At 41.4% G+C, this 72,089-nt stretch overlaps 1 protein-coding gene across 1 annotated transcript; it reads right to left on the minus strand.

Moving 5' to 3' along the window:
* Positions 1–5,955: 5,955 nt before the first annotated feature.
* On the minus strand, positions 5,956–53,885 carry LOC137503296 (hemolymph lipopolysaccharide-binding protein-like). Its single transcript, XM_068230845.1, has 6 exons — positions 53,733–53,885; positions 40,088–40,213; positions 25,740–25,875; positions 22,271–22,384; positions 18,352–18,576; positions 5,956–6,101 (listed from the first exon to the last, which is right to left on the minus strand). Exons 1-6 carry the CDS (start codon positions 53,883–53,885, stop codon positions 5,956–5,958), a joined length of 900 nt encoding a protein of 299 aa, XP_068086946.1.
* Positions 53,886–72,089: the final 18,204 nt, after the last annotated feature.

A 72,089-nucleotide genomic window follows, 5' to 3' on the forward strand; every position in this document is an offset into this window, starting at 1 on the left:
TCAGGAAATGTTACATAGTAACAGTACAGGCTGTGACGTAAACTACGGATAGACGGCCAGAAAATGTTACCTAGTGTAATACAGGCTGTGTTATGAAGTATGGATGGATGGCTGGACAACGTTGCCTAACAAACGTGCAGGCTGAGTATTGATGAGCAGAAGATGTTACCTACCAAGCATTAAATCTGTGATATGAAGTATGGGTTGATCGCCCGTAACTGTGCAGGCTCTGATCTGAAGTATGGGTGGATGGCCGGACAAGGTTACCTGGCAACCGTGCAGGCTCTGGTGTAAGGTATCCATGGATGGCCAGAAAATATTAAATACTAAACATGAAAGCTGTGATGTGAAGTATTGGTTGATGGCCACACAATGTTATCAAGAAACTGCATGGGCTGTGATGTGGAATATGGGTGGATGGCCAGAGAATGTTGCCTAGTAACTGTGTAGGCCGTCATGTGAAGTATGGGTGGATGGCCAGACAATGTCACCTAGCAACCATGCAGGATTTGATGTGAAGTATGGATGCATGGCCAGATAATGTTACCAAGAAATTGTACAGCCTGTGATGTGGGATATGTGTTGATGGCCAGAAAATATTACCAAGAAACTGTACAGGCTGTGGTATGGAGTATGGATGGATGGCCTGAGAGTGTTACCTGGCAAGAGTGCAGTCTGTGATATAAGGTATGGATGGATGGTCACAAAATGTTACCTAGCCACCGTACAGGCTGTGATGTGAAGTATGGTTTGATGGCAGGAATATGCTACCAAGGAAATGTACAAGCTCTGATATGAAGTTTGAATGGATGGCCACACATTGTTACCTCGCAATCGCGCAGGCTCTGATATAAGATGTGGATGGACGGCCAGACAATATTACCTAGAAACTGTACGGACTCATAAATGTGCAGTATGGTTGGATGGCCAGAAAGTTTTACAGAGGAACTGTACAAGCTCTGATATGGAGTATGGTGGATGGTCAGTCAGTGTTACCTACTAAGTGTACAGGCTTTGATACGAAGTATGGATTGATGGCCGGAAAATGTTACCCAGTAACCATGAGGCTGTGACGAGTAGAACTGGTGGATGGCTATAAATAGTTATCTGGTTACTTTGAACGCTCTGTTGTAATGTGCAGATGGATGCCACAAAGTGCCATCTATTAATCTTTCAGGCTGTGATGTGAAGTATGAATGGATGGCCAGAGAGTGTTACAAAGAAACTGTACCGCCTGTGATGTAGAGTATGGTGGATGACCAAAACTTCTCACCTAGCAAATGTGCCGGCAGTGACATGAAGTTCGGATGGATGGCCAGAAGATGTCACGTAGTAACCGTGCAGGTTGTGATGTGAAGTATGGGTGGATGCCAGCCAACTTTACATAGTAATTGTACAGGCTGTGATGTAAGATGTGGATGGACGGCCAGACATTGTTACCAAGAAACTGTACAGGCTGTGATGTGGAGATAAGATGGATCGTCAGACAATGTTTACATACAACCGTGCAGTCTGCGATGTAAGATTAGAATGGATGGTCGGACTGTTACCTATCCACAGTGCAGATGTCAATGTCAATACTGTTAAGTATGGGTTTTAAGGACCACTCTACTGCCCACACGTCGCACAATACACGGACACCTTACACACCACACCTCAATACGGTAGCATAACAGCCTTCCTCTCAGGCCTACGGGCAAGTGTTCAACGCCTCACCGCTAGAACATTGATCTCAGTCAGTCATGAGACCGATGATGGACGGCCGTGACTGAGAGACGTACAGAGCGAAACTTTGATTTTCCTACATAGAAACGTGACACCAGTTTTAAACAATTTGTAGGCGGAAAGCTCAAGACATGTGTACTTCATTACAAACTGAGCTGTTATTAGTTCTGAAGAGATGTGTTGCTTGCAGAGGAATCTCGCAGAAAGTACCGTTTGCTATTTAGCGAAAAAGCAACTTTGAAAGTATTTAGGACCTGTCTGCTGTGTATACATTCTCTGTTACTGCGGCGCACAAGGTTGGATTCATAAAAATTAATTGTTTCCCTTTAAATAGAAATATGTAACAATTCATCACAGCGACACAAAGACCCCAGATGTCAGAGATTATCTTGTGAAAAACGAAAATGAATTCTAAAGATCGAGACCGCAGCCCTGAGGAGCTGCTCTGTTATCCGGCTCACCAGACCGCCACCAATAGTCGCACAGTAGATCCATGCAATTTTTCTCTCTTCAGAATATGGCAGTTGTTTCTGGGGTCGCTGTTTGCTCTTGGCTGGAAGTTGATCCTGTTGCTCCACAAAGCAAGATCATCTGCTTGTCTTCAACTAGGAGCTGGATCTAGACCTGCAATATTATAGACGATCCCGCTAGAAAACAGCTGTGTTCCACTGAGAGTAATAAAATCCTCGGTTTCCATGAGACTAATGGTTCAGGGCGCAGCGCTAATATCACCACCTGTGTCATGTGATGTGTCGTCTTTGCTGGGAATGCTGAAAACTGCACACTCGGACAAAATCGGACATTCCAGAAACTGAAAAGGCACGACGTGACTGTAAATACATTAGAAACTGCTTCCGAAAACAATGATGTGCTTCAGATAGAAGTCACTGCCTTCGGACACGTTAAGCAGATGTTAAAGTGAAATATCCGTCAGAACCGAGTTTTGTGGCTGGTTAAACCTCTGTCCGGAATGTGTCTCTGATCACAGTTCCCCGCAAAACCACCGTAAAGCTCTACTTCGGCATCTGCTCAAGATGAACCATTTCCAGAAGAGCTAAGTAACATTCAGGTTCACTAATTCTTCAGTGACAATCCGACAGAAAGTCAGTGCTGAAGTAGAAGACGTTGGTTTTACTTTTGTTACAATAACGACACACAACAATCCTCCATCTGTGCTAAGCGTGGAAACTCTGCTTCATGGGGTGGTGGTGGTAGTGGTGGTGGTGGAGGAGGAGGAGGTTGTCGTGTTGGACGTGGTGGTGGTCGTGGTGGAGGTAGTTATAATTTAACCACCCTCTATTAACACTAAACAGAAGTTAAACTGATAATGTAGAGAAATGAAGGTATCAGCGAAAGAAAGACACGGGCCACGAAGCCTTGAAAATGAAAGATACCGCTGGCTCCGATACCTAATACCTAAGGGGTCAGAAAATAACTAGTGTTGGCCAAGGAAGGTGGGTATGACAGATGAAAGTGAGGAGAGCTCCTAAAGTAAGTTGAAGCAGTGCTAGAACTCAGCTAAGTGTACAATGGTCGTCAACCAGCGATCCCAAATCAAGAACCTCTAGGGCTCCTTTTAGTCGTCTCTTACGAAAGGTAGGATTAACTTGGTTGTTATCAATCGCCTCCACCCACAGGGGGTGTGACACAACCAGGCCGTTAATTCTGCCATTTGACTATTGCTATGCCAATAAAAATTGATGAGTGTCCTTTTAGTGTCAGACGTACATTGCCCCGCAGAAGCTCAAGAGGCTGTAGCAAAGCTGCAAAGTGGAAGTCTGTCAGCTTAATGATAGAGAACCATCCTAAACCCAGCAATGTTCAACGTCAAAAAGACGGTACAAAATTCTTCTAACGAGAACATTGCGAGAGTTCAGTCAGTGGAACTGTGCATCTCAGCACCGGCTTACTCAAGCCTAAACACATCAACCCAAAAAGGAAATATAATTCTCCCGCATGACCACTGTCTACCTGAAGGTCAAGGAAAGGCTTCCTCAGGTTCCTCAAGGCTCCATGGAATCAACTGAGTCAGTAAGTGGCAGGAAAACGGAATGACAAGACCAACAGTTCTAACTTAGTTTTAAGTAGAAAAGTAAAATAATTTCATCTTTTTCATCATTGAAGAGCCCTCACTTTGGGAGTCCTGCAGATTTCAGTGATGCAAGCAAATGATTAGGCAATTTGCTGAATTTAGGTTGTGCTACTTTTGACTTGAAACCTGAAGTACGTAATTCGTCTTGGATCCCCCGTAGTTACACTGGAGAACTTTCCAGTTGCGTTCTTTCTCTAGCTCTTCAATGTAACGCAAACTCAGATAACATCACCATAGCAAATGGATCGTGACCATTTGGCGATAACAAAGACAGTCCGAAGTGTCGAAACACGGCCTGCCTCATGGGAAAACTGGCCGTAATTTTCCAAACGCCAAGTGATTGCGGGTCTGTTGAAAACAACGCTGGATTTCTTACAATGGGAATTGCAACTGCGGCAGAGCAAACAAGTGTTTCATCCTCCGGCATCTCTCGCAATTAGTCAGATGACCAAACATATAGCAATTAAACACCTACGGCCTAAAGGATTCGAGATGGCAGGTATAGTATGTGTCTTCCGTGACGGCACATTCTCCATCATCGCAAGTGTGGGCAGAACTCCCGCGTATCGTCGGAGTACACAATTCACCTACTCATCTCCATCTCCCGTCACTTTCGGCAGGTATGTTCAGTTTTGGCTATAAAGCGCGAGGTTGTGGCACACCATCTCAGGCGCCCTTCATGGAGATGGACTTGAGGAGTGCAGCAAAGCGTCTCCTGGGCCGTACAAAATCATAACCATTTGAGTGACTGATCAACAGCATATGGCGTAAGGGCACTGGGATTCCAATTGCCAAGCCAGGTAAAGATTATGCCCAACAAATGGCCTCTGAAAGCTGCCTGTAGGGATGGATAATGGAAGACTTTTGCGGGCCTTCGATGAGCGAGGTTTCTTGACGTGTGTGACGGTCTGCCGTGGATCACAATTCAGGAGGCTGCTCCTCGACAGTACCACTCAGTCGCCGTGTTTTATTTTTACCTGGGAATGTCTCAGAACGGTACCTGGTGGTATTTTCACCATAAAACAGGGGGGATTGCGGGGACTTCATGTCCCTCATGCGTTTTCCGGTTCGTATATTACGTTCAAAATCATGGAGATCTTTACTGAATGCCGCTCTGTTCGCAGTCGTTCCATCGCTGTACGTAAACTGTCAGCTCTACATTTGAGCTCCAGAATGATGACGGTCCCTGAGTAAAGTGTCGAACGAGTCGAGAGACAGTAGAGAAAACCGCAGTTGCACACTTCTATCAACAATGGCGTGAAACCTCAATGCCCAATACATATGCCAGATGGTCTTGTATTTTTAAAAGAAGGTAACCGATAACATGTCTCATAACTTTGTTGTTTTAAGGGAAAGCTGAACGTTACGTGTCTGATGACCTTACTGAGTTTCAGGGAAGGTAGAACATCATGTGTCTGGTGACCATGTTGTTTTTAAAGGTTGGTAGAGCATTACATTTCTGATGACCTTGTTGTTTTTAAGGGAAGGTAGAAGATTACATGTCTCATAACTTTGTCGTTTTAAGGGAAGGCTAAAAATTACGTGTCTAGTGACCTTGTTGTTTTAAAGGAAGGAAGAACATTATGTGTGTGATGACCTTGTTGTTTTTAAGGGACGTAGATAATTGCATGCCTGATGACATTGTTGTATTTAAGGGATGGAAGAACTTTAGATGTCCCATGACCTTGTTGTTTCTAACATAATATAGAACATCACATGTCTGATGGCCTTTTTGTTTTTAAGCGAAGGTAGAAAATTACATGTCTCATGACATTGTTGTTTCTAACGGAATATAGAACATGTCATGTCTGGTGACCTTGTTGTTTTTAAAGGAAGGCAGAACATTACATATCTGATGACCTTGCTGTTTTTAAAGGAAGGCAGAATAGTACATGTCTGGTGACCTTGTATCTTTTGAGGGAATGTAGAACATTACATGTCCGATGACCTTGATTTTTTTAAGGAAAGGTAGATTATTTGATGTCTGATTACCTTATTGTTTTTAGAGGAACGTAGAACATACACGACTGATGACCTCGCTGTTCTGTAAAGTTTCCCTGTAGTTAGTGTTGAAACAGGGGAAAGAACTTCACGACTTATTAACAAGTATCTTTATTGTACACCAACACTGTACATGTTCACAGCGGGATCTCGCAGATGAAGGGCTGGAGTTGTGCACAATCGATGTTCAACAGCAGACCTTTGACGTAAGCAGCGGCGCACTTCCTACCAGCTCTGTTATCCGGTTCACCAGGCGACCACCAACTGCTGAGAGCAGGCTCACCTGAAACACAGGACACAAGTGTCGTACACTCGATCCATAACACTTTATCTTTCTTCAGGTTATCCCATTTATTTCCGAGGTCACTGGAACACCCCAGGCTCATTTTGGTTTTCGCCTCAGATTTACGGCCAGATGGACTTCCTGACAACACGCGCATTTCTGGATGAAAATATCAACCCAGTATAGAGCGGGATTCGAACCTCAGCCTTCAGGACCCCCAGTGGATTTGGGAGTTAAGAAGAGCATCCACGTTATCCCCTGTTTGTCGTAAGAGGACACTAAAAGGTCAACCACTGGATCTCACTTGAGACCGTGTTTTGACGACCACGGTTCCTCTAGCTGAGCCTGGCATTTTCCCCACTAAATTCTTATCAGGCTCCTCTTTCTTATCTTTCTTGTGCGACCTCTCTGGGTCAACACTTGTTCTAGTCCGACACCGATGTCCTTGGGAGTCTTTCATAATCACGACCGTCGTGGGGCTTCTCTATCTTTCCGGTACCTTCAATTTTTAGAAGTGCCGGACCGCTTCTCATTGGTGTTAATAGAGGATGGTCTCCCAGTGGTATTCCTATTAAAACAATATTCACTGATCTACTTGACTGCATTGTTAAGCCACCAGTAATCTTATTCTAAAAATAATTTCTATTGATGGCAACAACTTACCACGTGAGCGGTTCGTCAAACTGGTATTACATATTGCTATCATGAAGTCAACCAGGTCCGTGTAAATGAGATCGGAATATGTTCACAGATCCACGAATTGGAGCAATGTCAATTTTATGTACGCTTTTCACAGGCAGCTGAAGCACTTTGTGGAAATTTATAAAGAAGTCTTGGATGTTATCTCGTGCTCCAGTTTTCAATCCGATAACTTTGATGTTACGAAGCTGGTACTTCATGTCGATACGCCGTGTGCTGCCAGTCAACTTCTTCCTGCACCTGGACTCTATTACGTGCATTTCCACATTCTGTTCCGCTCTTCTATATTGAATTGTATTCCCTATCATTACGCACCGCGGTATTTCAATTCTGATTTGATGTACTTATTCTTACAATTCTATTAATAAATAGTCTGTCCCTTATAAGACACAGTCATCGCTTTCGGTATATTTTCAACATTTTCAAGTTTCGTAATTCTTATTCGTGTGTTTTGGGGTTGCGACAACATTGTTGTTTTATTTTCCCGATAAGTACGACCCCGTGCGTAGAGACCATAGAATACATCCATGGTATTCCCTGCCAATCGTAAGGGGATAACAAAATGCGCCCAATGAGCTCTTCATTTTGGAGCGTGACTTAGTGACCGTGGGGAAGTTAGCTGAGTCCTGGCATTACTTCCACATAATTTTGTCAGGCTCCTCACTTTCATCTATCCTTGGTTAACTCTCGTTCTTGTCCGACCACGGCGTTATTACATTTTCGATACCTGAGGAGACTTTCATCTCCCCCTTCCCTTTCTTTAGCCGATACCTTCATCTCTCGAAGTGTCAGAACTTTTCATTCTTTTGCTCCATTAGTGGATGGCTGCCCAATTTTAGTTCCTCATAAAATACAAATACCACCATACCACATTCCAGTAATTAAAAATAGTAATAAGTAACAAATGCCGACATGAAATATTGATCAAGCTGCCTCAGAGACGATGAAGTCTTGTCGCTATAACGTACCACAGTGGTTCGAGTGATTGAATAGGCCAGAGAAGAAGTTGAAGTACATGCTGATGCTCCTCAAACCAAGATCAAATCCACTATGCCTGGAGCACTGTCGTCTGAAGAAGTTGTGGCAGTGCCTTGTTATACATCTGTTGACCTAAAATGTCCACTTAGTAAGAATCGCGCCGTGCTGTCAGAAACTCACAACATTATAAACGACTAGTGCTGTACGACAAGTAATTGGAAATAAGAACCACACATGTTAATGTATTTATGAAACAAAAGACAGATAGTCGTTACCCCTGGAAGTACTGAACGTTGAAAGGCATAACAGTCCATAATGATAATGTATGTATGTATGTATGTATGTATGTATGTATGTATGTATGTTAATAGTCTTTAACCCTTGAGGACTGGCGCGAAAAAATGTAACGCGAAGACTGGCGTATGGGTGTATTTGACCCGGAATTTTAAATTTTATTTTTAGCCATTGTTCACTACGTATAAAATGAATTGTGCCTAGACTGTTCTAATAAACTATTCTAAATTGTTTAATGTGATTTTTAAAAATTTATTCAATATAATATGGAAAATAAATACAATTATTGCATGAAGAGTAAAATAGACCTTAATAACGACAGGAAAGTATTTATCTTAAATTTCAGTCACTTAGGATGAACAATTTAAAGAAATATTCACATTAACATATAGCACAAGTCTCAATAAGTGTTTTCAGTCATTCACAAATCGTTACCAGAATTTCTCAAGAATTCATGGCTGTCCAAAATGTGTCCTTTTATTCACGCTGGCTGGTAGCGATACTCGCACACTGGAGACACATGGGAGCGGTGTGTTGACCACAGATCATTATTTCACAATTGCTGCACTCAGTTTTCGTCTTCCTGTCAGCACTGGAAGGGCAATACCCACATCTTGTTCGGCCTTTTTTAGCTGGAGGTCCTGTCATCGGAGTTTCAATGCTTACATATCCAGCTATCTTCGACCTCAGCGAACGAGGAAGGTTCTCCATTACGGCTCGGCTTTTCATGTGTTCGTGGACCATTTCCTGAGACAGTTGCTTGAGGAAAGCTCGTCTAACTACCTTATCAGGTCTCTTTGATTGATAGATAATGAGACTATTTATGTCAGCTACATTCAGCATGGCATAAAATACAGTTAGTGGCCAGCGGTTACTCACACGTCAAACGTTGTATGTTGCACAAAGCTCGTCAACAACATCAACGCCAGACTTTGTGCAGTTGTAAAATGTGTTCATCTCCGGCTTCTGTTTGTCACCGGTTTGACCATCAATGGCTGCGTCATGGTGCATTGTTGATAGGAGCAGCACGGTCTTTCCTTTCCTCGGAACGTGTGATACCAGAGTCACTTGATTATCAAATGCGAATTTACTTGAATACTGTGGTCTGCTTTTGTGTTGTACAAAACTAGGAGGAATTTCTTTTTTATTCTTACGTATCGTTCCGACTAAAGTAAGCCGATGATTGTTCAGCAGGTCTTTTGCTAAAGGGACACTCGTGAACCAATTGTCGCACGTTATATTGCGACCGGTGCCACTAATTGGAACAATTAACCTTTTCACTACAGCCATGGCGGAGTTATCGACTTGATAAGGGCCTTCTGGTTGCTTTCCGGCATAAATTTCAAGATTTGACGTGTAAAAAGTTTTTGCATCAACAAGTGCGAAAATCTTAATTCCGTATTTTGCAGGTTTTGATGGTAAGAATTGCTTAAATTTGCACTTTCCACGGAAAGGTTCAAGTTTCTCATCTATCGTTACATATTCACCAACACAATAATTCGTCTTACAGTTCACAACAAATTCTTCAAATAAATCTCGAATTGGTGCAAGGTTATCAATACGTTTCCTTTCGCTCCTAGTTTCAGTGTCATCAAACCGGAGACATCTCAAGAGGAACTGGAATCTGTACATGGACATTGTTGCGGGGAATCTGTCCACTCCTGTACCGTCAGTATTCCACAGATCCCTGCAGTTCAAGTGGGACGATCGCAGTACTCCGGCAAGAAACAACAATCCGAGCAAAGCCTTTATTTCGATAGGGTTTGTGAGGGAGGCATTCCTTTGTCTTTCAAAATTAGGCTGTATTTTAGTTATATATAAATTTGTATATTTCGTTATAGATCTAATCATGTCCTCAGTGAAGAAGCAGTAAAATATATCAGATGGAGAATTCACATGTTTTGCCTTACCTTTCACTCCAGACAAGTGAGTCACAATATTCACCGCCCTTGTACGTACATTTGGTGGTTGACATGGTGTATCTTTCCATTTAGTAGTTTTATCCTTGCCTAAAATTACGTTACCACTGAATTCATCAGTAATTTCACTCTCACTATCACACGACTCAGCACTTGCCTCACTATCAGTGTTATGCTCACTTTCTGACACACAGTCTTCTTCACTTTCACTTGCCTGTCCTCCGATTCCTTCCTCCTCTTCATCTTCTTGAAATACTTCATCAATTAGCAGTTTTAAACGTTCTTGTTCCTTATTCCAATCCATCGCCACAGCTATCAAGATAAGCACTGACTTGACCGAGCAGGAGGCGGCGGGAACGAGGAATGCTTGCTCAACAAAGAACAGTCACGTGAGGACTGGCGCCTTGGGTAAATCTGACCCGCCGGAGAGTAACACACTAATAACTCGGGTGATGACAAAGCTATAACATGTCAACTTTCTCAGGATTTACTTCAAGGTCAGGAAGGAAGGTACTGAAGGCGACAGGAAACGAGGGATGACCAAATCAGAATTATAGGCTAATATTTAAGCCTCGGGTCAGAAACACCCATGCGCCAGTCCTCGCGGGTTAATATATACTATGGAGATAACATGGTTTGCATAGTGCGAATGATCCATTCACTGAGAGATAGTATTTAACACTTAACAGTTCGAGATCTTGTAATGTGTAACTGATGCCAATGATTCCCGTTTCCTCAGTAACTTTGTGTAAGGCAACAGAAGAGCCGTTGTAGCTGTGCACATCATCACACGAGGCAATCACTTCGCAGAAGTGATCGTCTGTCTATAACTGTGGAAACATTCTCATTATTTCAATATCGTCCTGAATGACAAACAAAATAAGGATTTAATACATGAAAGATCTGGTCAAGGTTCCTCACAGCCACCGATCTCTAGCACTCGGCGTGCTGGTAGCACCTGCATATCGTAACGTGCCATCCTGTGTTCCACTGAGTAACATCAGAGATAAACAAGACTCCTTCATGCGATGGTTTTCTAGGAGGTTCCTTCCCATCTGTAATTTTTCTACTTTCATTGAGCACGCCCACTGACGAAACTATGCCCATCCCGATCTGTCACCCGTAGTACACATTTTATAACAGACACAAACATATCTAAAGTCAATACAAACCAGTGAACCACCCAAAAGTCAGCCAAAGTGAAGCGATGAGAATCATAATTGCGATGAACGAAATACACAAAGGCACAATGCAAATATCACCCCAGTGGAGTGATAGTGTCCTACTGTACTTGTTGGTGGCTGCAGGGAATACAGTGATCCGAAACGTGCAAGTCGCTGACTCAAAGAGAAGCGGAAATTGTAGTAGCTGCAATAAGGAAGCTGAAAAGAGAGCAGAGTGAGATTCACAACAAATTCGAGCACTTACTTTTATTATAACTGAGAAGAAACGGGAAGGAGATGGCTTCAAATATCACAAAAAATAAGAAAATTCAAGCGCACCAGAAAGTAGAAACTGCTTCGTGAGTCGATGATGTGAAGGTGAAGAGAGCAAATACATATGTATCGATTAGTTAACCTGAGGTCAAGTGAAGTCACCGCGGTTCACGTCTAGACGTCATCTGTTCAGAAGAAAACATTTCCGGGATCAAATCGCAGAGACTATTAGAACAGCGAAGTTGGCTTTGGTCGTCTTACTATCGACGATGTCACTACTTGGTCTGAGGCTGAGGAGTTTCCGTAGTCGTTATCAAGGATATGGATGATATTGCCACACAACTTTCATATGTCTCTGAAGTGTTAGCATCTCAATTTGTAAATTACTGTTCACGTTCGAGTAGAGAGAGACACCATTGAGTTCTTGGCGATTACGACGAAGTTAGGAACACTACATATCTATTATACTTTCACGACGAGACATGTGGGCACTTTTAATTAATTAATTAATTAATAAGAGCATACAAATGCACATAGGGAAGTGTGGGTGTTTATTCTCTGGTATAATATAGTAGTGTTCTCTTGCGATTCTTGCAACAGGAGGAGTTTTATTTGTCACACAAACTACACGAAGAGTCCTTGTTGGGTTCATTGTATTTCGTATCCTTGCATATTCTGTGGTGGTATCCACGTATCGCCAGGCTTGTCAGTGCAGAACGCACGTCGTGGTTTCCTTTTGTCCATCCTCTATCAATCATGGCATCTGTAGAGTAGAAATTCTCTTCTACATTCGTCCGCTTGTCTCGTCGGAGGGTCAATAAATATTTTCTTGGCTGGTTGATGACATTTCAAGTCCTCATTGAAGGAGGTTCATACGCAAGCCTTGAGGGCGCTTTTTTGCAATTCCGAGGGCTCATTTTAGGAAGCGGACTTTTACTTTTTCTATTGTCTTTAGAAATTCCCAGATCAGTTCCAAGTCGTACGTGATAATTGGTACTATTCTAGCGCTGAACAGAGTCATAGCTCTTATCGCTCTTTCCCTGATGTGGATCCTGTATGACGCTCCTGATGTCTCTAGAGTTAGTCCTAAGTATTTGTTCCCAGTAATATCTTGTCTTCGGTCGGTAACCTGCCCCTCTTCGAAAAACCTTATGTATACTTTTTCCTGGTTTATGACGAATTTGTTGTTTTCAGCTCAAATGTTCAGTTTGTTTAAGGCTTCTTTAAGGTCATTTTCGGTCTACGAACCTAGGACCATGTCATGAGGATACATATAGGGCGACACCGATTTCAGATTTTCAATGGATTTTCTGCGTCAGATGTAGCAATGCTAAACAGGAGGGGCTAACAGGGTCACCTGGAATTACTCAATTTGTTTGAAGGATTTCTTTTGATATACTTATCCCGTCGTTTATCGCTACATTGCTTTGTGATAGGAGTTTCCTATGAGTTTGACAATTGCCTTGTCTTCTATCATGGGGTCCATACTGTTCCTGTCCAACATGTCGAATGCCTTTGTAAAGTCTGTGAAAACTGTACAGTATTGGCCTTTGGGGTGTCTTAGCCGCCCAGATGTCTTCTTGTAGACATTTTATAGCCTGTGAAGGTGATCGTTTCCTTCTTAATCTGAATTGATACTCTTATATTTGATGGTCAGTGAAGTTCGTTTGTCCTTCTGATATTATACTCCAGAGCAATCCCTCGTTATGAGATTGGTTTGTCGGCTTGTCCCTTCCTTTATATCATGTCTTTATTCTAAATTTCCTCCAGTCCTCGCAGATTTTTCCGCTTTGTAGACATTTGCTGAACAAAAAGATCTATATATTTGCAAGGTGTTGTGCACTTCTTGAGACCGAGGAATCCTAATTCCGATCGTCTGAATATATGATTGCATTATTTAAATAAATAACTTAATAAACTCAACTACAAAACACACCAAGGAGTTTCTCAGCGGAGGTTTACGAACACTTGGTCTTTGTCCACTGTGAGACGCATTCGGTACTTCTCAAAATCTGGTTTCCGTTTTGTCCTCACAAGAAAGTTTTCAGCCCACACAATAGAGAACAGCTCTCCCACATCAGGGAAGCCATCCGGCTGTAAAATTGTGTGGCCCCACCAGAGAGTAGAGATGACCTCCTATGTGTCTCAGGAGGATGGGATGACCAAACAAGTGCGGTTTTATCCCCACCGGAATTGTTCATCTTCTCTGAGTGCAAACGGTAAGGACAAGGCCACACATTCTACCAATCAGAAATGAGAAAATCTGCGACAAAACACGGAACTGCGTTTCTGCATTTGAGACTGAGATAAATCAGCATCTTGGAGGAATATAAAGTTCTGGCTATGATGTAAATGAGACCTGGTAATCTGGCAATCTAGAAGTTGTAGCTTGCTGCTTGTGAGAACTGTTTAAGTCCGCGAGGGATCCTCAAACATTTTCACGTGTCGAAGTAATGACATTCCTGCTCTGGCTCAGCTCAGTAATATCAATGACGCTGATAACGGTGATACGCGTATCCTTCTAGGTAATTCACGGCGATATATATCCTGAAACAGAGACAGCATTTACGTACGGTCGTCATCATTCAAAACCGTTCGTTATAATTATATAAAAATATTGTTTTCGAGATCATCTGAGCGAGTACCGAAAAGTACATTCTAGCCGTGAAAATGGAAATATGGATATTCTAAGCAAGTTTCTGGGACTTGACTCACGAATTACTTCAAGTGATTCAGAGAAAATAAGGAAATGTTTAGTAAGAAATCGGTAAAACACAACGTCAACTATAAATAGAGATCGGAGTAACTGACAGCTGCTGGTGATTGGTAGTGTGTGTGAAAAAGAGAACAATAAAATATGACGACAGGCGGTACATTTAAACAGGAAGCTACACATTCTTATTCACTCGGGCTGTTTGTCTACGAGCTTTACCTGTAATACTTATCGTCGCACATGAGTGTGTTGGTGATCAAGAAACACCCTGTACCTGCTAGTTGGTAGTAACATTTCTCACAACGAGAACTCCATGACGAGCAAATTTTATTAAATAGGATGTGCATCACTAAAGGCAATACACTTCTCCTACGCGATGCAGGAGCATTCGCACCCGTTTCCCAGGTGATCGACCGTCTGATGGTGAGAGATATTTCGAAGGCGTTTTTGACGGCTGCTTCGTTGTTGAACCTCTTTCGTGTCCAACCATGACCCCAGGGTACTGTTGTCGTGTGAGTGACTGCAGTCACGTCCTAGTACTTGAACTATGGGCAACGACTGAGGGGACGAGTTAGTGGTACTCAGAGTCGGGAGTAGTATTGGGCACCTCGGACATATTCTGAGTCATGGTCCTCCTTGAGTCGGGAGTAGTATTGGGCACCTTGGATATATCCTGAGACATGGTCCTCCTTGAGTCGAGAGTAGTATTGGGCACCTCGGACATACTCTGAGTCATGGCCCTCCTTGAGTCGAGAGTAGTATTGGGCACCTCGGACATATTCTGACTCATGGTCCTCCTTGAGTCGGGAGTAGTATTGGGCACCTCGGACATATTCTGAGTCATGGTCCTCCTTGAATCGGGAGTAGTATTGGGCACCTCGGACATATTCTGAGTCATGGCCCTCCTTGAGTCGGGAGTAGTATTGGGCACATCGGACATATTCTGAGTCATGGCCCTCCTTGAGTCGGGAGTAGTATTGGGCACCTCGGACATATTCTGAGTCATGGTCCTCCTTGAGTCGGGAGTAGTATTGGGCACCTCGGACATATTCTGAGTCATGGCCCTCCTTGAGTCCGGAGTAGTATTGGGCACCTCGGACATATTCTGAGTCATGGCCCTCCTTGAGTCGAGAGTAGTATTGGGCACCTCGGACATATTCTGAGTCATGGCCCTCCTTGAGTCGGGAGTAGTATTGAGCACCTCGGACATATTCTGAGTCATGGTCTTCCTTGAGTCGAGAGTAGTATTGGGCACCTCGGACATATTCTGAGTCATGGCCCTCCTTGAGTCGGGAGTAGTATTGGGCACCTCGGACATATTCTGAGTCATGTTCCTCCTTGAGTCGGGAGTAGTATTGAGCATCTCGGACATATTCTGAGTCATGGCCCTCCTTGAGTCGAGAGTAGTATTGGGCACCTTGGATATACTGTATTCTTCGTCATGGCCCTCCTTGAGTCGGGAGTAGTATTGGGCACCTTGGATATATCCTGAGACATGGTCCTCCTTGAGTCGAGAGTAGTATTGGGCACCTCGGACATATTCTGAGTCATGGCCCTCCTTGAGTCGGGAGTAGTAATGGGCACCTCGGACATACTGTATTCTGCGTCATGGCCCTCCTTGAGTCGGGAGTAGTATTGGGCACCTCGGCCATGTTCTGAGTCATGGCCCTCCTTGTGCTCAAGAGGCGAGGACTATACAATCAACCGTAGGTCGCTAACCTGTCAGAGGAGAGACTCTCACTTGGACTATGTGTAAGTAGATGAGCAGCCTGCTTCACATAATTTACAGACCTGAGAATATTTTAAGCAAACCTCCGGGAGTAAAGGATTTCCAATTAGTTTTGACAGTGCAGGATTCTTTGGAAGCAAAGAGGTGAAGGAAATTATATTCGATATTAATCTATCGACCCACAGTAATGGGGAAATCATAACAAATAAAGTAGAAATGGGCGAGTTAGGAAGAGTTAGGAAATAATGATATTTCGGCAAGCGGTGATAATGAGGAAGGGATAGGAGGAAATCAAATGCTTTTAACAAGTGTTGAAAAGGGATGGGCAGCGTGTGGGTTACGGAGGGAAAAAGGAAAAAAGTAATGTTTTGGATTAATCTGGTAAACTCATAGTACTTCCGAACAGATAATGGTACAGGTGGAAGGAATATAAGAGGAAATATTCATCTTGACGTCGCGAACAACCAAGCTGACAGAGTAATAAGATGAGCCTGGAAAGTTAGTCAAGGTCCTTCTGATTTGACGAAAGCAGTAATTGTACCTATTTGTAAGCAAGAGAACTGCTAGAACCATCAAGGTACTTCAACGACACTGATGATGGTGATTCCTTCGTGCACCGGGCAAGGTATTCACTAGTATTTTTGGAGGGAGAAACCAATAAATGTCTTATACTGTGTTGGATGAGACCAGTGTGGTTTCAGACCTCAGAGGGGTTTTCATGGTCAGGTCTTCAGTATTCGTCACATAAGTAAAAAGTGCTATGATATGAATAGCAAGTTTTGTTTATGTTTCGTAGATCTAGAGAAGGCATATGAGAGAGTACTTCAGGGAAGGATGTCAGCCACACTGGGAGAATATGGGATTAAGCTAGATTATTGGGAGCAATAAAAATCACTTATGTTCACATTGAAAGTGGATGGTAGAACGAGTTCTTGATTCAAGGTACTTACAGGGGTGGGATATGGCTGAAATCTTCAATGTTGTTGTTCATAGTTTACAAGGATCATCTACTGGAAGGTATAAAGCGCCAGGGATGCTGAAATGTCGTAAGCATTTTGGTGTTAATGGCAGACAGAGCTGAAAGCCTGCAGTCTAATTTCTTGGAAAATAAAATAGGTGCAGTGAGTCCGGCATTAATATTGGCATTACCATGAATAAAGGGGCTCCCTGGCCGAGGCGGTAAAGGCGTACTTGGTTCGCCCGGAAGGACGTGGGTTCGAATCCACGTCAGAAAGTCGTAACATTTAGGAAATTAGATTTCTACTTCCGGAGATGCATATGGCCCTGAGGTTCACTCATCCTACACCAAAAATTAGTACCAGGTTAATTCTTGGGGGCAAAGGCGGCCGGGCGTAGAGCTAACAACTCTACCCCATCAAGTGCCGAGGTTACGAATAGTGGAAGCCTTTACCTTCCACCACTCCCAGGGCCTTCGTGGCCTGTACGGAGATGTCTTTGCTTTTTTTTATTGCCAAGAAGAAAGTCATGTCAGTGGGGAAGAAAGTTCCGAGAACTGAATGTCAGGTCGGAGATACAAAACTGGAACTTCTCCCAGGAAGCAAGGTGCAGCAAAATTAATGCAGTGAGCTCTTGTATGGAACGGTCTGTTTTCAGGATATCTCGTCCATACGTTAGTTGTAATATACATTGCAATAACGAGAATGAAGTCTAGAAACACCGGGTGGGAACAATGACAGGAAGGTACCCAGAATGAGAATATAAATGCTACGTGATGCATAAGCTCCATTGATGAAGCGGTACACCGGTGTTGGGGTCGCGTGAGGTGAATGGAGGCTGATGGGTTACCTGCGAGAATAACGGAGTCAGCCATCGAGGGTAAGAGCAGTAGAGGAGATCAGGACTCAGTTTCTAATTATTTAAAGGCAAGAGGTGTGGAACCAAACGAGGGTACAGCAGTCTATAATGATGATGTCCCTACCACGACCCCAGTGTGTCCTACTCTCTAGTTGACGTCCGTGATAAACACGCACGCCTTGATGCAGCACATAGCCTACTCCTGTCAAAGAACACCGAGAGGTCTGCTCAAGGATTAACGTCTCCCTCCTACAGATGAATGTCCTCATACCCTCACTTTACGACTCTTTCCCTTCATTTAGACATAAGTAATATTAATCACTTTATGTTCCAGTAACTACATTCGTATGGTTTGGGAGACGCCAACGTGCCGGAATTTTATCCATCAGGGTTTATTTTATGTGCCAGTAAATCTACCGTCACGAGACTGACATACCACCGAACTGAGCGAGGATCGAACCTGCCAAGTTGGGCTCAGAACGCCAGCGACCTACCGCTTGGGCTACTGAGGGCAGGACTTCTTCATTCCTCCCCTGATTATAGGCAATACAGTGTGGTCGTCAGCCAGTGACATCGCTAAATGTCGGCTTCTGTTGTTTAATATGACAAATGTCTTCCGTCCGACATTCGGTAATTCATGAGGAGAAGAGAGCTAGAGAGAACTCACCTTTCACAGACACCCAACGATCTTCACCTTCGGGCTTGTAAACTCCCATCCAGGGGCTCCAGATCAGACTCTCGAACATTGTAGGGACCACCTCTCTTCTCTCCCGTTCACTTTCCAATACCATGAGATCGCCTCCGTCTCTCTTGCACTGCTCCCTGGCGTCACTCCAGCTCTTTTCTTCACGATGCGTCTTATAACAGTTGAAAGCTTCAAACAGTCGGTAACCTGTGGGCAGATAGAACATCACACGTTTATATTTTAGACCATCCTACGAATGAAAATGACGATGCTTCATTATTTGTCGTACTCTTCGATGCATGATATGATCAGGAGACACTGTAGCGTACAGAAGAGGAGTTGATGAGCTGAAGTGAAGGACGTGAGGTACGATAGCGGAAAAGGAGAGGGTGAAACGCGGTGCCGACATGCAGCCTACTTCGCTCATAAAGCAGCAAGCGATTTGCTCATGGCTCAACTTCGCCCTCACTCTAAATGAGCAATGTGGTGAGGTTTGTAATGAATCCAGGCTTTTGTACGCAATCCACCAGCACCTCTCCCACCCGGCTGGCCAACATTGTGATGGTGAAAATTGTTTCGACCAACGGGACGCCTTAAGCATCTTGCCCAGCAGGCGGACCAGTGCTTCTATCTACGTGATAAACTGATTTGTGCAGCTCATTTCCGGAGCTGGATCGTTCGGAGTATTTTCGAAATGATTTAGCTGACTTGGAAACAGCCGTCTCTCTTCGTATTCTGGAGGTGTGAAAAATTAATAATCAAGGAAATCACCGTCGTATTTCCTGTACTTGGTCATGGATACTTAAATATGTGTGGCGCGTCTGAAAGTGCCCAGTTTTCTGCTGAGTAACTTGGACTGGAAATTGGACATATTAGATTCTTTATGTTGCCGGATATTGCTAACGATTTCCATAACGTTTTATTCTACTGGCTACCATGTGACTTGAAACCAATGATTCCTACACCCGCCTGCTCTAATTGTATGATGATATGAATTAGAATGTTTGCAATTATATCACCAGGGGTGACGTTCATTCCAGCACGCATTGCTTTGGGCTGGATCCAGCTGAACACACAGGGAACAAACATGAAGCCAGACCATGATATGCCAACTGATCTTCATTTTTCTGAGATAAATGCTTCCTAGTAAGAAAACCTTCACTTGTAACGATTCACAGCTAAACATACTTCCTTCTGTAAGCTTTAGCTCGTGTAATATCAACGTCCATGCTCCTTCTTCCACTCAAACATTGCACTATGGCAGCAGTAGCACGATCATTTAAGGCCCTTCACTCAAATGAGCTTTGGTAGGCTAAGTGGCGGTAAGTCGTGATGATTAAGCGGTGCCGAAAACCACTGGGAGATTTTGTTTTGAGAATCCAAGGCAATGCATTCCATTCTTAACTTTCAGTTGATATTTCTTTAACATTGTATAGAATATAATTATTTCCTATTCTTGTTGACTTATGTTCAGATTCGGGATTTTTATAGTGACATCTGTCCGCGTGGATTGCTCCTTCTCTGGAGAGTTACGTTTCCTAACTGTCCTCGGGAGAAATTTCATCGATCTCCGTAAATTACTTTACTTTTACCAAGAAGTAATGCTAAAAATTGATATTACACATAAAAACAGATTATGAGTCGGATATATGTCCTTTCCTCGGACAGCCTCCTCCCACTGCTCTAAATGGCTACCTGAAGATGATCGGTTATGTGTACGAAACATGCGGCAGTGTCTTCAAGCGCAGTAAGACATAACTCAAGACGCACTATGTATTAATGACTACCTCTTGAATTTCGTTGCATTTCCCCTGTTTTTTTGCCACCTCAATTTGCTCACTATTAATAACTCTGGAGCCGCCTAAATCTACATTAATCATTCACTAGAGGGGGCTTTTCTCCAACTGAAAAGTTTCTACTATGTACTGTATTTCCAATAGTTGCGAGGAATACAATCACTAGAATATGGTCCACATTGTATTTCTTAAGAGTGAACGACATATTACTAACTTCATCATTTGTACAACTTTGGTTAAATTACACGAGACATTATTTTGCAATATTTTAAAAGTTAAATCTCAGCGGTTGGCAACACTGCAATTATCAGTATTTCTACCTCATTACGCCTTGATTAGTCACAAAATGCAGCTGTTTTGTGTTGGCCTGCGAGGTCCATGTTATACATTAGTGTAGAACAAACGAGCACTCACACAAAACAGGAGCACATATGACAGTCAGTAAATCTGAGAACATCAGCACTGATCAACGGCATCCACACTTTGGAAGAACCGCCGTTCTCAGGACGAATTATGAGAATACTGTGAAAGAAAACAAAGGCCAAGTCATATCGTCTTAGAACGTCCTGAACGCGCACATATTGTGCCACTCATCGGAAAGGCATCTGCAGTTGTACCAAGTAAAGTAATGAGAGTTACCGAGCGCAAGAGATAAATGGAGAACTTCTGCTTGACCACTGTCTACCTCAAGGTCTATAAAGAGCTTCCACATGTTCTCCACGTGCCCAAGGAACCGCGAGGGAAGAATGGAATAACTGACAGAGAGATGACCTGTAATTCAAACTTCAGCAAGTTTTCTATATAAAAAAATTCTTTACAAGATTCACGTGTCTCTTGATTTAATATTTCAGAAAAATGTCTTGATAATTATTCCTTTCATACGTAATATTGATCATCTTTATGTTTATGTCCTTCAGATTGGAAGATGGAGGGACATACGTCACTGGTGTGTAACCATTCAGGGTTCTGTGGTAGGGTGCATGTTTTTACATAGAGTAACTCTTCTTAGCGAGATCTAAGCAGTTATCTCCGTTAACGTTATGTTCACTAAAAATGTGATGTAAGGGAAGTTGTAGGAATTAGAAGTTTTGATCGATTCGTTTACATACAAATTCATCTTACAACGGATAATAGCAGAGGTGATACTTAGTTGCAGTCCTGTGAGGTGCTGCGTCCATATCACATCGCGGAGACGTTACAGAAGGAACAAAGCAGTCATTTTACTTTTTTGATAGCGCAGCAAAAAGGGAGACATCATTAACAACGGGTTTCATGATTTTTCAGTCAGAGTGTTGAACTGTACCGCAGTTCACATTCTGTCCGGGTTAACTCCGTAGTGTAGCGGTTCAAGTGTGCCCATGCTTTCTTCCCACTGCTTTGAGAAATGTAATGTTGGCAGGACTGCCGATATCTAGTTAAATATGCTCACCTCCATTGTGAGTGCTGCTGGAAAGAAAAGCAAGGACACGAGTTCCCATTACTTACCACATTCAGCACCGTTATGTGAACTGAGTCTTGGAGTATTCCATTGCAATCTGCTGTTCGAGTGCTAGTAAATAAATACGTGGAGTTAGCAGCTCCCTTACATCATCTAGAAGCTGAGGAGGGAGACGAGCATACATCCAGAGTTCAGCACATCATGGGGCTGTTTGCTAGGTTGTGGACGTATTGCATTTAACTTGGAAACTAGAAGTAAGGAAGTGTGGATCCCTGGTGGTTCCTATGGGGTAGTTTCTTGTTTGCTTTCCTCCCACACAACATGACACAAACTCAGATAACGTCACCCTAGGAAAGTGCCATAAACGTGTAAAAGGTACTATATGTACACACCCAGATTTTTGTGTCGTGCATAATTAAGGAGCCACGGAATCACCTTGGGGGATTTCGAACCCATGACCTGTATAATACAATCCTACAGTTGTTTCCACGTGATAGTAACACCGGTTCGCGTGTGGGGCTACGATACGTCGCTCAGCTATGGAACACTCACCGGGTCTCGCCTTCACTCTCGTTTCTCTTCCTACAGCAAGTTTATCATATTCTCTTTACTACAAGGAGAGCGTAGGTCCCTCTTACACCATTCACGGATAATCTGCTTAACTCACCTGAATGAGGGCATGACTTTGGTTTAGTAGTAGTTGTTGTAGTTGTAGTGGGTGTAGTAGTAGTAGTAGGTTTGGATGTAGTATCTATAGCTGGTGTAGTATTCGTAGAAGTACCTGGAACAAAAAACTCACGAAATAATTAATTTCTGGTAAACAAAAATCCCGAAAATCTATCAGAGTCTCTGTAAGTAAAATCCGGACATAATTATTTCACGGTCACAGCAATGTCTGCTTCAAAATACAGTTATGTATAAAAACACGTCTGTACCAAGTTTTGGTAAAAGTATGTGCTTCTCCCGTCTTTTAAAGGTTTGTTGTTATTGTGTGGAACATTACTCTTTATGATAATGCTGCTCCAGATCGGTGTATTTGGTTTGTTTTATCATTCTTGAAGGTGAAAGAAGGTTACATTTTAACTTAGATCCTTCTACACAGAATGACAAGCTTAAAACCTATAAGGTTTATTTGATTACTAATGAAGGTAATTTCAGTTTATATCACTACATATTGCTGTATTTTCAAAGCTTGGTTATACAGCAACGGGAATATTACATCTTAGGTCTCCTTCACTCAGGGCATTCATTCCAGCTGTCAGTTTTACCGAGAGTAACCTTGGTTTTACAGAAAGCTCTAAATCGTCTCATTTATAACTGATGCCACGTAAATAAGTTATGAGTATAAAATAAAAAAAATTTATATTCGGTCTGACCTGAAAGAAAATGGGAACATAAATTTCCGAGTCCTGAGCTGAGGAAATGTCTGTAACCAATAGGACATGGTTCGCTGGTGGTGGCGTGTATTGGAAGTCTTCACTGGAAACTCCCGTAGGAGAGTCACATGTGAACCATTCTGTTTGGAACACAGCTAACAACATGTGGTCTGCTCTCCCTGTTCTGCAGTAGTGAGACGATCACCGTATGATCGGACACTTGGTGAGGGAACCCTGACAAATAGGTACCATCCCAGCATTCACCGAGCAGTGAGATGTAAGGCTCTCCCACAACTTAGTGTGGCTTACGGATACCCAAAATGCTAAAAACAGGAAACATTCTTAGATTTTCAACCTTCAAAGGAATTTAAAATTTTTGATACAGCCCGAGTACCATATTAAAACCTTCCTCGTTGTTTGAAAGTCAGGGACAGCTTAAAGTGAAAGGAAATAATAAATCTTACTCAAGACGTTTAATTCCGGTAGAGTGGTCTTACATGAGATGAGAATAAGGTCTCTGCTCATTTCAAACTTCTGGGTATAGAAGTTCAGGGACGAAGGGATAACAATATGCCAGTTTGTTTCTTGCAGCTCGCCATCAGAGCAACACTCCTCGCTCATTTTTAACCACAAAGGAAAAAAAACGAACGCAGCTGCCGCCAAAAGGAAGGCAAGAGCCACAACGGACAGGAAACTGAAGGACCCGCTAGACCAAGAGACCAATGGAGGTCCACCTCTCTCTGTGAATTGCAATTAATGTACATACTATCATTTTCGCTACAATCACATTATTCTCTCTGTCGTTATCCACATCTGATCAAATACTTTCTCGTGTGCATCAAGCCATCCATGTCAGTAGGCCTACACCCCGAATATATCGCTTTCTGAACACGTTCTTCAAGTTTAACTTTTTAATAGATAACACATTCTTCTTTCATCCGTATAAATACTCCCCCTCGTATCCATTGCATCCTATCTGAACAATAAACCCTCCAATTCCGGAAGAAATTTCCGCATCATTATGTCACTTCATAGACACGATCCAACTCCTTATATAACATCTGATAAACAAATATATACTGCGTTACTTCATTATATCCTTCTCCTTACAACTGCCATGTCCCTGTTCACTCACGTCAGCTGCCTAGTCCTCAATATATCTCTTATAAGCAAACCCCTAACTTACACACACACATGAGCTACAAACCTCACTCCCAGTCTCACACATACCTACTCCTTAGTTTCATCTAAAGTACCCGTTCATTCAATATCCCTCCTAAAATGTATCCAAATAATCATAATCCTATCTCCCTTCAACTTCATAACAAGATCCCACTCTGTGTTGGTAGTTATTCCTGCTTGTCGTACGTTGTTCGTACCAGCATTGAAACTACCACACAATCCTTACACTCCTCTTTCGTCAACTTCTGACTTAACGTAACTCCTCTACCTTGGTTCCCTTTCCTCCACGCACTTCTCCTGAGCCTAACTAAAGAGTCCTGAATGACCAGAGCCTCGACCCCATCCACGTCATTAGATCCCCTCCCTTACTACTCTCCCTATTCTTCTTTGCTGTTCGCAGATCCTACTTCATCCTCCATTTTCTCCTTCTATTGATCCTGTTTCACGCCCTCTACTCTACGTTTCCCTTTTCTCTGATCTCCCTACTTCCTGTAACACTTTCACTTCCCCCTCTTCCCCTCTGTGTTTTACCAGCGGTGCCTCACGGATGCCCTAGTGAAAATTCCCCTTGTCTTGATCCCTTTTCCCTCAGTTTCCTTCCCCTGAAAAAGTTAGCGTACCTGTCGTTCGGAACTTCCCCTCCCATCGCATCCTGTACATTGTTCCTGTTCTCCGTCGAAACCCTAAGCTTATCCCATATCGCCGTCCAGTCACCTGCTCTTCGTTTGTGCTATGATCGTCCAATCTCGTCTTAAGCTCCGTAGTGTAACGGTTAGCGCAATTACTTGCAATTCAAATGTGTCCACCCTTTTATACCCACTGCTTTGAGAAACTTAATGTTGGCAGGACGACAAGTATGTAGTTAAATACGCTCACCTCCATTGAGAGTGCGGCTGGAAGAAACTGCACGCCCTCAAGGCAAGGACACGAGTTTCCATTACTTGCCTTAAGCATTCTTCTGTAACCCCACATTTCAAAGGCCTCTACTCACTTTCTCTGCTTAGCATGTTGCTATCCCATGCAGTCTCTCGTTTCAGACAAATACTTCCACAAACGACGGCCTGGATAGTATATTCATGGTGAGTAGAAGGTTTCGTCCTGCTAGCTTCTCCTGTCATTGGTTATTCTACTTCCTAGTTCCCCAAATTCCTCCACCTCCTTAATCAGTACAATTCCTAGTCAAATATCACCTGTTTCACCTGACTTTATCTACTACATTCCACTGCTCTTATTTAGTATTTCTTTGATTTCCTCCAGAACAATGACTACTATTGCCTGCGCTATATACACATTAAGATGTAAGAGAGGCAGACTACACACCTGCCCGCTCGCTGGCGGATTGTTGCTTCCATTATTCTGACCAGTACAGTTTCTATTATTCTTCGCTCCCTGTAATTAATTCCAATCCTCTCCGGAATATCAGAACGCGTTGTCCAGTCTCCTATATCGAACAGGTAGGAGACTAACACAAGCGCGCCCCCTAGCTGATAGCCGCCCACAAACACTGGGGTCCTACTTCTTTGAGTTAAGGGATACCGAGTGTGTATGAGAGTTTCATTACAACGATCAGAAACTTACCGTGTACTGGTCGATGTACAGTAGTCACCGAAACAAGCTGCTCAATTTCACTGCTATCACATGATCTTCTTTCTTGGTGGACATTCACGGCTAATTCCCATTGGTTCTCCGTCGATGTCAATCGCCGCGTGTCAACCTGTAACGAAGATCGCAAACCTTAGACATAGACCTTACACTTAGTTGACAATCCACTGTAATTCCAAGGTGGATATGGAGCACGCATTTGGAACAATCCTGCCTCATCACACTCGTGATTATTTTTTATTTTTTCGCACGTCACATGAAATGCCATTATGCCCATCTACCACAACACACAACGATGATTGGTGTTTTATTCGACGTTTCGCCGTAGCATAGAGTGGTAATTGGAGACATGTTGTTTGTTCCTTATTCTGAGACATTACTCTGAAAATCGCAGAGTCATTTTATTCAGTGTATTGTTCGTGTGTTTATAAAGCACGAGTTGTCGGGTTTTCTGGGCATCATCCTCCTGCTGTAAAATTTTACAACATGTCCAACAACGACGCTTCTGAAGTCTTATGACCAATGTTGCGAGGTAACTCGTAACTGTGTCGAGAATTAACTTTTAAGCATTAAATAGCATTTGGTGTTCGGTTGCTCTGCGTAGCTGTGAAATATTTAAGCTCACCAAGAAGACTGGAGACGTACTCTAAGTCCTCGATAATATCTCCTTAACACAGGAAATACCAATTTTAGAAGTTAGGAGTGGAGGAAATCAACAGCAAATTACAGATACAGGGAGTACTTGTTATCATTCCAGGCAGTTTAGCAGTAGATATAGCCTGGCTGGACTACTTCTTACAGTTCTAGGCAGTGTAGCACTATATATCACCTGGCTTATGGCTCGAAGCAGCGTAGATGTAGATATGACCTGGCTGGACTACTTCTTACAGTTCTAGGCAGTGTAGCACTATATATCACCTGGCTTATGGCTCGAAGCAGTGTAGATGTAGATATGACCTGGCTGGACTACTTCTTACAGTTCTAGGCAGTGTAGCACTATATATCACCTGGCTTATGGCTCGAAGCAGCGTAGATGTAGATATGACCTGACTGGACTACTTCTTACGGCTCCGTGTAGCAGTAGATATGATCAGGTTGGACTACTTCTTACGGTTCCAGCCAGTGTAGAAATAGATATGACCTGGCTGGAATACTTAACATGGCTCCAGGCTTTTTAGCTGTAGATATGACCTGGCTGGAATACTTCTTAAGGCTCCAGGCTGTGTAGTAATAGATAAGACTTGGCTGGACAACGTTTTATAGATCCAGGCAGTTTTATTGGAAATAAATATTTATATAAAGAATGAAGAGCAGATAAAACCTCTTGGCAGATATGTAAGATATGTTCAGACCAAATCATGCGTTCGTCCATGATAACGCTGAGGTTCTTCACTTGTGGTACAAAAGGAATTGCAACATTCTGAAGGATTACTCTCGGCAATGGAAGTTTATTAATACTTGCCATTTGATGTTGATAGCCTAGAAAGATTACTTGTGACTTTGTAGGATTCACTTGAAGGCCGTTGGCAGCAGACCATTCACTAACAGTCTGTAAGTCAATGTTTATTAAGTCTATACTTTCCTGAAGGTCTTGCGCTGTACAGTCTGTGTAGAGTTGAAGGTCGTCAGCGTACATGCAGTATTTGCAATGTCTTAAAATCGATGATACGCCATTCACAAAGAGTGCGATAAGAAAAGGTCCGAGTACAGAGCTTTGAGGGACTCCTCTATTCACGTGACGCCACGAGGGAACGATTATATTATTATCTTTCACACATTGTTGACGTTCGTGAAGGTAGGAATGCATATATGTATGTATGTATGTATGTATGTATGTATGTATGTATGTATGTATGTATGTATGTATGTATGTATGTATGTATGTATGTATGTATGTATGTATGTATTGTACCGGTTACGACCTGTACATAAGTATTTTTTGAGCATAAGTTTCGTTTATTTACCACGCGTAATGTTCCGAGCGCGGATGGTTTGTTTACAAGCAGCGAGGACCAGCTAGCGAAGTGTATGACGACTGTGAGCTGTGACGTAGCCACAGGGGCTAGCTAGGCCGCCCGCTCGTCTCAACACGTGTTGCCAGCCTTGACTGGTATTTTCTGGATTCCACGTCACTTGTTCTAGAGAATTCGATGGAGAAAATTTGGAAATCCCATAATAATTGTGCTAGCGAGTCGAGCGATATGTCATCTTGTTTGGGATCACCTAAACGTCCCAATGCACGAGTTTCAAGCAAATCCATCGAGGGATTCGGGAGATATTCAATCAAACAGTATTATGACGTAGACATCCCGGATTGAATAAAAAGGGGACCTACTGTAGCTTATACACACAGTCTCAGCTGAGTAGTCAGCGAGGACACTCCTGCTGCTACTATCATCGTGGAACTCTGTCATTGTACAAGTGTGGGAAGACGATTCTTCCAAGTTTGATAAAGTGGACTCATAAAACTTCGAGTGTTTTCTAAGTGTTCAGGAAATGGACTTGTATTATTTCCATGGGTTCGAGACCCGAATTTTTCTAAGTGTTCACTGAATATTATTTACGTGTCTTCGAAGTTGGAATTTTTCCAAGTATTAACTGAATGGACTTATATTATTTACATGGGTTCGAGACCCGAATTCTTCTAAGTGTTCACTGAATGGGCTTGTATTATTCACGCATCTTCGAAGCTGAAATTTTTCTAAGTGTTCACTGAATGGACTTGTATTATTTTCATGAGTTCGAGACCAGAACTTTTCTACGTGTTCATTGAATGGACTTGTATTATTCACGCGTATTCGAGATGGGAACTTTTCTAAGTGTTCGTAAAATGGACTTGTGTTTTTTACGTGGAATATTTGCAACTGTTAAGGAACTCATTCTTCTAATAGACAGTGATTGATTAACATTGCTAGTGATGAATTTTAACTTCCCAACGACTTTGAACAAAGTCAGGATTTCACTTGCATTTACTCAAAGACTTGTACATTTGCCAGTGTTGGTTTAAGAGACTTATAAATTTCGTCAGCGAATGTATTTATGTGAATGGACTTGTGTTTTCGTCAGTGGTCACTCAAAGACTTTATGAGTTTCACCAGTGATTAACTTTAAATATATTCAGACTTCCAAGTGAATGGACTTATGTTTTTTCGTTCGAGTTTAGGCAAAGACTTGCACCTTCGCCAGTAATGAACTTTGATTTTAACTATAATTTCACAAGAAGGGACTTGTATTTTTCGTTGCCAAACGTTATTCAGAGACGAAGATTTTCCTAGTGATGAACTCTAAAATTATTAATACCACTCATGTCATTTTAGGAGTGTTGGAAGTCTTGATGTACAATTATCAAGATCCCTGCTTATAAGTTGATCATCCAAGGTGTTCATGGACTCAGTGCTACTAGTGACTTTGGGAACATCAATCCTCTCAGTCTCATTGGACTGAGGTAGTACGTGACTATCTACAACATCGCCTGGATCATCGGGGTTCAACCCGGGCCTCAGAGTTCGAGACATCTCTACTCGCCGTCAATCCAGACAGTCCAACGGCCTCTGTCAGAAGTATCTGGAGTCCCTGGAATCCCTGGAGTCTTCTGGAACGTGCTTCAACCAGCTTGGCTTGGTGAGCTGGAGAACCCAAGCCATACTATTGGAATACGAGGAAGACAGTCCATTTCTACTTAGAGGTGATGTGCAAACTCATGACTTATTTGAATAAAATCTTATACAATCAGGGTCAAAGTTTTTCTGTAGATAGGACCCTACCTCCTGTACCGAGCCCTAGCTACAATTAATCCAGTTTTTCACCCTGAGATCTCTATTTCGTGCCCCTTTAAAAATTTAATCTGAGAGTCGGGCTCTTTTACTGGTACAGTATGTATGTATGTATGTATGTACACGCATCACGAGAAGTCCGTGGATGAGTCACTACAATCTAGGCTATAAATAATTTTATTCACGCTGAGTGAAAGTAATGATAGTTTAGGGGTTGGCCCAAAACTTAATTCTCAAATATTTATATTATTATTGGTCCTATCGATAAATGCTACATAACTAAAGTTTCATAGAATTAAATTTCCGATCATTTCTGTCATACATTTTTACCGTACCAGCTGTGATAACAGAAATATTAATGAATTTGTATTTTTTTACTGAATCCATATCAACGCCGAGCCACGAGAAATTGGGATAGCAGAATTTAATGAAAATCGGTATTTAGAGTTGGGAATAAAAAAACTAGAGGCTAAGCTGGATGAAAATGTATTCTACGGGGAGGTGCCTAAAATTTAATTTTTAAATACCTGTGTTATTGGTGCTGTCGAAAAGTACTACGTAACAAATATTATAGAGAGTACAATTTCCGATCTTTTATGTTTCATTCAGTTTTACCGTACCGACCGTGATAACAGTGGTATTTCAGAGTCGGAAGAAAACTAAATGTGAAAGCCTAAAATGTGGAAAGCGCATAACATTGATCAGCAATATAATTTCATTGACCATTGTTTTTTGTGATGTTCTTTGTCCCTTATGCTGCCACTCATATCCGATAGATGGGATTACTACTGTGAACCGAGTATAACAGACTGACTGAATATCGGCTGGAAATAGCTGGGTAGTTTGAAATCTTTCTCGTTTAGCATGCTATTCCTTTGGTTCATCCATTTTCTGATACTGCTGATACGTAACACACTGGTTCAACATAGTATTCCACCTGTTCGATTTCTACTATGACGCGCTGTTTTGATTGAGCAGTTGCACACTTAGGCCTAAGGCAGAGGCTTGTTTATTATTAGTAGTAGTAGTAGTAGCAGTAGTAGTAGTATGACCTGGGCTAGAATGATAATTAGGCCTATTCCAAATTATAACACCACAATTCACTAAATAACTCAAACTTCAACGCTGAAAAGAGCCGTTTCTTAAGAAAAGCTTCTCCCTCTTCACTTTTATTAGATTCTACATTCATTTTATTCCAACTTAGCAGTGAAAAGGGTTCGTCCTCTGGCTTGGAGGAGAAATTTTCCTCCAAGTCAGTTAGATTTTTCTGCGGCCAGTGTAGTCTAACTCCTTCTCTAATACTGGCTTTTCTTCTGCCTGCTTGATGATTATTTTTGTGCTTTGGTTCAGATACAGTTGATTAAACACCCTTATATCCTTTCAGTCCAGTCCTATTTTGCTCATAGTTCTAGACAGTAGTTCCCAGTTCACATTGTCAAAGGCATTTTCTAAGTCAATGAAGGTAAGACAAGTTGTTCTATTCATTTCAATCCTTCTCTCCACTAACATGCGTAAGGCCAGAATTGATTCTCTTGCTCCTCTGCCTTCTCTAAATCCAAATTGGTCTTCTCCAACATACTTACCTCCTGTTTATTCTTCTCTTGACCATATGAATGTGTATCTTGGAGCCATGTGTTAATACTGAAAGTGTCCTATAATAGATGCGGTCACCTGCCCTTCCTATTTTCTGTATATTAATGGCTCTGCATTGTGTGAAATCTTCTGCCACGATTCATCTTTCGTAGCATTCAGTTATTACTCTGAATAATTGGTCTTTATGTTGATACCTAAATGTTTCCGTAATTCTCCAGGGATATCATCAACACCGATTGTTTTCCTACATTCAAACCCCGAATGGCATGTTAAAATTCATGTCTCATGATTGGAGGACATTGCATTTCTCTTCCACACTCATTGATGTCTTCAATTTGATTATTTTCATTCTTGAAGTCCTAATCACCGTACAGTTCTTCCATGTATTGTTTCCAGCGAGCACATATCTTATCGTTGTCTACCAGTAATATTCCTTCTTTATTTTTTACTACTGGAGATTTAGTTCCAATTTTGTAGTGAAGGGCACTGATTTTCTTATATATTTGATCCTCTTTTCCCTTTTCCATACTTTCTTCTATCTCTTCAGCAAAGCTTTTGGTCCATTTCTCTTTTCCTCTTCCGTATTTTGTTCTAATCTGACTTTAAGCCCTTAACTGAAATCGTCTTTTGTCAGGCGACTTCCACGTGTACCTCTTCTAAGAGGAACTTCAAATAACGTGTTTGTAATAACCATATCATTTTTACTGCAGGAATCTACCGAAGTTTCACCTCTTGCATTTCTTTCCCCCATACCAAAATTTCCTACTGTCTTGTTGCCTGTACGAAATCCCACTATTGCATTAAAATTGCCCATTATAGCGACATTATCTTTTTCTTTAGTTTGTTTTAATAGTACTTCTGTAACCTCATACATAGTCTCCACTTCTTCCAAATTATGAGCCGATGGTGGGAAATATGTCTGAATTATTACCAAGTCCTCAGGTGCACTATTAATTTTCGCCATCTTTAATCGGTACCTGCCATGGTAGGTACTAAAAATATTATTTGACCATTTTCTTCTTATTATAAGTGCCACTCCATGCTTTCCTCTTTTCTCTGCGCAACTTAAATTACTGTAATCTCATCACTGTAGAAGTCTCCATTTCCTTTCCATCTTGCTTCACGTATATCTAATATATCTACCTCATACTTCCTCATCTGGCCTCTCAATTCAACCAGTTTTCAAGCTTTCAATAGCGTTCGTACTTTTCATGTTCCCATCTTCATGGCGGTTTTAGTGCGATTTCGCTTGCTAATGACCTGAGAAGCGCTCTTACCTCTCCTGCTAGATCTTTTTTTTGCTAGGGGCTTTACGTCGCACCGCCTGCTAGATCTAGGGTTCCGAAATCCATGATCAGTAGTCAACGTTTCCTCATTAATGTCAGCTCCCATTGTTTGCATTCTACTTGGGATATCCTTAGGATCCTTAATGGAGTGGTTTCCCGTTGCCTTCTCCATTCCATGCCGTTGACCAATATGTATAGGTCATCCGCCTTTAGGGGCAATTTCTCCCTCCAAGGACAAGAGAGTGCCGTAACCTCAATTCGTTCATCCACCCGCGGAGGAGGCTGTTGACATTCAGGCGGGTCACTTATATCGACGGCCACTCGGTCCCCTTTTAGTCGCCTTTTACGACAGACAGAGGTTACCGTGGGTGAATTCTAACCCGCAGCCCACACCTTGAGTCAGTAGTGCAAGTAAGATCCTGAACTTCCACATCAGAGATGCCAGCACATAATCCGTGAATCCTCGAATGACGTATCTCACAGAAAAAGTAATACATTGGATCCAGCGTCACCTGATTTCCTACATAGACGGCAGACAATTGTTCGTTATCTTCTGTCTGACACACACAATAACAAAGAACAAGTAACTTAAACGTTGAAAATCAAACTGGAAATATACGATGCTTGAATACTAACAAAACATGGCTACCGTTCCTTAGTTGGTGTACAGGACACATAGGTGGTGTTAACTAACACAGTATACCTTTCAAGGCAAAATTTTACAATCAACGACAAACAAGAAACTATAACAAGGTGGCTGTCGTCTTCTTCACAGCTAAACTTAAGAATTTATGGGAAACATTGTCATAAAACCTGAGCAACGGAGGACAACACAATCACATATATAAAACACACTAACAAACTTCGCAAACAGTAGGCGAACCCAAAAGAAGCACAATCAATACGGAGATTGCTTAACTGAAATCAATGGCCAAATCCACAGCCTCCTTAGAGTAGAGTCTGTGAGTGTTAATTCTGCTAACTACTAAGTCCTAGCGCATCCGGTGACCATGTCGCGAACAAGCAGACTGCTTGTCTTCGGGCAAGCCGATTAGGAAGAAGGCAGATATAATTTAAATCGCTTGCCCAAGTCCCAGCGACAACACTACACATGTATGTAATTACTTCTGCTATGGGATACCTCACTGCTATTTATTGTCTCTTCCTAAAGCCGTTAGTGGTTAGCACATGTAAATGAGGTTTTGGTTTGATCACTGCCTTCGTAATAAACAGGCCGTACTGTAGAAAGCGCGCCAAACCCATCAGCTGATCAATTTAATGAGCTAAGTGAATGCTACAAGTTGCGATTGAAATTCATTCCATGGATAATTGTGACTGTTGAAAGGCATAACTTAACATTAATTTAAGTATATTGAATGTTCCTTCTTCAAACTTATCACATCAGAATTGACGTAGATAATGAGACAGTAGGGGAGCAAAGACAGTTCACCTCCCAGAAATGTGTCAGCACCCGAGGTCTAGTAGTGTACCAATGCAGGTTCCAATGCAAGGTCAGCATCTTTATAGGCTCTTAGAAGTTGCAAATATTTTACGAGTTGGTTGGGGTCCTTACATGGGCTAACGTAGGATTGTTGTTAACTTTGAGCCTATATGCACACATTTGATGGGTAGGGACTTGTTTTAATGTAATACGTGCTTCAGCAGCAGCGTTTCCAGGTACAAACTTAACATCTTTCGATAACAATGAAGCGTTGAAATTTTCTTCTACTTTATTTTGCATATCTTTCTGGGTAGCCTTCTGTCATTTCTTTATGGATACAGTACTTTTGCATCCATCTCTTGGCACAGGCCAGAGTAAAATGTAGCTTCCTACGAAGTCCCAGTCAACATCCATGGCTGTGACAATATGGAAGCTGCTAGGGTGCATCTGAGTGTTATGAAAGGTGCTGCTCACTGGGCCAGTCGTGCTGCAATAGTAGTACTTTCTGACCCAGTGAGGAAAGCAATAGCAAACCACCTCACTCCTCATCTTGCCTAGTACGCCTCATTTTGGTGCTGCCATTGGCTTTTGGGGTTTCTTTATAAATGCATAACCTTTGGTAGTGCTATTTGAGGATCCAACCAGCCTCTGGGCTGGTGACCTAACAGACAGACATCTTTTTGGGATGTTTGCACGGCGACAGAACGTGTAATACACTTAGAAAATGAAATAAAACCATACGGTCTGATGGTAATGAAACACTGAGTTCTTCTTCTCCTTTTCCATTATTATCAGCATCATTATCCTTATTATCATAATCATGAACTTGCCTCTCTTTATCTCGAAATGTGTGCTTAGTAACAGAACTTGTAGCGCTTGTAGTGCTCATAGATCGGACATGCTAAGATAACAGCTGACATCTTAACGACGAAGGCGTACGAAATATAAAATCTACCTGCTTTCTGACAAGTTCTAACCACATCCGCGCGGATTATGAACTACGGGTGCAGGCGCAGCATACCACGTGACCGTGACGTCGCGACCACGTGCTCCTGTGTGTAAACAAACTCACGTGTTGGCCGCGTGCTTTTGTAACAACTGCCAGGGTAAGAGCTGTCACCTTAACGGACCCAAACCTCACTCTTAAGGACAATATAGCATCGCAAACCTCACTGCTGCCCTCCTTATAGCGCTAAACCTAATTGCTGCCACCTTATGCACGTCGTGGAGCGGAATATAAAATCCACGTGCTTTTTGACACCTGTCAAGATAACAGCTGCCATATTTAACCACATGGGCACCGAACTTTAAACAACAGAACATCGCTAATCCCACTGCTGCCATCTTGACGGGGCTAAACCTCACTGTTACTACCTTGCTTATACGCTTTTCTGTTAGGTTACTGGTAATCGTTAAGCTGTTCGCATCATCGAAGTATAGAGTAACAAGTGTCTAGTAGATTTAACTTGTATCTTTCAATGAAGAATCTGTTAGCAAAAAATTAAAGTCCTTCGTTGAAAAACCTATTTCTAGCTATATTTGCAAAGTGTGTGGAAAAATATTTCCCGAGATTAACACAAGAAACGTCAGGAGATATCACGTAGGACAATTTTCCAATGTAAATATTGTAGAAGAGAGTTCAAGAACGCATAGAACGTTCAACGTCACGAAGCCGCGTGTAATGTAGATTCAGCGAGAAGAAAATATGAAGAGTTCAACCGTAGTCAAGAAAACTTTGATTAATTTTTAAAAAGTACACCTCTGCGTGAGATTTTTAATTCTCCGTTGCTGTCTTGGCATGCATCAAGTTCTGTTACTAAGCACACATTTCGAGATAAAGAGAGGCAATGTCATAGTTATGAAAATAAGGGTAATAATAGTGATAATAAAAGAAAAGGAGAAGAAGAAAGAGAAGATCTCAATATTTCATTGCCATTAGAGCTTTATGATTTTACTTCATTTTCTAAGTCTACTTCAGGTTCTGTCGCAGTGCAGGAGATGCAACATAGAGTGGAAGAAAATTTCAACGTTTCATGCTATGGAAACAAGTTAATTTTGTACCTGGAAGCGCTACTGATGAAGCACGTATTACATTAAAGCAAGTCCCTACACATCAAATGTCTGCATATAGGCTCAAAATTAACAACAATCCTATCTTACCCCACGTTGACGTAAGATACTGTAAGGACCCCAACGTAGTTGTAAAACGTTTGCAACTTCTAAGAGCCAGTCAAGATGCTGGTTACTCAGGGTATAAAAATATTTTTGAAATACAACAAGAATTACGTTGTGCAGGTATTATTGACTAATAGCTCTTCAAAGTGAAGAACTTTCCTGCAAGCTCCCTCCCGACAGCACAACAGCCTAAACACCTTCCTACCTTCCCATCCCTCACCTTCACTCTCATCTACGTCATCCTTCTGTAGCATATAGTAGAACGATTACCTATATTGGTACAGACTCTTTTCCATCATTCTCCCCTCCTCAGGGTGTTAACTCCGCTCTAGCTGTAAAGCCGGACTCAAGCCCTAATAAAGAGAGGAGAGGCTCCCTAAATACTATAAAAATGTAAGCAATTTTGCCCTTTAGAACTTTTGCCGGTTTGTCCTTTATCCCATTAGCCCTTTAGGCCATTAGCCCTTTAGCCCCTTAGCCCTCGAGACCTTTATGCCTACGAGGAGAAGGTGTTCTTTTACATTTTTGCACTTCTAATAAGATATCATTAGCGCTTTAGCCCATTAGCTCTTCAGACCATTAGCCATTTAGGCCTTTATCTCTAGGAAAGGGGAGGAGGAGGAGGAGGAAGAGTCATTTTACCCTTCTGTCCTTCTATTAAGATGTGGCCCCTGAGTTCCATTCCCTATCATGTGTGTAGCACGATTTATTCGGCTTTATCGCTCCTGCATTAGCTACAAGCTTTTATAAACAATGCCAACAGATTCAATTAGTATATTCCCAAACATAATTTCAAGTTACATTGTTTATTCGATAATTTGATCGACTGCTAGGTGTTTAAATGTAACCAATATATTTCCTATGGCACTAGGCGTTCTTATAGCAGCCCATGTGTGCCATCTTGTGCAATGGTCCATAGCCGTAATCTTTCTCCATAATAGCCCCTGTATAGCCCCCATCTTGTGCATTCACCCATGGAAATCATCTGTCGACCTAAGAGCCGGTGTATACCCACCATCGTTTGCAATCGCCGCTAGGCCGTCTCATAAGACCTTCTGTACATCCGCAATCTTGAGCAGTAGGCCTCTCAGCTAGCTTTCTCTAAAAGAGCTTCTGTATAGCCGCCATCTTGCGCAAGAGCGCTTAAGCCATCTATGTGTAGGCACCATCTTGCGCAAGCGCCCCTAAGCCGTCTGGTAAGAGGCTATGTATAGCTGCCATCTTTCGCACGTAACCCTAGGCCGTCTCATAAGAACATGTGCCACCTTGCGCAAGCGCCCCTAGGCCGTCTCATTAGATGATGTGTATGGGCGCCATCTTGTTCAGTTGGCGTCGGGAAGGGCTCTTGACGTGAAACTAAGGGTAGTCACTTCCAGTTGGTGGATGTAAGTTTAGGCTCTCTCTCTTAGGCGTCGGGAAGGGCAGCTAGGCGTTAAAGTATGGTTAGGCCCCTCAACATAGCGACTGTAAGGTTAGATTCGCTCTCTTATGCAAAATGCGCAAATCGACATTGCTTATCTACTATACTGGGGTTCAATGACCTTGCATTGGAACCTGCATTGCTACGCTACTAGACCTCGGGTGCTGACTCATTTCCGAGTGTTGAACTGTCCTTGCTCCTCTACTTGAGACCGCATAGTTTAGGTTAGGTATGGTATCTTCTCGTGCTGAGTAATATCAACTCAAGGGACGTAACACTTCCCGTGGAATTTCTTATTTAATTGTTATCTTACATCACTTTTAGGCGGAAGTATAATGTGTTGCAAATTTTAAAAAAGTGTATGGAGTTTCGCAGTTGCCACACAATTATACAAGTAAGTACACACTAATATGAGGGTCGCAAGGCCAGCGCTCAACCGCTTGAGTCACTCAGCCCGGCAACATTTTATGCATACTTTTTAACATCTTTAAATCATTGCTGGTAGATAATGTTTAGATGTTTGAAGCAATGTAACTTAATAGTTAACACTTAAGTAATAATTAAGAAGTTATTCCTCGGCAAAATTAATATTTGGGAAAACATGGCTATTCCTAATCAAAAACTGATACAAATGTTTGTGTAGAAGAAAGGGACTGAAGGGTAGTGCCACAAGTGTCAAGGAAAAAACGAAACAAGAAAGCTACTGTACGTTTGACCATTATTATTGGTAGTAGTAGGACAACGTGGATTCAAAAACAATGGGTGCTGCGTCAGCAATGTCCCACGAGGTCATTTACCCCTGGCAAGGTCATTGGACCCATGATGTCACGGTCATGTGACCATGACGTCACGGCCATGTGCTCGTGCATCTTGACAGACACTAACTTCACTTTTATTTTCTTACGCGGATTTTTTGAATAAGTGCTCATGGCTAAACTCACTACTGACATCTTAACTGGTCCTAACCTCGTGCACTTGTTATAGCGGGGACTTTGAATAAGTCGGCGATTCCAACCTCACTGCTGTCATCGTAACAGGTCATAACCACGTGCACTGGTTTGGCGCGGAGTTTGAATAAGTGTGCATGGCTAACCTCACTGCTGTCAGTTTGACAAGTCCTAACCACGTGCTCGTGTTGGGCGCGGAATATTGAACGACCCTAACCTCACAGCTGCTATCACGACGGGACTTAGCCACGTGCTGGCGCAGAATTTTAGGAAGAGAGAACGACTGGGGGCGTAACTACACAGAAACTAGTTTTACAGCCAAGTAACTCTTCTCGACACCACCTTAGAATTGCCTAAACTCAGAGGATCCTAGTTTTAAAGCTAACTGCCCTTCTTAACATACGCATTTCCCGACACCTTTTTAGAGAGACCTAAATTCAAAGGACCCAAGTTTTAAGGCTAGCTGCCCTTCTTGACATGCCCTTTCCTGACATCACCTTACAGAGATCTAACATCACAGGTTGGAGAGATGCCCCTTCCCAAATCCATATTTGAGATCCCCTTCCCGATGTGAACCCTGGAGGGGTCTATCCTTACTTATCTTGTGATATGCGCCGCCTTCCAGTCGCCATCTTGTGCAAGTCTTAACGTCTCCATCCGACGCGTGACCTCCCCCGTTACAGAGGACCGGCAATGCATTGTGCTGTGCCCTCTACCAAGAGCAACATATACAGTCTGTTGCTACCTTATATTACTCATACATTCCAGATATAAATGTATGTTTGTAGCGATTTGAATAGTCAGCATACATTCGCCCGTGTTCTGAACAGGGAAACTTGGCTTGGTTTTAAATATATGTTAGGAGCGCGATAACTTGTTGGTAAAAAGATAGAAATTGACACGCATTCAGACGGTGATTGCACGGAATAAAACTGAATGGGAATCTACCTCTCTTTCCTTATTTCTCGAATATAACATCAACTTTATGACGCAAACACAACAGTCACCTTAACAGAAAAAATATAGTCTTGAATTCGTTCCCTGTTCTCTCTGTTCAGTTCTAGAATAAAATATCTCGAGTACATGCAACACATAGATTCGAACCCTGACATCTCTGATTAATGGTAGAATAAAAAATAATCAGATAATCAAACTACCTCACTCCTCATTTTGTGTCCTCCCTGAACCATTTGTGCGTTTATTGTCTCCATATTTGTATTAATGTATAATAATTCTTTGTTGGGTAAACTGAAGAGAAAAACTCTCAAGCTTCGAACGTTTAAATCACACTTCAAACCTACTTAGATAAAATTACATAGACCTGACTTACGAATTGTGATGCGATTACAGTTGGTAATGATCTTGCCTGTTATATTAAATCAACATTTGTGAATATTTCATAATTAAGAAGTAGAGACATAATATTACGTCCTTGCATTGCCTCTTTGCGTGACGTCATAAGAGCAACAGAACAATCTTTACATCACGAAGGCAGCGGTTTGATACCAAGTACCTATCAGATTAATTCCACAAACTGTATTACTGTACTTTAAAAGTTGTGTTAAATTCAAATGGCGCATGCAAACATTTTGAATATAAAGAAATAAAACACGTGTATTTATAACATAAACATAAAATATTATCCGTCCAACACAGAAGAACAACTCTGCAATTGAGAACACACGGTACCGTTATCATCCAATGTCCACTGGCGTTCTTGCGGCCATGCACAGACACGTCCAACTTAGAGCCCACGGACGATGCACAGTGATCTGCGCTCGCCTGTGAAACTGCTAGCATCAGGAGCAAGAGAACCTGGAAAAGGTACAGAGTTCAACAGTTAACTATGACTGAAGTGACATTCTAAAGGAGGTTGTGACAGAAAAGTTGGTATTTCAATGCAGAACACTGATTTCGGTTCCATCTATCCAACGTCAGTCAAACAAACACATTACCTTAGTTGTCAGCCCAGTTTGACAACTTTGATGGTCAGTTAACAAAACAGCGCGCAGTATTTACCTATGTAATGTAATCGTCTGTTTCCCCGTGCAGTTTTATATATTCTGGAAAGATTTATGAACTTGATCCAAACTACTTTTTAATTATAATCATGAGAGCTTAATGAACTTTGTTAAAGGAATATACGTATGTTAAATTATCTGACAATTCCACGTCCCTTGTTACATTTTCTCCCTGTCGTGGCCTACATTTATATACTGGAGTAAGACTACAGCCCCATCTAGTCCAAGTAACTGTTGTGCGGGGAACTCGTCCTGTGATAGTTTCTCACTGAACACTGATTGCAGTTACTTGCACGGGGCAGAGAGCGTGAGGTGCACAGGTAATATTTACCAATACAATATATTCGGAATTGTTTTTTCTTTCCTTTCTAACTCTTTGAACGTGAACCAAGAAATGGAATTTCAACGCTCGAGAAATGTACAATTAAGATCTCGAATGCTCTGATATTTAACAACATATCTGGGGAGAGGACTCGCGTCTGTCACAGTCTGATGACCCGTGCTAGTCTTTACAAATGGAAAACTCATAATTCACGTAGAGAAGCCGCAGCTTCCAGAGCACATTACATTGGTCGGGGCTCGAACTCTGATATCCAATTCGTAAATGGTTTTGCAAAAGGTAAACCGAATCGGAAGGAACCGTGGTTTCTAGTTTTACACCAGACTGGGCTCGAACCCTCGATTGTAGTTCACAATGATTTTAGAATACGCCTGTTTTCGGGGCAGTATAATACATTATTTACGATTGCCTGTCATCACAGACCCTTAACGCAGAACGGGTATTTTACCCACGAGTTTAGTATTACCTGGTTACCCTCTCTATATTAAGGAAACCAAACACCAGAGAAAGCCCTACATACATTTCACAGAAATGCGGACACCCTAACTGTCGCGTGCTTACTAAAAACATCGAAATCTCTCCCGAGATTCACATAGTTAAAGTTCTGCCGTACCTTGTTAATTAGCTCATGTTCAGGGTACTGAGTCGCTTCCTCTCTCTTAATCCGCCATCAGATGATACACACGAAAGTCAATCAGTACAAGAAACCTTGGCTCAAAAATTCACTCTTTAAATAGAGAAACAGCTGCTCTTTCTGGAAGGATTTATTTTTATACATTTCGATTCGACAATCTATTTGATGTTATATAAATTGATAGGCTGATTAAATTGTTGAACTACTGAATGATTGAAAGAAAACTGACTGGCGATAGCTCACCCAAGCTCCAAATACCAATTTTCCTTCAGGTTGATAATGTCCTTTCAACAACAGGGAGCAATAGAAAATCGATGATAGGGACATTTGTCCCAGAAAGACAAACTACTAGAATATCTGACATTTCAAGGTATTTCACACAGGTGACAGCATATACAACTTTACGAGGCCACGATACAGTGAACATAAAATACCTACGACTTTTCTCTAGTATTCTACCATACATATTCTCTAAATGTGACAAAGTTGGACATAACTACCTATTTATCTCTGAGCACCTCCCCAGTTACTTGGCTGTTTGCATGAAGGAACTATACCAAATTAATTCAGAGTCTATAGTATCCCCGGCATGAAATGTGATAAGCGGAAGCTGAGGAAAGTATTCTTTATGGTTATATTGGACACATCTTCAAAATGTCAAACTGTTCTGATAGAAGAACATTTTTGTTTAGGAAAATTCATTTCCGTGAGGATCAACTAGCAGGACCCAAGCAAGATAGAGCAGATATTTTATATTCAGGAGGCCAAATGGACTGCATCGCTATTTACCATTGCAGGGCGTATCAACAGGGCGGTACAGGTAAGAGAGGACTATTGGACTAGAATAGGTGGCTACATTTCAAGAAAGCAAGACCATTGCAATGGAACAGGTGAAGCATTGTCTCGTCATATTATGATTAAGAGCGAATTCTGCAAGGCAGTGTTACTGGACGGCGGTGTTTCCTTGTATATTAATTACTGTGTCGACGCTGTGAAAGTAGTACATGTGGATAACTGCAAGTACCCAGGTGAGCTTTACAGATCTCGTCATATGGTTATGGGTGTATTTAGGGGTCGCAGTAGGGATGTAAACCAGAGCCGTATAAGTTATTGGTAAGACCTTTTCAGCGTGTGAGAGACTCACAAGGAATTTTTTTTTTTTTTTTTGCTATTTGCTTTACGTCGCACCGACACAGATATGTCTTATGGCGACGATGGGAGATGAAGGGCCTGGGAATGGGAAGGAAGCGGCCGTGGCATTAATTAACGTACAGCCCCAGCATTTTCCTGGAGTGAAAATGGGAAACCACGGAAAACCATCTTCAGGGCTGCCGACAGTGGGGTTCGAACCCACTATTTCCCGATTACTGGATACAGGCCGCACTTAAGCGACAACATCTATCGAGCTCGGTCTCACCAAGATTACTTGACTCAAGAACGACATGAAAAGATCCACAGGAGAGCAGCGTGATTTGCTCTGGGTGGCTTCTGTCAAGGAATAGTGTAATGAAAATATTGGAAACTTCGGTCTGGGAAGACTGGGGAGTAAGGAGACAAACAGCTGAGCTGTAATGCGTCACCTCACGGACACTCATACTACACACACAATACTCTATACATGGACATTATCAGGGATATACTTTCAAGTTTTATGCCCGCATGACCTAAGCACCATCACAGTCCTGGTTCTGTGGCCTCTTAGTACACTTTACACGCATATTCTTTGAGGAAAGAATGCTGTACAAATAGACTGCCGAAGTGCAGTATATCTTGGTGTGAGGAAAGCCATCGTCAGAAGATTAGGAGCGTTTGAAATGCGGGTCTACTGTATTAACCAGGATGAATAGAAATGTGCAGCTCTCCTACTCCGGTCATATCATTAGGCTCCCGCCTCCAAATGTTTATACAAGGGAAGATCGAGAAAAGAGGGGATCTGCGAGACTCCGCACGTGTTGGCTAAGGGGAATCATCGACTGTAGTTCAGCCAACAGCAAAACTAAGCTCGAAAGTCCAATGACGGGTACGGCACTAGGACTCTATCCAGTGTGATTTAAATATTTCGGCAGGCAGAGCGGCCAAAGAGACGGGAGGATAAAAGTGGAACTACTTGCATAGAATAATGTACTATTAATAACGGATTGTTCCTCTATAGCTCGCATGGAGAGACCGCACTTAACTGTACAGCTTGGTGCCTACTGTCCGCACTTAACTGTATAGCTTGGTGCCTACTGACCGCACTTAACTGAATAGCTTGGTGCCTGCTGCAAATGAGCTCCTGAAAGCCCCTCTACAGCTCGTGTGGAGAGACCGCACTTAACTGTATAGCTTGGTGCCTGCTGCAAATGAGCTCCTGAAAGTCTCTTTATGGCTCGTGTGGAGAGACCGCACTTAACTGTATAGCTTGGTGCCTGCTGCAAATGAGCTCCTGAAAGCCTCTCTATAGCTCGTGTGGAGAGACCGCACTTAACTCTATAGCTTGGTGCCTACTGACCGCACTTAACTGTATAGCTTGGTGCCTGCTGCAAATGAGCTGAAAGTCTCTCTTTTCTCTCCCTCGACTTGTCTCTACCACTGACAGCACACCTTTGTGTTACATCACGTTCCCTTGTTTGAACATTCATCAATCACAAATATTCCACTCAAATTCTGTGAAAATTCCACTACTATATTGAGATATTTCTTCCTTAAGTGGTGAAATGGTTTGGTACAATAGGTACCGGATTCGATTAGCTGCCGTGTCAGGATTTTAACGTTAATTGGTTAATCGGGGGCCGTGTGTTTGTGATGTCTTCTTAAGTAGGAGCCGCATCCACAGAGACATGCAGGTCGCCTATAAGACCTACCCCAGGCCTGCTCGGAGGACATTCGCCATTATTATTATTATTATTATTATTATTATTATTATTATTATTATTATTATTATTATTATTATTATTATAATAATTATTATTATTATTATTATTTGTCCAACCCCTGTACCGTTTTCTCTACGGGGTCGTGTATGATGTGAGATGAATCTGACGAGGCGGTTTTGTTATGACCGAATGCCCTTTCTTATAAGAAAAGTTAATGAGATGAAATATGATAGTTAGAGAGGAGAGGGTGAGAACCAGTGCCGGCACATAGCCTACGCTTCCTCCTGTCGAACAGCAGCAAGGAGACTGCTCATGGCTTAACGTCACCATGCGACGGTCGAATCACCAGCAGCAGCGTCATATGCCCTCACTCCGTATGAGCACTGCGGAGACGTTTAGAATTTAATCAAGGCTTATCTAGTGATAAAAGTAGGATACCAGCAATTCCCCTACCCTGCCGGCCAACATTCTGATGGTGAACGTTCTTTCGACCAACGGGACTCGAACCGGGTAACCACGTTGTCAGGGCCATTTAGACTTCAACGCCTTAACGATCATGGCTACGATGCGTCCTCTTATTATTATTATTATTATTATTATTATTATTATTATTATTATTATTATTATTATTATTATTATTATTATTATTATTATTGTTACCGTGTTTTTGTGGTAGTTATGCGTGAAAGAAGGTGCGGGTGTGAACGGGCCTCAAGCTACGAAAGTAAAATTAAGTTAAAATTTAACAAGGTTATATTTTCTTTTCAAAAACAAAGAAATAACAAGCATGGCAGGTACAAAGTAGCAAGTCAAAAGGGTAGTTACAATATTTACAGGATTTGGGCTTCGCGCCCTGACTTCACAATGCTTGGGCAATCAGCTCAGTTTTACCCAAAACACAAGTTTCAACAGAGGGGCAGAAAACCCCATTCATGCCTAGGAGCCCTAGCTCCAAATTACACTGAAAAGCCTCCACGAGGCATACAACACTCAATTTTCAAAAAAGAGCGACTCGCTCTCCACTTTAAGCCTCTCAAAGGCCACACCAAATTCCACCTTCAAGTTGTCCTCACTGTACATAGATACAGGGGTAAAATACCCAACTTACTGAGGTCTATTAAATGAAAAGAAGGTTGATTACATGACCTCTAAAATAACAATTTGAGAGGAGGCGAACTTGCACTCCTGATACACTTGTTTTTTTTTAAACCTAATCTGGCTCTAGGCCACTAATGCAAGGGCTAATCCCATACTACAGAGGTGACTTTAGAAAAGAACAATTTGTTTTACGTTAACGAAGAATAGGTTGAGAAAATAAGTTCACCTCAAAACAATATGAGTGGGAGCTTGAGAGGGTTAGCACTCTCTATCCCAATATGCAGCTTTAAAAGAGAATAGATGAAAAGAGTAGTTACATTTTAGGAAAAGGTTACATAGTGGAAACGCTTCGAACCCGCCCCGAGAGTTAAACTGCCGACCTAGCAAGAAAAGAAGTTATTAAGAGGCCATTACCTGGTGTTGAACAGCTGGAGAAGAAAGAGGCGCTTCCCGCCCCCTGCTATGTACTTTACACACTGAAAGATGGAACAGAAGTGGCCCGGAGACCCTAAAATCAGCAGTTTATATCCTCTCGCGGAAGGTTCGAGGCGTTAGGGGAATGAAAACACCCTCCCACAAACTTTTTATTGGGTAGGATACAGCAACATATTCAAGTTGGGGGAAGATACCTATGATTGGTCAGAAATTAATAACAGAAATTCGGGATTGGTTAAATGCAAAACAAGGGGAAAGAGAGGGGTATACAGCCAACTTAAACAATAACAGAAAGAAATTTAAAAGGAAACAAACTTTTGAAATAAAAATTTTCTCCAAAAAAACAGTTCTTTCACTCCGCACTAGGGTGCACTATTGTTGATCTTCAGTAGTGTCCTCTAGAAGAGAAAGTTCACACTTCTTTCTACAAGCGAAACAAAAATACGTCGAAAATGACACAGTTCAAAAACTCTACAATTTCCAGGTAGTGACATCTTCTGAGAAACTTGAAGATTATTACCGTCAATAAAGTTCAGACTTCCTCCAGCAGAGGAGTTTCAACTGGCGCACATTTTAAATAAGCGGCGTGGAGGTGTACCGCCCGGTACAGACCTCCCCCCCCCCAAATGTTCCTCCAGGGGTGACACATGAAATTTGTTTGAAAACAAGGTCCAAGTTTTGATATAGATATGGAGATTAATTGCTGAAGAATTTATAAGATTTTCTTAATGTGGTTTGATTCAGTTTCAAATTTTTTGTTGTAACTGGAGAAGTAAAGTTTTTAATGTTTGTAGAAGGTTGAATTGAGAAGGAAAACTTTAGTTTTAAAGTCGAGGAAAAATTTTCTAAGTCCACCAGATTTTGTTGTTGAATTCCCAAGTGTAGTCATTGCTTATAGTAACTGTCCAAGTAGTTGATGTTGATGAAGTTGGATGGCCAGACCGGCCGTTGCAGCTTGCGTCCAAAGGAGGCCGCTCGGACCCCTCAAGTACCCTGAGATACCGCTCGCCCGCACTATGAGGGGAGCAGTGGTGTTGAAGCACGCCGCGCCCGCGGTGAACATATACAGGCTGCGGGCAAGTAGCAGGTCGTGCGCCGCACATCAGCCTTGGCCGGGAGGAGAGCTCCGGCTCGCCGTGCACATGTCGTCCTCGCTGGGGTCGAGGGGGCCCTTCCTCTAGCCCAGTCGCGGCACGGCGCCGCGCGGCTGCGGGGGCACTGAAACATTGAAGCTAGGCGGCAGAATTGTTGGACTATCATCATTTTTTGAGGGCACAGGCTTGTTGGAGAGGTTGAGGGGCCAGCGGCGTGCAGAAATCCGTGGCATTTAATATAAGCAAGCCACAGTGTGTATAGCAGGAGACGGGAGCGTGGTAATGGCCGTGGTAAGGACAGAATGGCAGTTTAACGGTGCGGGGAGGGTTTACAAAAAATACTTACATATGAAACAAAATATTATAAAAGGGCAGAAAGCCTTAAAAGTGAAACTCAAAAAAAATATAACCTTGATATTCCTTTCAAAATAATATGAAGCAAGTTAACACAGAAATTACACCGGTTTCACCTGGGACAGGTGAACCCTAAATATCCTCTCGGTGGCTGGATTACTTAATAGCAACGTAACCGGCGTAAGAAAATCGAGAATGATACAAGGCCCATGAAATCTGGGGGCAAGCTTGCCCGCGGGAACAAAGTTCTTGACCATAACTTGGTCACCTACCTTCAAAGGGGTGGGTCTCCGTCCACGATCATACCTTTCCCTAACCTTTTCATGAGACACTTTAAGATTGGCTATAGCCTTCTTCCAAAGATCTTTAATGTTGTCCGGATCTATTGTCTCGGGTAGAATGTCACTCAGAGACCAGAGGTTAGAGAGCGGCGTGTTGGAAACAAACTTGAACATCAACGAGGCTGGAGTAAATTTATGTGATTCATGAACCGCCGAATTCAAAGCAAAAGCTAACCAATGCAGGGACGTGTCCCACCTGGAATGATCTTCATGATGATAGGCAATAAGTGCGGACCTGAGATTACGGTTAACCCGTTCAGCCAGAGATGGTTGAGGGTAATAAGCAGAAGTAGTTACATGAGAGATGGACAAGTCAAAACAGAATTTACGAAATAAATTAGATGTAAAAGCCTTAGCATTATCAGATACAATATATTGGCACGGACCAAAAGAAGCAAAAATAGAATTTAAGCAAGTAATGGTAGACTGAGCGGTAACCAGCTTAGTCGGAAATAACCAGGAAAATCTAGTAAAGCCATCTACGCATACAAAGATGAACTTGTTAGCATTTCCCTTTGACTGGGGGAAGGGTCCTACATAATCAATATACAGGCGTTCCATGGGGCGCGACGCTTGATACGAAGACAAAAGGCCTACCTTGGTGGACATGGTGGGTTTACTGAGCAAACAAGATTTACAAGCTTATACAAGTTCACGGATTTCACCGTCCATACCTTTCCAGATGAACATTTCACGAATCTTTTCACGAGTTTTAAATATTCCCAGATGCCGCCCCAATGGGGTCTCATGATAGTATTTGAAGATCATAGGCACAAGGACAGCTGGAACGACAACCTTCATCATCTTGTCATGCCTCGAAGGGCAACATAAAACACCATTCCTCAGAACATAAGGGACGACATGTTCCCCAGAAGAAAGGGTTTCCATTATCGGAGCCAGCGTCGGATCTTCACGTTGGTATTTCTCAATATCCCTAAAAAGCATGGGAGCATCTGTTAAGATGGCATTAACACCAGATAGTATGGACTCGGGAGGTGATGAACTGTCGACCGGTTCATGGGTCTCGACGTCGTTGGAAAACATAAGGCTGAGTCCATCAGCAACAACATTTTCAGTACCTCTGATATGCCTGACATCGAATTGGAAGGCAGAAATACGGATGGCCCAACGGGCTATACGACCAGTACGACGCGGCCTACCTAAGACCCAGCTTAAAGCTTGATTATCTGTCTCCAGGTCGAATTTGACGTGTTCCAGATAGAGACGGAACTTTTCTAAGGCGAATAAGACTGCCAAACCTTCGAGCTCATAGATGGAATACTTGGCTTCTTGAGCCGATAGAGTCCTAGATGCATAGGCGATGGGTCGCCTCCCTAGTTCAGTCTCTTGAAGAAGGACTGCCGCAACTGCTGACGACGACGCGTCGGTTTGGAAGATGAATTTCTTCGAGAAATCAGGCATAGCAAGTACAGGGGCATTACAGAGAGCTAATTTAAGATCTTCAAAAGCGGCTTGTTGAGAAGGTCCCCACTCGAATTTGATGCCTTTCCTACGAAGAAGGTTTAAGGGTGCCGCTCTATTAGCGAAGTTAGGAATAAACTTCCTGAAGAAATTCACCATACTAATGAACCTGGCGATACCTTTAATGTCCTTGGGAGGTTTAAAATCACGGATGGCCTGTGTTCTAGAATGATCGACTGCTACACCATCAGGTGACACAATATGCCCTAGGAATGACATAGAGGGCTTAGCAAAGGCGACCTTGGACAACTTGACAGTTAACCCAGCCTTACGAAGGCGATCGAGAACTTCTCGCAGATGATCTAGATGTTCTTCAAAAGTCTCTGAAAATACGACGACATCATCCAAGTAGTGATATAAGTACTCAAATTTGATGTCGAAGAAGACCTTATCTAGTAGCCTAGTGAGTACAGCTGCTCCCGTGGGGAGCCCGAAAGGCACGCGTTTGTATTCGTATAAGTTCCAGTCCGTGGCAAACGCTGTAAGGTGTTTAGACTCTTCGGCAAGGGGAATTTGATTATAGGCCTGATTCAAGTCCAAGATAGTAAAGAACTTGGCCTTACGAAACCATGAAAAGCAAGAATGAAGGTCAGGAAGGGGCACAGATTGCAACACCTCCTTCCGATTGAGATCCCTATAATCAATGACAGGCCTGAAGCCTCCTTGGGGTTTCGGGACTAGAAAAATAGGCGAAGAATACGCTGACTTAGAGGGCCTAATAATACCATCCTTCAACATCTGATCGATAATTTCTTTCAGAGCCTTCATTTTAGGTGGAGATAGCCTATAAGGTGGAAAACGGACAGGAATCGAAACCGTGACCTCAATTTTGTATTCAATAAGGTCAGTAACACCAAGAGTATCAGAGAACACCTCTGGAAATGACTGACATAATTTACGAATACTATCAGCCTGCTCCTCAGGTAGATGTCTAAGGTCTAACAACATCTCATCCTGGGTAGGCGAAATAGATGAACATGACACAGAATTACATTTTAACAAGGGAATTTTACAATTGGACGCAAATTTGAATGTGCACGACTTACTCTGAAGATCGAGCACAAGACCAGTGTGACAAATGAAGTCCGCTCCCAGTATGATGGGGCAAGACAAGTGCTTAGCCACAAACAGTTTGGTTTTCCATGTAAATTTAAAAATACGAATTTTGACCAGTAAGGAACCTAGAATTTCTAATGGGGATGAATTAGCCGAAACATATTGAACAGGAGAGGAGACATAGTCAGGTAGTTTACAAACAAATTTCAATTTAGAATACCATTCAGTCGAAATAATCGAACAAACACTGCCTGAATCTAAGAGAGCTGTTATAGGCTCGTTATTTAACTCAATCTTAAGAAAAGGAATAGGTGCGGGGGAATCCGCCGCAATCCTAAGACACTCTTTGGGGCATTCAAAAGATGAATTTGAAAATTGCTCGTTCCCTGAATTTACAACCTGTTTACTAGGGGCTGAGTCTCGGGAAGATGGATTAGTCGACTCAGCCGAAGCCACTAGTCACTTTTTATTATTGGCATAGGTGGAATTTGCACCAGAAGTTGAGCAGGAGGGGGTGCTATTCGAATTTGGGCAATTCTCGGCGATATGTGAGAAAGCCCCACATTTAAAACAGCCTTGTGATGAACCAGCCCCATTCCTTGTCCCACTCGACTTGATCAGTGGACACTTATTGCGCAGGTGGTCAGGCGACCCACAAGCATAACATTTACGAGGGGTGACTGATCGGCGAGGTGGAGGCCGAGTATTACTAAAGGAAGGCGGGGGTTCTTTCGCTACACGCAAAGAATCGGCGTATCTAACTCCTTCTGCTGAGACGGCCAATGCTTCAAGTTCCGAGAAAGTTTGCGGGCACGCCGCGAAACACAAATATGACCTATAGGATGGTGAAATACCTTCCACAATAGCTTGTACAATTTGATCCTCAGGGAAGTGAAGAGCAAACACCCTAGTATAGAATTTAATATCTTGTATTTAATATGCCAAGTTCTCATCCAAGCGCTGTACACGATAATAGTACTTCTGAATCAGAGATGACCTCGCGCGAGCAGGAATAAAATTTGCAAGCAAGTGTGCGTGAAAATCTTCAATAGATGACTGTTCAGCTATGGCTCTTACTATTTTGTCAGAGAGAATACCAATTGCATAAGGATAGATGATTTGCAAAATTTGACATGGAGAAAGAGAAAACACAAGGGCATGATCCTGAAATTCAACTAGAAATCTTAAAAATGAAATTACGTCACTGGTGGTGTTAACGGAAAATTTAGAGATACCTCTGAGCAACATTGCCAATGGATGAGGCAAGCTACTGAACCCGGGTGACACAGTAGGCAAAGGTTTCAATGGCAAAGAAGTTAATTCAGAACGGATGTTACTCAACGATGCACGGCGTTCAGATTCGTTGTCCAATGGGGCCGGGATAGTTTGAGCAGCAACGGTTATCCTATTGATTTCTCCCTTGGGAGGCGCTTCCTCACTACCTGCATTCACTGTGGTGGGTAGATCGCTTTTGGGAGGAACCTCCCCCGTTAACAATTGAGTGACCTTGCTAGACAATTCAGAAATATTTTCCAGCAGCGTACTAGCTTCCTTCTTCTGAACGTCATTCAGCTTTAGAGACAACAGATCGTTAACTCTATTTGAGAAATGATATAGCCTGGCTTGCACACGCTTAATTTGATTAGGAGAAGGATCATTTTCATCAAAAAAACTAACTACAGAAGCTAGCCCAGTAATATTCTCGACGATCGTGGAAAGAGAGTCGTCAATTTCTTTCTCTCCCAAGGTGGGGATGGAAATGGGCAAATCAAGGGACTCTCTAAGCTTATTTGTGTCTACTGCAACCGTGCCTCCAGATTGCACATTTCTAATAGTTAACTCATATATCAACTCCTCTTTGCGCAAATAGTTAAGATGGAGAACATCGCGAGGTCCGGGCATGATGACAGAACAATTTTGAAAAACTCACAAACAAATTCCAGCAACTGAGAAAATTGTTAGAGTTCGGAACAAAACAATGTTTAGCCGTCAAAAAGGGCTAAATTGAGACCCATTCAACCACGCTCTGCTACCACTTGTTACCGTGTTTTTGTGGTAGTTATGCGTGAAAGAAGGTGCGGGTGTGAACGGGCCTCAAGCTACGAAAGTAAAATTAAGTTAAAATTTAACAAGGTTATATTTTCTTTTCAAAAACAAAGAAATAACAAGCATGGCAGGTACAAAGTAGCAAGTCAAAAGGGTAGTTACAATATTTACAGGATTTGGGCTTCGCGCCCTGACTTCACAATGCTTGGGCAATCAGCTCAGTTTTACCCAAAACACAAGTTTCAACAGAGGGGCAGAAAACCCCATTCATGCCTAGGAGCCCTAGCTCCAAATTACACTGAAAAGCCTCCACGAGGCATACAACACTCAATTTTCAAAAAAGAGCGACTCGCTCTCCACTTTAAGCCTCTCAAAGGCCACACCAAATTCCACCTTCAAGTTGTCCTCACTGTACATAGATACAGGGGTAAAATACCCAACTTACTGAGGTCTATTAAATGAAAAGAAGGTTGATTACATGACCTCTAAAATAACAATTTGAGAGGAGGCGAACTTGCACTCCTGATACACTTGTTTTTTTTAAAACCTAATCTGGCTCTAGGCCACTAATGCAAGGGCTAATCCCATACTACAGAGGTGACTTTAGAAAAGAACAATTTGTTTTACGTTAACGAAGAATAGGTTGAGAAAATAAGTTCACCTCAAAACAATATGAGTGGGAGCTTGAGAGGGTTAGCACTCTCTATCCCAATATGCAGCTTTAAAAGAGAATAGATGAAAAGAGTAGTTACATTTTAGGAAAAGGTTACATAGTGGAAACGCTTCGAACCCGCCCCGAGAGTTAAACTGCCGACCTAGCAAGAAAAGAAGTTATTAAGAGGCCATTACCTGGTGTTGAACAGCTGGAGAAGAAAGAGGCGCTTCCCGCCCCCTGCTATGTACTTTACACACTGAAAGATGGAACAGAAGTGGCCCGGAGACCCTAAAATCAGCAGTTTATATCCTCTCGCGGAAGGTTCTAGGCGTTAGGGGAATGAAAACACCCTCCCACAAACTTTTTATTGGGTAGGATACAGCAACATATTCAAGTTGGGGGAAGATACCTATGATTGGTCAGAAATTAATAACAGAAATTCGGGATTGGTTAAATGCAAAACAAGGGGAAAGAGAGGGGTATACAGCCAACTTAAACAATAACAGAAAGAAATTTAAAAGGAAACAAACTTTTGAAATAAAAATTTTCTCCAAAAAAACAGTTCTTTCACTCCGCACTAGGGTGCACTATTGTTGATCTTCAGTAGTGTCCTCTAGAAGAGAAAGTTCACACTTCTTTCTACAAGCGAAACAAAAATACGTCGAAAATGACACAGTTCAAAAACTCTACAATTTCCAGGTAGTGACATCTTCTGAGAAACTTGAAGATTAATACCATCAATAAAGTTCAGACTTCCTCCAGCAGAGGAGTTTCAACTGGCGCACATTTTAAATAAGTGGCGTGGAGGTGTACCGCCCGGTACAATTATTATTATTATTATTATAGAATGTCCACTCCAAGCCTGACATCAACTCACCCTTGACCCCTTGTTATCAGCTATAGAGAAATAAACAAACACTCACCAAGAGAAGCGACATCCTTACGAGTTCTGATAGTGGTATCTTTAGCTCTGGCTTGCTATTTATTTCATTGACTTGAGTGTTAGGAAAGTCCCGCATGCTGAATACAGCCAGCTCGTTGGCCGACTGGATGACCTCTCCAACCTTCGACGTCATATTCCGATAACCGAGCGGATATTTATCACGCAAAAAAACTATCTGTGCGAGCCTGTAACAAAAAACTATGAATAAAGACCAAATTTTAACAAATCTCTTGCATTTTGTGACCACAAATCTTACATTTATTCAATAATAAGGTAACAATTAGCTTAATTTTATGTTTGGTTCGATAACTGTCTGGGCCTCCAGTGAGCTGAAAAGGAGATAGAAAATTATACAATATCGACATTCTTTCCCAAATTTACAATTTTGTGGCCTTGTTAATGAGTTCTAGAGTGCGACTCACAACAATATTGGTACCCTAAACCAGCAGCGTCTTTGTTCAGGTACGAGGGCGACCAAGTCGATGTTCCACGAGAAGTTGGAGACTTGATTTCCTGTTTATGGAACATCAACTGGAAGAGGTACAAGAGGAGTTTGGTAGCTAATATTACAAGTAAAACGGAAGGGCCTGTGATTACAATGCTCAGTCGCATCAAACGGGAAGACCTAGGGTTGTAATCTTGATATCAGTTGCTACGACAGACGTGAATACTTTCTTAAGCTTCCTGTACGTGTGTAAATCTTGACAGCATTTTCATATATTTCAGTTAGATCGTTGTACTCGTCTTGCGGTTTAAATTAATTTTGTTCGCACAAAAATTCACCCATGCACGCGACGATGTCATTTCCGAGATTCTCGGCGAGGTTTTTGAGGTGCGACTGCCGCGTTTAAACGACAACAACCACAGCAACAGAGGAGGGTTCGATTTATTATTATTATTATTATTATTATTATTATTATTATTATTATTATTTTTACGGAGTTATCCGTGGTAGTTAGAGGTGAAAGAAGGTGCTGGGGTGAATAGGTCAAATCTACGAAATTAAAGTTAATTTAAAATTTAACAAGGTTATATTTTCTTTTCAAGATCAAGAAATAACAAATATAACAGGTACTTAGTAGCCTAGCAACAAATCGAGAATGTACAATTACAGTAGCTACAGGATTTGGGCTCCGAGAGCCAGACACACAATTCTTGAGCTATAAGCCCAACTTTACCCGTATACCAGATTCAACCAAGGGGTAGAAGACCCCAATCATGCTCAAGAGCACTTGCTCCCAATTACATAGTAAAAGCCTCCTCAAGTCACACAGAAACAAAATATTTTTGGGAAGAGCAACCCGTTCTCAAAGTTCCAGCCTATCAAAGGCCACACCAAACTCAACCTTCAAGCTGACCTCCAAACACATGAAAACAGGGGTAAAAATACCCAACCTACTGAGGCCTATTAAGTAAAGAAACAGGTCAATTACATGGCCTCCAAAATACCAACTTGAGAGGAGGCGAAACTGCACTCCTAATACACTTTATTAAAACCTACTGGGCACTAGGCCGCATATGCAAGGGCTAATCCCATACTAAAGAGGTGACACGATAGGTAAACTATTACATTACGAAACGAAGAAAAATGGTTGAGAAAACGTAGTCACCTCAAAAACAATAAGAAAGGGAGCTCGAGAGGGTTAGGCACTCTCTATCCCAATTTGTAGTTACAGAGACAGAATTTAAATCAATAGTCTTTTACATTTTAGAGGAAAGTTACATGGTAGAAGGTTTCGAACCCGCCCCGAGGGTTAAACTGCTGAGCTGGCAAGAAAATAAGTTATAAGACGGCCATTACCTGTTGGTTGAACTGCTGCCCGAAGAAAGAGGCGCTTCCCGCCCCCTGCTACATAATTTACACAATGATAGGTGTTACTGAAGTGGCACGGAGACCCGAAAATCAGCAGTTTATATACCCTCGCGGAACATTCGAGACCTTTCATGAATGAGAACACCCGCCCACAAGCCTTTTATTGGACGACCAAAAGATTACATGTCAGAATTGAAGAAGAAAACCAGGATTGGTGGGAAATGAATTACAGAAATTTATGATTGGCCAGTTTCAAAACTGGCAGAATGAAAGGGTTAACTTTGCCAACTAAAACACAAGCTGAAAGAAATTTAATAAGGAACAAACTTATAAATACTAAATTTCTTCAAAAAAGGGTTCCCTCACTTCGCACTAGGGTGCCTAATTGTAGTCCTTCAGTAGTGCCATCTAGAAGAGAATGTTCACACTTCTTACTACAGGCAAAACAAAAATACATCGAAAGCGACACAGTTCATAACACTTCGAAATTTACAAGTAGTGACATCTTCTGAAAAACTTGAGAATTAACACTGTAGTTAAAGTTCAGGCTTCCTCCAGTAGAGGAGTTTCAACTGGCGCAAAGTTTGAATTAGCGGCGCGGAGGTGTACCTCCTGGTACAATTATTATTATTATTATTATTATTATTATTATTATTATTATTATTATTATTATTATTATTATTATTATTATTATTATTAATACGGGGATACCCGTGGAGCAGAAAGAGGTTAAAGAAGGTGCTGGGGTGAATGGGTCTAACTACAATGTCAAGAATTGAATTTAGAACTTAAACTGAATGTTATATTTTCAGAACTCAAAATTAAACAATTTTTACAGGTAAAACTAGCAAACATAAAACAAGATTGTGAAAAATCTAAGATTCAGAACCTTGACACCTTGGGCTTTAAGGGGGGTTATGACTGAAATTTGTGGAATTTGGGTCGAAAAATCACTATTTGAGTTTTGTGTTTAAAAAATAGCTCCATCTTCCCTCTATCAGAAAATGTTATAAATTTCCTTCCAGCGCCATTTTAAACCTCCCAGTGGCTATTTAAAGGGAGAGCGCGTGGGATTTAATGTCCGGTCCACGCCCTCTTTCTACTGAGACGCCACACTCTTCGTTTTTGTTGAGTTGTTTGTTCGGAGTTTTGAATATTGCGCGAAACATTTCCCTCCGAGGACGACAGACACTCAGCTACGCAGACTCCTTTCATTTGTTTACTTCATAGTCAAAATAATTACTAAAATAAGAAATAATTTACTAGTCCAGCAAAAGGAACTAAAAATGTGTTGCAAAACAAGAGTAGATTTATTTTAGCCACACAAGTGCATTTTCAAGGTTGCATATTTTCTCTTCTATCTTTGTTTACATTTTTTACTTAGTATTTATACTAGTCGCGTTGTGGAAGCATGTTCCTGTTTTAATTTGTATACATTTTGCACGAGAAATCTTATTCCTGAGTGATACAATTATTTATCCAGTGGAAAGCAGTACCCTAAGTTCATTTTACTGTGTATATATAGTGTGAATATTTTTAATTCAGTGTATTTAACGGGTTGTTTCCAGTATATTTGTAATTATATACATTGTTAGGTTAGGCAAACATCCTGTGTTATGATGAATAAAGGGCCCAGAACTTCTTATAGGTCAGGAAATAAACGCCCTTCCAGTAGAAGTCTGGCTGCAAAATTGAGATATTCTGCAAGGAAATGTCAGGAGGTAAAGCCAGGTACAGCTCCATTTAGGCCTAGTGAGCAGGTTCCTGATTCTAGTACCTTACCCCTTCCAGTTATTACTGTTTCAGAAAGAAAAATCGACTCATTTTCTGATTCTTAACCTACCTCTAAATGTTCTAATTTTGCACCTGTAAATTACACCTTAGTACATCGTGATGTGTGAAGTGAACTTCTCAAAGAACTGCTATGTGGAGAGTGTCGAACCATATCAATTTTCATTCAGTTTAGAGAGAGCCATGGTTTTTCCTCTAAAATTATTGTTAAATGCAGAACTTGTGATTATGTTTCTGCAAACGTATATAGTTCTCCAAGAGTGAAAAATAATAATTCACAGAGGCCTGCTTTCCATGTGAACAATGCTATGGTTGAGACATTTAGCACTCTAGGTAAGGGTCAACGAGGGTTGGAAAAATTCTCTATTGGTATGGGCATGAACACTTTAGGACCTAGGCCTTTTTCAGCCCATCTGAAACTTTTGATTGATGAGGGCAAATTAATGAGGAAAGAAGTTATTGATATGGCTGCACAAGTTGTATGCAGTGCTCAAGGAGCTAATGACAATGAAATATTAGATATTTGCTAATCATATGATGCCAGCTGGCATAAATGTGGTCACACATCCAACTATGTAGTAGGGTTTGATATTGACATGTAGACTGATATTGTGCTAGATTACCATGTGCTGTAAAAGTACTGTCAGAAGTATGTGGTAGCTGAAAGGAACTTGGGGAAACATAGTTCAGAATTTGATATATGGTATGAAGGTCATAACAATTCTAGTGAGTTTGAAAAAAATTATTGTGGGTCCTCCAATGCTATGGAAAAAGATATTGGAGAGATTCTGTGGAGGAGATCACTTGGCAAGCGGTTCCGCTACACTACCATGTTGTCAGATGGGGATGCTAAGACTCATGCTCATTTAAATCAGATTCGAGTATATGGACCAGGTATCACTATAGTAAAGGAAGAGTGCATTAATCATGTATCGAAACGCCTTGGCACTGCTCTTCGCAATACTGTTAGAGATTGGAAGGCAAAGGGTGAAACACTAGGTGGGCGGAAAGAGGGCAGCTTGACGGAAACCACCATGACCAAGGATGGGCATTATTTCAGACATGCCATAGTCAACAACATCCCAGATGTGACTAAAATTAAGAGGGCAATTTATTCTACCCTTAGACATCGCATGTCAACAAATCTCAAACCTCAGCATATAACTTGCCCCAAAGGTGTCGATTCTTGGTGCTTCTTTAATAGACAGCAGGCAGAGGGGAAACCAGTTGACAGTCACAGTCGAATGACTTGCAAACTTAGGCCATCCTTTGTAACCAAGATTCCACCAGTATATCAGCGACTGGCTTCGGATGAAATGTTGCGACGTTGTTGTGCTGGCAGGACCCAGAATGCCAACGAGTCACTTCACAGTATGGTTTGGTCTAAGTGTCCGAAGGAAGTATTCATTTCCAAGTCAAAACTTGAACTAGGTGTACTCAGGGCAGTTTCAGAGTTCAACATGGGACACTACAATACATCTGAGACCCTTCATGCCATCAGGAATTCAATTCATTCTTCAACCACCCAGTCATTGTGTAAATCACAAAACAACCGTCGTGTGGCTCGGGGCAGGAAGAGGAGCTTTACATTTCTTGAGCTACGAGCTCAAATTAACAAAGAGCACAAATTTACTCAAGGGCAGAAATCCCCCAAATCCATGGAGCACTTGCTCCCAAAATACAATGTCTAGCCTTCCAGAGGCACTCGTTATAATCACAAAATTGAACAAGAGCTAACAGGTCTCAGTTTCTTCTAGCCTATTCAAGGCAATATCCGAAAATTATAATCACTCGCCATCAAGATAAACTTACAAATTTGAAACAGGGTTATCTTGTACCCAACCTATTGGGCCTTTGCGGAAAAGAACAGGTTAAGTTACTGGCCCGAAACACAAATTGAATGGAGGGGTGTACTTGCACTCCTAGATATGAACTCTTAAAACCTAAAGGGCACTAGGCCGATGAAACATGAGCTACTCCCAAACTACTGAGGTGACTCGTATAAGGATAAATTAATGTCTTACGTAAAGGAAGAAAAACAGTTACAAAACGTAGTCACCTCAAACCAAAATGAGGGTACATCAGTCTCTATCCCCGATTTACAGTCGAAGATTTTATGAAGTTTTTACATTAGCCGGCAGAAAGTTACATTTTAGAAAAGGTTACATAGTTAATGATTCGGAACTTTCCCTCGGGTTACACTGCGGAGCTAGATGTTATGTGGCCATTAGCTGGTAGATGTACTGCTGCCTGACGAAAGAGGCCTCCTGCTTTGACACACGCTCCTAGTAAGATGACAATCAATTGGCCAAGAGACGTGCAAAGCCGCAGTTTATAAACCTTCAGGGAAGGTTCGAGATCTTTCACGAATGAACCCTGCCACACCCTCTCAATTTATTGGTCAATTTAAAAGTTACACTCAGGATATAAGTAGAAGAAGATTGTGATTGGTAGAAAATTAATTACAGAAATTAGTGATTGGTTGGACTAAAAACTGGCGGAAAGAAAAGGTAAATATTGCCAACCCAAAACTAAATTACCATCAATCATTAAAAAAACTTATGAATACATAACTTCTTTAAATCAAAAGTGCTTTCACTTCACACCAGTGTGCATGATCGTAGTTTTATGGGTAGTGTCATCTATGGGAGAATGTCCAAACTTCTTGATGAATGGCAAACCAAACAAGTAGAAATTCACACAGGTAAGGAAACTGCACAATAACAAAATTCTTATTTTACTGGTGACATCTTCTGAGTAAAGTTCTAAGTTGGTGTAGTTTCAGTTTCACTGTTTTCCAATAGAGGAGTTCATTTAGGCGCTAGTTTTGAATACTCTCCGTTGAGGTGTACCTCCCGGTACAGACCTCTACACCCCCCCCCCCCAAGAGTCCTTCCTTTGGGTGACTCAGAATAATTTTGAAAACATTATTTCCAGTTGAAGAAAATTTCTAAGTCTTTTTGTTTTTGAAGTAGATAGTTGGAAACTTGTTTAACTTCAGTTTTAGAGTGTCCTTGTTGTTGTAGAATATTAACAACATGTTGACAGTTTTGAGGCTAAACCTGCCGCCGCTGCCGATACCCAGTTGAGGTCGCCCGGACCCCTCAAGCACCCTCAGATACACCTCTCCCGCTCCTATGAGAGGGGTAGTCGTGGTGATGTTAGAAGTATATGTGCAGTCCCCAGATGAGTTGGCGGTAGTGTCACCGCACTTCAGCCTTTGCCGGGAGATGGACTCCGGCGCGCCGTTCACAAGGAGCCTTCACGGGAGTGGAGAGGGCCCGTACCCCACTTCAGTTGCAGTACGGCGACACTGAAACAGTAAAATCTCGGCGACAGAACTATGTAGTAGTAGTAGTATTTATTCACTCATTATGTTGTTTACATATTTACAGAACTCTGTTTCTTATATACATAACTCTTCTAATAACATTGTTACTTGAGAAAAATTAATCTTGTAACTAAACCACATATATTACAGAAATAGTAGGATTATTATTAACATATTAATACTTAAAATAAATTGTACTTGTAACTATCTGTTGCGCACTTTAAATAAATTATTATTATTATTATTATTATTATTATTATTATTATTATTATTATTATTATTATTATTATTATTATTATTATTATTATTATTATTATAACAAAATCACACCAACTTCAACAGAGTCGAGTAGATATCAGTAAAATACCACGTAAGGTGAAACCTTGTGTTTGGTAATTTAGAATATTAATTACATAGAGAGAAATATATTTTTAAATGATGCCTGAAGTACGAGTATGTGTATGAGTAAATGATGGATATGATCAACAGCTCATGGTGGAGCATCGAATAGAAATTGGATATGGTGACGTGATATTCTCATTTAGTTATTTCTTCCATAACAGTTTTATTATCCCTGACAAAGGATTTAAGACACTTCAGACTTATTTTCTGATTTAATGAAGTAGTTTGTAAAGAACCGGACAGGACATTAAAGAATTTTGGAATGAAGTACAAGAAATTGCGCTTTGTTATGCTAAGTTTGGGTTTGTATAAGTTACACTGGTGGTACATCTTACTGCGTGTTGAATATTCATGTTTAATGTTCTCAATTATATTTTTGTTTTTGTTCATAATATTTATATATTTGAAGGGCATAGAGCTGTTTTACATTAAATATATTTGCTTCAGCATATAATTGACTACTTGGGCATAATCTTCCTTTCTGGTACATTATTCGTAATATAAGATTTTGAACAACCTGTATTTTATTGATTATATTTTTGTAGGCTCCTCCCCATGCTAACATTCCGTAGCTAAGAATAGACTGAACTAATGCGTAATAAATCTCTCTAAACAATTTCATACTCGATATGTATTTTAAATTGTGAAATATATAAACAGTTATTCTGATTTTCTTTCTTAAATCGGTGATGTGACTTTTCCATTTCATGTTCGAATCAATTAATAATCCCAAATACTTAACATTACTTATTTTATAAATTTTGTAGCAGTTACAAATAAATTTTCAGTTGATGTTGTGTACAGTTAATTCCTTAAAATCGTTCCGTGTATCTGTTACTGTAAAATTCATATTTTTTATTTTTTTTTCTAATGTTTAAAAATAATTCATTATTATCCAACCATGCTTTAACTTTAAGCATTGCTCGAGTTGCTCTCTGTCTTACGAGATTCCAGCTATCACCCTCTACATAAATGACTGTAACATCTGCATATGTTACGATGTGCGTATGTTCGGCATTTTGTATTGTTTTCTCTAGATCATTGCTATTTGCTTTACGTCGCACCGACACAGATAGGTCTTATGGCGACGATGGGATGGGAAAGGCCTAGGAAGTGGAAAGAAGCGGCCGTGGCCTTTATTTAAAGTACAGCCCCGGCATTTGCCTGGTGTGAAAATGGGAAACCACGAAAAACCATCTTCAGGGCTGCCGACAGTGGGGCTCGAACCCACGATCTCCCGATTACTGGATACTGGCCGCACTTAAGCGACTGCAGCTATCGAGCTCGGTCTCTCTAGATCATTAATAAATAGAATAAACAATAGTGGACCCAATACTGTGCCTTGTGGGACACCCTTTATTATCTTCATCGGTGTGCTTACATGATGATTAATTCTGTATTCTGTATTTATTTATGAACAAACAGGCTTCCAGTCCCAATACGTGTTCACAAAGCACTAAGTCTATTGAAAATAATATTAATAATTATAGTATTAATGTAATAATCGTGATACTACTACTACTACTACTACTACTACTACTACTACTACTACTACTACTAATAATAATAATAATAATAATAATATTTAAATAAAAATACAATAATAATCATAATAATAATAGGAATAAATAATAACAAAAGTGATAACAATTAGCTGTAGCAGTCACCGACTCATGGTTCCCGAAAACTCTTTACGTGTCCTTACGCGCTCAGCAACTTACGTCACATTCATTGTTCCTGACCTACTCCCGATCAATACCAAAACAGCGACACTCAGCAATTGCATTCCATCCAGCCATAACACAAACTCCCTACCTTTATGAAATCACATATCACTTACCCAACTCCACCCACTTAACTATGTACTCAACACCAATACTCCCCTTTCCATTAAATTTTATCAAACTATCTCCATCCATTCCCTAACATTCTATTATTAAACACTCTTCCCATAGACATACATCACTATTCCAAACACATACCCCCTCGTCCACCCTCCAGCTCTCTCTCTTTCATTCTGTTCTCACAAGACTATTTTACCGCACATAAATACTTGTTCAACTCGCCCCCGCTTTCCCACTGCTTAATAATCCATCTTAAAATAGATTGCTCATCCCCTCTTCCCAATAGTTTCCGATGTTCGACACTCAGTAATCTATTTCTTATCCTACTCAATTCTTCACAGTCACTTAATAAGTGAAAATCGTCATTCACTGCCCCGCAAAGTATACACACTGTCTTGTCCCTCCCATGTAGCTATCCTTTATTCCTATGTAATCCCATAAACCACCACATCATTCCATACCTTTTTGACCTGTCAACGTATCTAATATTTATCCCTGCTACCTCCTCTATTTTAATAAAAACACTCAGCGAGTTTCTCAGTGTACTATCCCCCAATAATTTCTGCCTATGAGTGTCTCTAATCCTCCTCTCAAGCATCCTCATCCCCCTAACTTATGTCTTCGTCCAAACCTCCCCCCACAGATTCCCTAATCCTATCATCTCCAAATATCCCTTAATTTTTTCTAGCCATCCGCCCTTATACATGCTCTTACGTTGCTGTTCATACGCTGCCTGTAAAACCCTCCCACCTTCCTGTCTTTTTAAATTCATCCAGTATCTAATTATTCTTTTCACACCCTCCGATTTCAAATTCTCCCCACACATTAATTCCGCCCCTGCATTTGCTGTGCACCTTGGCAGACCCATTACTATCTTACCAAAACTACTAATAATACTTCTTAATTCCCCTCTTTTCTCTTCCAACACCCAAACTTCTGCGCCATACAAAACCCTCCCGAAGATAACCGATCTTAACACTAGCCTCAAGGCTTTATAACTAATACCAGGGTATTTAGCTAGCAAGTTTCTAACTAAGGCTAGAGCTGCTAATCCTCTGTTTTTCACCCTTCTAATATGATCGTTTCATGTTCCTTTACTGTTAATAATAACTCCTAAATATTCCAACTTCCTTGCTTGTTCCAACCTTCCTCCTTGAAGTACCCATTTCCCTTCCGCCTTTCTTCACTTGTTTACCTGGGCTACTACTATTTTAGATTTATTGCCATTAATTTTCATGCCCCATTGCCTCGCAAACAGTGAGACTTTATTTAACGCTCTCTGCATTCCTCCTGAAGTTAGAGTCATCAATATCACATCATCAGCAAATATCAGTCCCGGTACGTCCATGCCATTAATTACCGGCACGGCCCAATTGTTTGCCCCGTGCCCGTCCAAAATATCGTTAATAAATAAAATGAACAATATTGGCGATAACTTGCACCCTTGCTTTAAACCCACCTCGGACTCTAAGGGTCTACTCAGTCTCCCGTCCCCCAATTTTACACAAAACCTGACAAACCTATATATATTCCCTCCACTGCCCTCAACATCTTTTCCGAAATCCCCATTCTGCCTAATTTCTCTAATAGAGCATCTCTATTCACCTTATCAAACGCTTTTTTTCAAAATCTATTGCTGCCACATAAACCGTGCTTCTAGCCAGGCTCTTATACTTTTCTAAAACAGTCTTTACTATCATTATATTATCCACTGTCCTTTTCTTTTTGCTAAATCCCCCTTGAAAATCTGTCAATATTTAATTTTCTTCAGCCCACTCGCTTAACCTGTTCGCCAACAACCCAGTGTATATTTTACTTAAGGAGTCTAACAGAGATATTCCTCTATAATTGTTCAAACTGCTCCTACTATCTTTACCCTTATATATTGGACAATTCCTTTTTCCCATTCCTTCGGGTACTTTCCTCCCTCGTAGATCTTATTGAATAGTTTAACTATACCCTCGATCATTGTCTCATTTTTGCTAATTTCTTTCCAAAACTTATTATTTAACCCATTACATCCCCCGGCCGACTTTCCTCTAACTCTGAAAATCACTCTCAAAATTTCTTCCCTTGTAATTTCCTTGTCCAGTTCATAAATTGCCACTCTCCTATTCCTCCAAATTACTTCTTCCCCAGTCCCCCTCCATCTTTCTTACCCCTTTTCCCCTAGTAATTCACCAAAGTACCTCACCCATTGAACTTCCTCAATTATTCTATTAATCTTTTCCCATACTTTCTCAATGTTGTTAGTCTTACAGTCCTTATTTATGGCTTCAATTTGTTCCTCCAACCACGCCTTTTTTTACCTCACAAATTTTCTTTATATACTCCTTCCTCAATTTGCAGAAAATCTCCCTTTCTGCACCCCCGCCTTTCTTTCTGTACTCTCCTAACGCCCTCAGCACCCTCCTCCGCCCTCCTTCACACTCTCTATTAAACCATTCTTCACCCTCTTCCTTATTTCTCTTTCTACATTCTACCTTCTGCACTATCATCTTTATTGGATGTAGCATCAATTCTAAGGCTTTAGCAATATTATTCTCCTCTGACGCGCCTTCCCACCCATATTTCAGAAGTTGTACTTCCTCTTTTACTACCCTATTCCAATCCCGGCCAACTTTCTCTGACCATTTATACTTAATATATCCACTCCCTTGTTTATCCTTCGTCTCAGCTTCCTTCCTTATACACTTCTCTTCTCCCCTTTTCAACATAACCCACACTGGGAAGTGGTGTGATTCAATCCAGTCTCCTATTTCCATTCTTACAATATTCTCCATCACTCCTTCCGAGCTTAAAACCATATCTATCACACTACCTCCCTTCTCAGTAACATATGTCAATTTCCCCGTACTGTCACCCTCCATCCATCCATTCAGAATATACAAATTCCCTACAGCGCACATCTCTAGGAGCTTCTCCCCATAACTGTTTATAATTTTATCTTCACTCCTTCTACATTTGAACATACACATTCCATCCTCCCTACTATATACTGGGCTCTGTTCCCCTATTCTCGAGTTCCAATCTCCGAATAACAACATATCCTCTTCTCCTGCAAACGTTCCTCTTATCCTGCTAATATCCACCAATAACTCTTCAAAAAATACTTATTTGCATATGCTGAACTACTAGGATGGCAATAAACGAACGCTACATTTATTTTCTTCCTCCTTCTCTCAAGCCCTCCCATATTCAGTCTCAACCATATAGTTTCTTTCATATCTGTCTCTATATCCTCTACCATTTCACTAATTTATTCCCTAATTAAAACTATCATCCCTCCAGGAGCGCGTCCCTTATTCCTCTCTTTTCTCCTATATTTATATTTTATCACAAACCCCTTCCATGAGATCTCTCTCCCTGTTTCCAGACACGTCTCCAAGAGTGCCACAACATCGAAACTTTCTATTACTTCCCGAACTTTCTTATTTCCTAATTTGTTCATTAGTCCCTCAATATTCACACATCCTATTTTCCAATATAGTTATATCTTTCCCTCCCTCCCTTCTAAGTCTCCCCCTCTATTCTTGCTCCTTGTAGTTATCGACCTCTCATCCCTTGTCTCCATTCCCCCTGTTTTAACCAACCTATTCCGTTCCATGTCCTCCGTATCCTTCATCCCTTTACGTACCTTTCCCCAGAGGTCTTTTAAACTCCTACTTCTTCCTTTACTCATAATTGTTTTACCTTCATGTCGATCAGTCTTCTCGTGTCCTTTCTTGCTCACTACACCACTGCACTCTGCTCTCACCGATTCTTGCTGCTCACCCTCACTCACCCCTTCACTATTTTGATCTTCTGAAACCACACTACACTGTCCGTTCTCTTCTGAGATGATCTCTTCTCCTTCCACGTCTCCCCTCCTCTTTGTTACTTCTTTCTTCCTTCCATCTTGCCTTGTCATCTCTCCTCCCTCGGAAATAACGCATTTGTCCATCTCCTTTAGCTTCGCCACTGAGTGCTCCCTAACCCATCGTCCGTTTGTCACCACCAACCTCTGACTTCTTATTCGGGCCTTTAGCCCCTGATTTCTCGCTCTCCATAGGTGTCTCCTCAAGATCTTCATATTTTCACTTACTTCCTTTCCCATGTCTCTTTTCACCCCTATTTTCTGTCCCTGTAAATTATTACTGTTACCTAACACAATTTCTGCCATTAGGGTTGAGCAAAATTTTAACCTAATTGGCCTCCGTCCTTTAGTTTTTCCAACTCTCTCTACATCGTCTATGTCTACATTACTGAAGTTTATCTTCATTGTATCCCGTGTAACTTCTACCACCTTGGATATCAGGTCAATCTTGCCCTCTCTCACACCTTCCTCAACACCATATATAAATATGGCTTTCTTCAATCGCTCCTGCCTGTACGCCTCCGCTTCTCTCTTCATCTTCAATGCTGATTAATTTTGACATACTGTACTCGATCTGTCAAGTAACTCTCAAGCAAATCCAGCACATTACCACTAAAGCCGTATTTTTCCAATTTCTGGAGGAGCAAGCGGTGTGAGGCACTATCAAATGCCTTTTCAAGGTCGAGAAATATCCCTGTTGAGAGGAGAGAAGAATGAAGATTTTCATATATTCTTTTGGTTAAGGCGGATATAGCATCAGTCGTTCCGAGATTTTTAATGAATCCAAACTGTCTGGGCGAAAGTATTTGGTATTTTTCTAAAAATAGGTGAATATTGTTCTTTAAGCATTTCTCGAATATTTTTTATATTATTGTAGTTATCGAAATAGGTCTGTCATTTATAGAATAATGCCATAAATATTTTCAGACTTGTGAAGAGGTCTTACTATTGTTGCTTTAAGCAGTAACCTGAGGTGAAGGAAGCATTGATAATATTCAGCAACGGTTCCTTTAATTACTCTATATTTTCTTTAATAATTCGAGCCGAAATATTGTCTATTCCTACAACTTTGTTTTCATGTACTTCACTCAAACATCTCTTCAGAAACTATTATGTTACCGGTGCAAGGAAGCAAGTATGAGGGTTGCGAGCGATATTTAACGTGGAGTCGGAAATCTGTCTGTGATGCTTTTCTTTATCAGTGGTTTCGTTTATGAAATAATTGTTAAATTTATTAGAAATATTTATGTCATCTTTACAGATTTCTCCTTTATATCTGATTTCCTTAATCTCTTCTTTTCTAACTGACCTTTGTGTAATTTCATTGACTATGCCCCAGACATTGCCCCGGTTGTTTGAATTGCGATTGATCAGATTTCTATAGTGCTCAGTTCTCGTTTTCAAAATTAGATCATTTAGTTTGTTCCTATATTCCCTGTACTGTTCTTTAATTTCCAACTTATCCTTATTTTTTAAATATTGTTGATAATGTCGGTCTCTTGTGTGAATAGATTTCACCAAACCGTAATAAATCCATTCTGTTCTTTTAACTTCCTTTGATTTCAATTTAACAGTGGACAGGCTCATGCAGTTTTTAATCGTATTCACGAATTTATCAAGTATGATATCTGAATCACTCCTGTTTAAAATGTCTCCCCAATTTTTTTACTTAAATGATTTTTAAGATTAAAATGATCTATTTTAAAACAGTTACGCCGAAAATTTGGTATATTATTAGGGATCGAGGCATTTTGAATGTTGAGACTTACTATTATAGGATAATGATCTGAAATTTTACTTTCAGAGATGATAGACAGAGTGTCGTCATTTCTCAACCTACTTTTAATCAAAGCATGACCAATACAGGATTTACTTGTACCAGATACTTTCTTGTAACATGTTGAGATATTCGTCACAGTCGTGTTCATTTAAAAGTTCTATATTTGTGTCCCCTATTATCAGTTCGGTTTCAACATGGCATCTATATTCGATATAATGATCTGACGCACTGAGAAACCGCTGTTTGTGATATTTATGTGACCGATATACTCCCGTAATAGCTACTTTCTTGTTGTCATAGTTAATTACTACTCTGAGAAATTTAAAGTCATCATACTCAATAATTTCCATTTCGTGCTCCAAACCATTTTTTACCATTAATACAACACCATCACATTTGTTAACTGAACCCTCATTGTAATAAGATTTATACAAGGCATGGTTACGGTATTTACATTACTCAGCGACCAACTTTCTGTTAAAATTATGACATCGCTATTGGCTTAACGTCGCACCGACACAGATATGTCTTATGGCGACGATGGGACAGGAAAGGGCTAGGGCTGGGAAGGAAGCGGCCGTGGCCTTAATTAAGGTACAGCCCCAGCATTTGCCTGGTGTGAAAATGGGAAACCACGGAAAACCATATTCAGGGCTGCCGACAGTGGGGTTCGAACTTACTATCTCCCGAATACTGGATACTGGAATTATGACATCAAACCTATGATCATATGCTTTCAAAACAACGTCTAAAATGTTCTTATTTTTCCTTATGCTTCTAATATTAGTATGAAAAATTTCTAATATACTTTTCCCTTCCGCATGCTTCTGCAATCTACTCGTGCAATCTTTGATGCCCCTTCTCGTCTCTGAAAGAGGTTGGTATGTTACATAATCATCTTCTAAACCTATTCTGACTATTTACAGGAAAAGGTGATAGTCAGCTGTTAGTTATTACTAAGAAGGAAGTTACTGTAACTACGGAGTTTGTACAGAGGTTTGGGACAAGATCAGTGTCCAGTAGGGTACCGTAATTAACGAGCTAGTGGAGGTCACGCAGGTACACGACAGCCGTTCAGCCAAACAGAGTGGAATGAAATAGCAGTGAAAGGAAGAGTGAGAGTGAGAGAAAGAGAGAGAGAGAGAGATAGCCGGTGGGAGATGTGTCCTAGAAGAGGACACAAAACTCAATACAAAGAGTTACTAACTTATTGGTTTGTAAGTAAACACAGGTTAGATATGAGTAAGCTTATGGAATATCACTCATCTGCGTAGCGCGGTGCATGCTGCCGTCAGGGGTCTTAAACAGGATAACTCCATCACTGGTCCAGACATTTCTGACGCCAAACTTGAAGATAGCCGCCTTCAGAACCGTCAGTCTGGCTGATGTAAGGTCCTCCCGGATCGTGATACGAGATCCTTTTAAATGCCTTTTCTTTGCGAATACCTCCTTGCTGGTGCGATAACTTGTCATCTTCACGATAATAGGCCGGGGTTTATTACCAATTTTAAGCCCGACTCTGTGGCTCCTGTCAATATCAGTCAATTTTATGTCGGCGCCAATGTCACGTGCAACATTTAATACTAAATTGTCCGTGTCCTCATTTGACTCCTCCGGAATGCCAAATATGCGGAGGTTATTTCTACGCTGATATTGTTCCAAATTATCATATTTTGATTTCACTTCCGCTTTTAGTTCTGCGAGTTCTTTGTCTCTCTTGGCAATCTGATTCTTTAGGTCCTCACATGCATTTATATTGAACTGCACAGATTCCTCTAGTCTCTCTAACACACACTCCGTAATTTTGTCCACTATGGTACTCACAATTAATTCCACGAATACCTTAGATTGAAGTGCCTCTTCTATTATTTTCCTCACGGTGTCTTCTGTTGGGTTGGCACTCCTGCACTCGGCCTGCTGTTGATTCTTCTTCGTTCCTGGCGCCATTTCACTATTACACTAATTGCACGGCACTCGAACAAAGAACGAAATAATTGTTGATAGTACTTTATTCCACGATACAAATAGATGCACTGTGGCAAATTACGGCACTGTCGCAATTGTTTACACCTGCCAAGACACTTAAATTTCACGAGTTTAAACTCACGCGTGTTACTCGTATGGCATCTTTCGCCTGACTTGCAAAATAAAAGCATGAAAATGCAATCGAACTTCATCTGGAAAGCCCACTATTCCACATTTACTTCTGTGGATCTGCTGAGGCCCTCTACGTTTACGGGATGAGTACCCATCAATCAACTGTCGAGCTATGCGAATGCGAAAACCAAGTTGATCAGCTTGCTTGCGATTTAGTATCCAGAGTGTTGGCTAAATCAGATAGGAAGTAAAACAACCTGTGCCTTGATAACTTTCCTTCGGTTGATCGAATCGGTCACCAAAATTAATATCCATTCATTCATCGTCCTCACGTTTTGAATTGTGATCAGTGGATGTTTTTTGGGCTTTTAATTTGTCATATCATTTCGTCTCTTTTCGTACCATTGGGGGCCGATGACCCAGGTATTAGGCCCCTTTAAACAACAAGCATCATCATCAGAATGCTAGATTCTCGGCCACTGATTCACCCACAGAACCGGCATCTTCCATAGGAAGATTAAGTTGCTCGAGATTTGCGGAATCAAAATTTCTCTCTTCATCTGAAAGTTCAAAGGAAGGGACAGGTGTTGTGGCACTGGGCGTAGCAGATATATCAGGCACTTCTAGCTCTTCTGTTGCACCCTCATTAACCTCGGCTTCCGAATCCCCTTCATCCTCAGACAGTCCATGTAATATTTCATTTATGTCATTCTCAATCAACAACTGTAGAATAAAAGGTATGTATTAGAGGTATGAAAAAATTGCGGGTGCATATAACATTACACATACGATTACAATATATTTTTATTTGCTAGTTGCTTTACGTTGCACCTATGACGACGATGGGACAGGAAAGGGCTAGGAGTGGGAAGGAAGCGGCCGTGGCCTTAATTAAGGTACAGCCCGAGCATTTGCCTGTTGTGAAAACGGGAAACCATGGCAAACCATTTTCAGGGCTGCCGACAGTGGGGTTCGAACCTACTACCTCCCGAATACTAGATACTGGCCGCACTTAAGCGACTGCAGCTATCGAGCTCGGTTACAATATTTTAGAGAGCACAGTTCACCTACGTTGTTTTCCACAAACAGTCGTAATGGTGTGTATTTATGCATATGTGAAAATGCAGATTAATGAATTTGTAAATATCTGTTATAAATATTATGAATGATTCTCACACGTGAACAATACTGAAATAGTATTAGCTTCACAAAATCTGTTAATAAGTACGACAAAGTAACAGGTTATGAGGGTACTGTATTTTATATAACTACATTTAGACATTTTCCAACATAAATATTCATTCAGAAATAAGACACTATAGTAATAAAAAAAACACCCAAGAAATGTGCACGATGTGGTCTGGTAAACACCGACCTCATGACACCTACAGTTCATTGGGTAAAATACATCCCACTAAGTGAA

This window comes from Anabrus simplex, chromosome X (genome assembly GCF_040414725.1).
Source record: "Anabrus simplex isolate iqAnaSimp1 chromosome X, ASM4041472v1, whole genome shotgun sequence".
NCBI classification, from domain to species: domain Eukaryota; kingdom Metazoa; phylum Arthropoda; class Insecta; order Orthoptera; family Tettigoniidae; genus Anabrus; species Anabrus simplex.

Coding starts and splice junctions, on each gene's coding strand:
- LOC137503296 (XM_068230845.1), bottom strand. CDS start 53,885: ATGACGTCGAAGGTTGGAGAGGTCATCCAGTCGGCCAACGAGCTGGCT. Junction 22,385..25,739: donor TGTACATCGACCAGTACACG/GTAAGTTTCTGA, acceptor TTTTTGTTCCAG/GTACTTCTACGAATACTACA. Junction 18,577..22,270: donor AAAGTCATGCCCTCATTCAG/GTGAGTTAAGCA, acceptor ATCTGCCCACAG/GTTACCGACTGTTTGAAGCT.